General features: G+C 35.2%; 4 protein-coding genes and 2 long non-coding RNA genes across 10 annotated transcripts in view; 2 read left to right on the forward strand and 4 right to left on the reverse strand.

Moving 5' to 3' along the window:
- Positions 1-3,951, reverse strand: part of LOC146920072 (transmembrane and coiled-coil domain-containing protein STS1-like) — a 7,641-nt gene extending 3,690 nt beyond the window's left edge. For both annotated transcript variants that reach the window (XR_015011655.1, XM_085713459.1), the window contains exons 1-7: positions 3,629-3,951; positions 3,454-3,535; positions 2,011-2,514; positions 1,515-1,680; positions 1,264-1,416; positions 369-466; positions 95-186 (exon numbers count right to left, since the gene is read on the reverse strand). Coding sequence is in view for 1 of the 2 variants with exons in the window: in XM_085713459.1 (XP_085569585.1) it covers positions 95-186; positions 369-466; positions 1,264-1,416; positions 1,515-1,680; positions 2,011-2,514; positions 3,454-3,535; positions 3,629-3,861 (1,328 nt within the window). In the remaining variant the exon portion in view is untranslated. The remainder of the gene's footprint in view (positions 1-94; positions 187-368; positions 467-1,263; positions 1,417-1,514; positions 1,681-2,010; positions 2,515-3,453; positions 3,536-3,628) is intronic.
- Positions 3,952-25,771: 21,820 nt separating this feature from the next.
- On the forward strand, positions 25,772-26,800 carry LOC146920073 (uncharacterized). The gene has a single exon (XM_085711101.1). It carries the CDS (start codon positions 25,772-25,774, stop codon positions 26,798-26,800), a length of 1,029 nt encoding a protein of 342 aa, XP_085567227.1.
- Positions 26,801-31,756: 4,956 nt separating this feature from the next.
- Positions 31,757-36,240, reverse strand: LOC146920074 (uncharacterized). The gene is made up of 6 exons (XM_085713460.1): positions 35,830-36,240; positions 35,632-35,711; positions 34,280-34,464; positions 32,624-34,159; positions 32,417-32,474; positions 31,757-31,989 (listed from the first exon to the last, which is right to left on the reverse strand). Exons 1-6 carry the CDS (start codon positions 36,093-36,095, stop codon positions 31,985-31,987), a joined length of 2,130 nt encoding a protein of 709 aa, XP_085569586.1. The 5' UTR covers positions 36,096-36,240; the 3' UTR covers positions 31,757-31,984.
- Positions 36,241-50,792: 14,552 nt separating this feature from the next.
- LOC146920075 (zinc finger CCCH domain-containing protein 44-like) lies at positions 50,793-57,674 on the reverse strand. Its single transcript, XM_085713474.1, has 10 exons — positions 56,991-57,674; positions 56,706-56,785; positions 55,540-55,727; positions 54,517-55,387; positions 54,295-54,422; positions 54,126-54,185; positions 53,995-54,045; positions 53,600-53,670; positions 52,913-53,067; positions 50,793-52,814 (listed from the first exon to the last, which is right to left on the reverse strand). The coding sequence occupies exons 1-10, from the start codon at positions 57,332-57,334 to the stop codon at positions 50,965-50,967; spliced, it is 3,798 nt and encodes a 1,265-aa protein (XP_085569600.1). The 5' UTR covers positions 57,335-57,674; the 3' UTR covers positions 50,793-50,964.
- A 4,063-nt stretch (positions 57,675-61,737) lies between these two features.
- On the forward strand, positions 61,738-63,956 carry LOC146920076 (uncharacterized). Of its 4 annotated transcripts, none has more exons than XR_015011659.1 (4): positions 61,738-62,516; positions 62,805-62,884; positions 63,071-63,195; positions 63,500-63,956. It is a non-coding gene; the product is annotated as an uncharacterized LOC146920076 (long non-coding RNA). The 4 variants fall into 4 exon arrangements; XR_015011657.1 differs by having other exon boundaries at positions 61,739-62,516; positions 62,805-62,906; XR_015011658.1 differs by having other exon boundaries at positions 61,741-62,487.
- LOC146920077 (uncharacterized) lies at positions 63,070-63,614 on the reverse strand. Its single transcript, XR_015011660.1, has 2 exons — positions 63,477-63,614; positions 63,070-63,377 (listed from the first exon to the last, which is right to left on the reverse strand). It is a non-coding gene; the product is annotated as an uncharacterized LOC146920077 (long non-coding RNA).
- Positions 63,957-72,089: the final 8,133 nt, after the last annotated feature.

Here is a 72,089-nt window from a genome sequence, read left to right on the forward strand (position 1 = left end):
CTGATGTGGGAGCTTAACAATATCAACTACATTTTCCTAAACAATGATTATCGAAATGACATTTATTGGAGATGGAAAGTGGCAAAATTTCTACCTCTCCAAATTGTCATTCTGTCCTTCCCATGGCCTTACAAAATCATCTTCCTCAAAGACAAATCCGGAAACCAATATCTCAACCGCCAATCTCTGCAAGCAGAAGTAATAAGAGTCTGATATGGAACAATGAACTTAGTGCAAAAGTATTGCTATACAATACAAGGTTAAAAAAGTTCATGCATACATGTCCTTGCATGCACATGGATCATAACTCGATCAAGCAAGAAATGTCACCAAAAAGTAAGAATACGACAAAATCAATAAATGCTTACGCCTTGGTTATGGTTGTCACCTATAGCTCTGAATTCAAATTCGTCAACACTCCCAACTCTTCTAGCCATTTTGGTTCCAGTAAGCCCTGCTCCAGCAGCTGGTTGAACAAAGACACACAAATTACTTTTATTATCTAGAAAAGGAACATCATTAGCACTAAAAAAAGGGTAATGAGAATTGTCCTACAGATCATAAATATGTCCTAAAAACAGATTAAAATAGAATGTACTAGTACTACAAAGAAATATTGTAAATTAGAAATGTCCCGTGCTCCCGATAATAAAATATAGGACGTACTAATGGGCCTGTGGTTTCCACCAGATTGTTAATGAGCTATAAAACAAAAAGAGTTTAATTTTATAATGTACAAATTTTTTACACATGCAACCATTGATTGATGTGTTGCCACATCAATTAATGAGGTATGACAAGTCACGTGTTTTTAACTCATTAAATGATGTGTCAATACACCATTGGATGCATGTGTAAAACTTTTTTACACCGACAGTGTATATGAATTGAACTCAAACAAAAATCCCATACAACCCTTCTAACGCGCCTTGTGAAAAGGCAATTCAAACTGTTCCCTTTACAGTTTGACTAGTAGTTATAAAACATATTTCATTGAAGAAATTACTGCACGCAGGTTGATCAACAAATTGCAGCAACAAAATGTATAAATTGACCAGTAATGTAGCACAAAAAACCATCACATTGAGGATCAACCCAAAACCCCAGATTGAAAATAGTGCTGGCCTAAATCTCTAAGAAATATAAGCATATGAATAATGATTTGGTGGTCCTGATAATATCATTAAACAACACAGAAATCACAGAGAGCTACTTGGCATGAGAAGATTCTAAAAATCCAATCAAACATGGACATATATATACCTCCAAATGAGGCAGCAACAGCAACAGAACCAGCAACAGTTCCTGCTGCACTAGCAGCTGCTGCAAATCCACCTGCTCCAATAACAGGGATCAAAGTACCTAAAGTTGGAGCCAAAGCACCAAGTCCTGCAGCAATTGCTGGGGCAGCTAATCCTGTTTTGTGCTTAAAAGTGAAAACAGTCAAATCCACAAAGAAACTTGTTCAATTCAAATCAAAACACAAAATATGTTATGGAATTATTCATTTATACCACCAGTAATAGCCATCAAAGCTCCCCCAGTTAACGCTGCAGCACCAATAATACCACCCCGCTTCCATTTAGCCCAGCCGCTTTCATTTGATTGAGCTTCTTTATTTGATTCTTGCTCTTTAACGATCGCCATTGCAGAACTAGAAACTATCATCTCAACAGCCTCCTGCAAAGTGAAATTTAATTATCAAATTTAGAAGTAGAAGATATGGGGGCTATGGGGTCTGTTAATGTGAGATTTAATAAAAGAATAGTTTAAACCAAATCTTATAACATATAATCATGTAGAAGAATCAGGCTCAACATGTAGCTTTAAAAATTAAGATGAATTTATAAGCTGTATTCACCAGAGTGAGGATGATTCTTTACATATCTTTTTAATACATTATAAACAGTAAAAACAACTCTTACAGTCATATCTCGTGATAACCTCAACATATAAAAAATTGGTTCCCGATCATATAAAAATAATAATCAAAAGATTTATTTGACAAACCATTTTTGTCCACTTGATATCGAGCCAAGTTGCAAGCAGCCGTAGAGCCACGCGATGTCGAGCATCATATCCCTTTCTTCTCCGAGTATATTTTGTGTTTTTTTCACCAATATCCGACAAACAAGCAGCGAGAAGTTGGTAGAGAACTGTCACTTTCCTCTGATAGCTGAGCATCATTAACTCTTCAACTGGACCTTCATCAGTCTTACTGTTAGAAGATCCCTCATGTGGGTCTTCTTCACATTCAAAGAAAAGAGTATCTTCCTCTTGCTGAGTCTCCAAATGCATGTCTACCTTCTCAGAATTTGGTTGAACATCGGCAGTTGAAAACTTCTCACGACATTCATGCTCGTATTCACGCAACTTCTTTCGTTTTGACCTCGAAGACTCTGAATTTTTTTCTAAGCTAAGAACCAAAGCATCAACTGCTTCCGACAAAGCAAGCTCTTGATCTAACCTTTTAGCATTATCATCATCATATTCTTCTGACAATAGTCTCAAGAACTGCAGCATTCACATGCATTATCTTTAAGTGATTTATCAATAAAAAAATTAAACATATGAACACAAAACAACTAAAAACAAAAAGTTATGCCACACAGCACCAAACTTTATACACAAAAATACACCGACACCAATGCAATAGTAAGTAAAGAAGACGGAAAAAAATAAGAACAGTGTGGAACAGTTAACATGAGTAACAGTAATAAACATAGCTTGGTGGTTGAGCAGTTAAGCTCCTCACAAACAAATTGAAAACTAATAATTTTAGTATCTTTTGGCAATTCTTTTTATCGACACATCGCAGCTGGGTTTATAAACACGATTCAAATATGCATGAGATATCATTTGACACCACCATCTTGCTCAGCAAAAGAGTTCAAAGGTCCTAATACGTGCTAAGAGGCAAATAAATTACATTTGTATACATAGAAGAACAAGAATAAAAAAGGTATGATGCTATGAAGCAACGAAACTAACACTTCGACATGGATTTTAATTTTGAAAAATGAATTAATTGAATGTAATTACATGTGTACGTGTCGTGTTGGTGTTGTGTTGGTGACAGATACTAACACGTGTCAGACATCGGACACACCTTCGATCAAAAGTGCTACATAGGTATGATATTATAATCCCCTCACTTTACGAACAAAGGATGGAGTATGCAATAAATGAAATTTCAACACATTTACCATGATTTAAAAAGCATACTTAAAGCAACAAAACCGAGTAAATTATTTAATTCATATACATCGTCAGCATAAAGATTTTTTAGACTGCCTATCAATCATCCTTATCACATCACTAAAAGCATTTGACTTTAATCAAAACTACTTATAAAGCTACACATATGTCCGACTGTGATTTCCTTTCCTAACTGTTTAAAACTTTTTACACTCACAATGTATCAAAATCCACATGATACGTAGAATGACATACCGGTCCCACATGACGCGTAGCCACAGAAGAGCCAGAAGTTTCCTCAAGTCCAGACCATGCTGCAGAATCAATATCAAGAAATCTGCACAGAAACAGAACTTTGATTAACTTGAAAGCATTAATCACGAAAATGGCAATGAATTGAATAAAAGAAAAATGATTGATAGAAACGTACATAAAAACGGGGCGAAGCAAACCGGAGGTGTGGTGAACCCAAAGGTCAGGATCTTCGGAAACCGCACGGGTGGAGGTGGAACTGCTCGGAGAAGGAAAATCGTCGGTTGAAAGGCCTAGTGGATGGGTTTGATGAAGTTGTGCTTGGTGTAGAGCAAGGCCGAATAAGGCTCCGGCGGCGTATCTTTGCGTCGGCGTCAGATACGACGGTGATGGCGACGGAGTTGATGACATCAGCACTTTACGCGTGCAGAGTGATCGGAGTAACACGGTGGGTTTGAGAATTCAACTAACTCTTTCTGACGTCAAAGTTTGTATAAAAGCGGTTTTATTTTTCCTATAACTGATTTTTATACATTTCTATTTTTGTACCTTTTCAATTTCATCTTCAAATTTTAAATTTTGTCAAAAAAAAAATCTTCAAATTTTAATCAAACACTGAAAAATACTCATAGTATAAATTAGTGTCACATTTGCGGTTTTTTTTTCCATCTTATTTTTTTTTTAAGGTTTTTTATCTTGATTTTTCTTTCTCTCATAATAATTATCACTTTAGAATATTAATGTAACATTTATTATTATTTTTCATAACATGGCCTTAGTTAATAATTACAATTCTCCGTAAAAAAAAAACTTAATTATAGTAAATAATACTACTAATTTTACCATTAAAGTTAATATAATTAATCATTTCTTTAAAAATTGTGATTCTTTTCTAACAAAAAAAACAAGCACCACTCAAATATGATGTTGATTTTAAAACATATGAAGTATTAATTTTTATACAGATTTAACATTAAACTATTTTGTACGAGTATTTGATGTTGCATTGTTGATCATTTAATGCATGCAAGGAGGATTTTGTCTCTCATAGAGGTCTTAAATAAATCGAATTATTAATCTCTTTAATTACACATAGATAACATATTATGATTCACACACAAAACAAATGTATGCTATGTAAAATAATTTTAGGTTGTTAGTTCATACAAATCAAATCCAACAAATAAAAACAATAAAAAAATAATTAACAGACCATTAAATTTAGGCTCCGTCTAGGGTGCATGACCCTAATGGGTCTCTCACCCGTAGGAGACCATCTTTTCTTTTTCTTTTTTTTGTGTTTGCAAAATGAATAGGAGCCATTGGATTAAATCCAATGGTTGAGTAAAAAAAGGACAAAAGTGTAAATTTAGACGCAGAAGTGTGGACAAATACTTGACATTGACACAGGGGTTGTTTTGTTATATCAAGTCAATGGCAAGGGCGAATGCGTCATTTCTCTAATCTGCAAACATGCAACATTCTTTAAACCATTAACCAGCAAAATCATCGAAATCTTCTATCATATTTATACAAAAAAAAAAAAATTGGAACTGCAATTTGCAATTTTTAGTTAATGTAAGTCGAAACACCAATCAATAATTCACCCAAAGTATGCTTTAAAATCACAGCAAATTTGAAGGGTTGTTGTAGAGAAGGAGGGGGGAAGAGGAGAGATAGTTCTGCTTCTTTAAATAAAATCGTTTTTTCTTCTTTTTCATGATTGAGAAAATTCACGGATGACAATGACATTCACATTGATGTTCATGCGTATTTTGATTGCATGAAGAACAAAGGAACAAATAATACTTTGTTAGATCCATATCTGAAAGTTTCATTTTTTGAAATGAGATTTGAGACTTTTATTAGCACCACATCGGTGGGGAGAAGAAATGCTTGAAGAGCGAATGACTGGGTGATGGACGAAGGTGGACGTATGATAGAGAGAGTGGTTGTAGGTGGAAGAAGAGAGAAGGAAAAAAAATGAAATTTGGGTATGGAACAGTGATATGGTATTGTGTCCTGTATTTGTGGTAGAAGTTGTGTTCCAACTTTCCAAAAAAAAAAAACAGAGAGAGGTCTCCTATGGGTGAGAGACCCATTAGGGTCATGCACCCTAGACGGAGCCTTAAATTTATCCCTAATTTAGTTTCTAAAGTACTACTCCCTCTATTTATTTTCTTTTGTTGTTTTAGCTGATTGCAGAAGTATTAAGGAATCATTAAAATATAGGAATAATTGTGGCGTGATTTTGGTTCTGTTTTTTTTTATATATATTTGGTTCGTATGTTATTGAGATACAACAAGATTAATGGTGTTCTATAAAAGTGCATAAACTGATAATCTTGATGTATCTAAATAACATACGAAACGATTTTAGATTTTCGTAAAAATTACGTAAATGATCTATGTGATATAAACTTACAACCTAACTATCAAATTTAAAAAATATGCATCGAGTAAAACGGTATTGAGCAATGGAACATTGGTATAACATTAAATCGATGTTTATTATTTATCCTCCTTGAAGCAAATTCATAAAAGGCATCACAAGCTTTACCTACACGTTGCAATTCAATTTTTCCAGCCAAATTATCAAAACCACATTTAATAAGTGTATACCTCCGCTTTATATCCTTCCTCCACCGTGCCAAAATATAATTAGATGGCACGAAATTTGTTTTCCCAATGAGCTTAAGCACACAAAGGATGTGCCTACATAAAATGCCTTTAAATTCAAACAAGCAACATGTGCATTTTAACATGAAGTCTTTTTCATTGAAGAACACCATGAACACAATATCTTTCATCTTGTCGTATACTTTCTTACTTTATGTAATAGAAAATATAGAATCCAAACCCTCCAATCTGTTGAAACATGCATGACAGTACATCATAGAAGCTATTTCCAATTGGAATTCCTTAATCTTTGCATTGGTAAATGCTTTTTGGAATTGGAACTCAAAGCCAAAGTGACTAATACAAGAAATAACTGTATTAAAAGAATGAAAGTCAGCAATGTTTTCCTTTTCAATTTTATCTTTCAATGCATTATCGTATTGCTCAACAAATTGCTTCAATGTTGTCTTTGAACTTACATATCCATCAAAAAAACTAGTTCATACTTTCACTTCGTTGTATAGTTGACATTCCAGCCCAAAATGTGTCCCTTACATATGCAGGGACCCAACGATGTCGCTCAACAAATAACCCTTTCAGCCATTCATTATCATGTAGTTTGTAACACTCAATCATATTTTCCCACCTCGTCATAAAATCACTTTTGCTAAAAGAATCATATACAATATCATGCAAAAGTGTTTTGATAGACTCGTAGTCAGAGTGTCTACCAAACTTTTCTGGAATCTTTTTCATTAAATGCCATAAGCATCACCGATGACAAGCTTTAGGAAAGACAATCTCAATTGCATTCTTCGTTGCCCTGTCTTGATCAGTGATTATGGCATTTGGAGAACGTCCATGCATACATTATAACCATGTCTTAAACAACCAAGTAAAAGTTTCAGTATCCTCATTTGACAATAGAGCACAACCCAACAACATAGACTGGCCGTGATGATTTACGCCAAGAAAGGAGCAAAAGGCATGTCATATTTATTTGTTAAGTAAGTGGTGTCGAAAGTTATAACTTCGCCAAAATATTCATATGCAACCCTACATCTTACATCTGCCCAAAACACATTTCGTAATCAACTTTCATCATCCACATACATGACATAATAAAATTGATTGTTTTGCCTTTGCATCCTAACAAAATATTTTTGTATTGCTTTAGCATCTCTTGTCCCAAGTCGTAGTCGTCTTACTTTGTCTATATAGTTCATGCAGTCTTTTTCTCCAAATGTGAGATTTTCATACCCATTTTCTTCAACGACTAGAGATCAAAAATTTCTGCTAACATTAATCACAGCTTCGTCATTGAGTTCTAACCTCCTCTTCATTTGAGCCCCCATATTCTTGTTTGATCTAAAATATAGTGTTTCCCCCGGACTTAGATCATCATTATGCTCAAAAAATACACTTTTAATTTTAGTTGTTCCGTCTAAATAGATACACGCATTCAATCTAGCCTTACACTGCGTTTTAGTTACAGGATTTGGCTCCAACAGATTCTTTGAGCGACTCACATACTTTCTATCTCGACTACATGCTAAAGTAAAATACATTTTCCCCTCATCTCCTTTTTTTGAACTTATTTGTTTAATTCCAAAACCCACCCGTTCAGCATAATTCTTGTAATACTCGATAATTTCCTTTTCAGATTTGAATGACATCCCATCACAAGGTGTTTCTTCTTCACAAGTACCATTTGCTTCTAAACAATCATTAGTTTCCAATTCATCACAAGACTCAAATCCTTCTTGCACTAATACAATAAATTAAAAAAAAAACTATATTAATTGACTAACACAGTTATGTAAATGAAAAATCAATCAATCGGCATAAAATTCCTGCTAATGATCTATAAAAACAACAAATACACAAAATACTTGTAAGTAAATTAAAACTGAAATACTCTGCTTTAATGCTATGAATCAATGGAAGCTATGATGGTAAGCAAAAACAGAGTTACATGAGAATGAATATGAGACCTGATTCACAAAGGCAAGAGTGTGAAAAAGAGAACGACGACGACGCTATATCACAACAATTGAGATTGAATTTCAATCAGATTCTTTGATTAGCGGGAAAGATGAGATAATTGCGGTGGGAGCGGTGAACGTGGGTTCCTTTCTCAGTTTTTGTTTTGGTGAACGGTGGGTTTCATAGTTTCATTTCTATTATGGGTTTTTATTCAAACTCAAGATTCTTTATTTATTTACTTTAAAGATGAAATTCTTACTACAAGAATATTTGAAGGAAAAAAAAGACTAAAACGCACTTATATGGGGCTGTTATTTTACACCCACTTAAAAATACTAAGGTGTAAATTAACAAGCTACACCCATTTTATTTCTATTTTAATTAAATTTAAATAGAAGGGCAGTTTTGTAACTATCTTAAGGAAAATCCTTAAAAAAAACAAAAAAGACAATGACATGTTTAAGGTACAAAACATGTAGCAGAGACAAACTTTTAAGGAAACAATTTTTATAATGATGAAAGTGAGTGTAAATTAGTGAGGTGATTGTAAACAATTTGATAAAATTTATAAAAATGAGTATATATTCAGGTGGGTGTAGGTTGTTAACTTACACCTTAGTGTTTTTAGGTGGGTGTAGCTTGCTAATTTACATCTTAATGTTTTTAGATGTGTATAAATTAGCAGCCCATATATATATATATATATATATATATATATATATATATATATATATATATAGACACACACATATTGCTCTATTGAATTTCAAATTGAAACTACATATAAATCTTAATCTTTAATGTTACCAATTAAAGAAGACCATGATTAATAATCTATTATTCAAGAAAAATGCTATATATCGCGAGATATAGCTTCGCGAAAAGATAGCGAAACGTTTAGCATTGGCTCCTTTGACACCACCCCTCCATGATTGCCGCTAACAAACAACTTAAAAGTTTGACCATGTTGTAAAAACAAAGCACGTATGTGTAGCACTACTGTTAAGAATAACCGACTTGCATTTATGCCTTAACAAACAAAATAACTAAATTCCAACATTCACGCTTTCGCTATTTTCTCGGGAGCAAATTTTCGCATTATATAGCATAGCTCATTGTTCAAACTCAAGAGTAGAACGAAAATATGTTAATTGTTAATTTATAGAGGATAGTTTAACTTCAAATATGATATGGAGCGACGTTGTTACGATTTGCGATTCTTTTCTCTGAGTGCCGACTGTTATACCCTAATTTTGGACCTAAAAATACTAACTCAATTCTTCTTATCTTGCATTTCAAGTCATTTGATTTGTCTCTGATCAATTACATCTTTCTCTGCATTTTACTTCAATATTATTTGCAAAATTCACATAAAAGGGTATTTTAGTCATTTTCTGCATTCAACTCATTTTAATCCTTGAAAATTGTTTGAGTCTTTTAAATTGGTTTGTATAAGTCCTTGTTTCAATCTCATGTCAAAATTCATTTCAAAAAATATCAGTTGAGTCATTTTTTTTAGTCAGTTTAGCCCCTAGGGGCATTTTAGTCATTTCCTATGTTAAAATTTCTTTCAATCTTTAAAAATTTGTTTGAGTCCTTTCAAATAGTGTGAATAAGTCTTCATTTCAATTCTATGTCAAAATCCATTTTAAAAATTGCATTTGGAGTCATTTTGAGTCAGTTTTGCCCCTAGGGGCATTTTAGTCTTTTCATGTGTTAAAGCCCTGTTTAAATTCTAAAAATTGTCTCTGAGTCTTGTATAAGTTCTTGCTTTAATTTCCTGTTAAAAATCCATTTTAAAATTTCATCTGAGTCATTTTTAGTCGTTTTAAGCCTCCAGGGGCATTTTGGTCATTTCACATAAAATTGCTGATTCATTTTAATCTGCTTTGTTGTTTTAATCGTCTCGCTTTACGTTAATTTTCAATTTACTTTTTCAATCCAATTTTAGTTTTAATTTTTCATTTTGGTCCTTGTACTTTTGTTATTTGCATTTTAATCCCTTTTTAAGTTTGTTAGAGTCCAAGTGCCATGTGTCCAAATGCTATTGGTCCATAAGAGTTTGTTACAAGTCCAGTGCCACATGTCCCATTCCAATTGGTCCAAGGCTTACCACATCACCTATATAAGTCAAAGGCATGGTCAATTTTCAAGACAACCAATCATTATTTCACAAAAATCCAAAAAATCACAAAAACCTTTTTTCTCTTCTTCCTCCTTTCTCTTCTCACGTGGCAATTCACCACCACAACAAACTTTCACCACCCTAACAACCTTCTCTCTCCACCACAACAACCTCCCAAAACCACCATAACAAACCACTCAACCACCACAATCCACTTCAATTCACCACCAAAACCACCACAATCCTCCATAACCAAACCTTCATCCTCATCATTGAAACTCATAAACAAATTTCCAAAATCACAATTATCATCCTTTTTCTTCCTTCAATCAATCAACGTAACACCATCACCAACCGTTTTCGTGTACAACCAGAATTGGAGCAAGAACGGGAATGAATTGAAGCTGATTCAGTTCGAAGAAGGAAAAAGAAACCGTTCGCGAATTCGACGACGTAGCTAACAAACACAACCGCAAATCATCATCAAGATCAGCATCAACCCTGAGCAGAAGTGAACCAGAACAAACGCTGAAGCAAGGTATAGCCATCCGAAATCCATTCCAAACGTGAAGTGAAAAACGGAAAAGAAAACGGAGAAGAAACGGCGAAGCTGCGTGGAACGGATTTGAGGCGGAAGAAGAAGATCCAAAACGAAACCGCAACCAGAGTAGGAGAAGCCTTCGATTGTCTGATTCGGCTCAGGTATCTTCTTTTCTTTCAACTGATTCGCATGAAATCAACGTGTTGATGTTCTGTCTTTGCATTCGAATTCGGCCTTCTCTGATTTGCGTTGAAATTGAGATGTTGATTGAAGCTTTGTACTGTGTTTTGGTGAATCTCTCTGTAGTCTATTTTCTTCACGTTTAGCATGCTAGGATCCTTTACACACGTCGCTGCCGTATGAATCTATGCGTGTTTGTCCCCTTCATATCTTGTCCGATTGGTTTTGGCTTTAAACCGTTATGTGTGGATGTGTTGGAATCTGGTTGTGACTGTATTTTTATGTGTGTAAAACGATTTTGGAAAGAAGATTGTGAGAAGAAGTTTATTTTGGTTGAGGGAAGAAGATGATTATGTGACTGTGTGTGTTGGGAATGGGAAAGAAATGAAAGAAGAAAAGAAAAGAATGAGCGATGGAGAGGAAGAAGAAGCTTGTCACGTTTTTGACTTGTGGTTGACCCATAGTTCTTGACCCATAACCCATGTGAAACCCGATCCAACCCATTTTCCGTCTTGGATTGGGCTTGGACTGTGGGTTGCTTACAGTTTTTGTTTTGAGGGAACTTTCTTGATATTTCTACACCGCCGAAATGCTTCTACACCCCTCTTTGCACCAAAATTGTTTAATAAAATTACTGAGTTTTGTAGTTGTTATTCTTGATATTTTTGTTAATTTTTGGTGTATTTTACATGGTAAAATTGCTTAGAAAATATAGGTGAAAATATTGTTTGTTTGGTTAGTCTAGTGTTTTTAACCTTGGTAAGAAAATCGTGAAAAAACTTTCAAAATTGCATGAACATTCTTGGGGCTGGTATTGATACGAGAGACTTGATTCTTGGCTTCTTTCTTGCATGTTAAAAATTTGATAAAGGCTCATGTAAATTCCCTTGTGATTTTGTGTCAATTGTTGTGGAGTTTTTGCATGCTTTTGATTCCGATATTTTGCCACATTATGTTGATACTTAATATGCAAATGTGTGATGTGTTTACTTCTGAAAATTGTGTTTGTTTGGCTGTTTTGAAAGTACAAATTGTGAATTTCTTGTATTGTAAGTAATGTGTGTTGTTACAATGGGAAATAATGTGTAAAGTGGATTTGAAAATGCACTATAGGTCTTGGCTCATATTTGACTTTATAATTCTCATAATGTGGCTGGAATAAGCCATTTGAAAATTACCATTGATATGAGAATTTTAAGTCTTAAATTTGCTTTGATGTTATGGTAATCTTTCAAGTCCATTTTCCCATTTTTTGCTAAAGTTTTTGTTACTTTTCGGTTGAGTTTTGCTCATTTTGTTATGCAATTTCTACTTGCTTTATTTTCCATATTATATCTTGTGCTACTAATCTCTTTGTTCCATGTTTCATACATCATAAACATTCCATATCTCATTCCATCTCCTTCTTATTTCTTGCACTTTAAGTTTCACCAAAGATTAGAATGTAATAATTAGGACTTTTTGTACTTTACTTTCATGCAATTTTAATTTCTTGCAAGACCATAGCATGTAAACTAGGGCATGATGTAATAAGGACAATGGACTCTAATGATGTACACCGACACAAGCACCGACACATGCACACACATCACTTTAGGTATATAGCTAGAATATGCATGTTTAGATGTATGTTTAGGATTGTATGTTTAGATGAATGCTTAGGCTTTACACTTAGAAAAATCATTTTCCAAAAAACTTGAACAAACTTCACTCAAACCATTTTCAAAATAAACCTTGGGATCAAAATCCCATTGTATTTTCCCTTTTCATTTTCTTAATCAAATTTCAATGAATTGTAATCATACTCGACTTTTTTCCAAAATAACTAATCAAACCTCACCTTTTCTTAAATTCTCATGCCTTTAAGGCCTCTTTCTATTCTTCAAAATTCCAATTTTCAAACTTAAAATCAACCAACAAAAAACAAAAACATTTTTGGAAGAGAACTACGGTGGATTTGATCCCTTAAATGGGTACGTACGCACGGAACAAAATTCCTTCAATTCAAATAAAATAAAAATTCAAACACATTCTTCTCCCTCCAATTCTTCACTTAGAAAACTCTTAGGCCCAATATCACTTTTCAAAATAGCATTTAAAAATAAAGCGCGCGTGTAGAAATTAAAGACGGTTCCTATAGGTTACTATAGTCGTTATGGGGGCCTAACACCTTCCCGTAGCGAAAACAACTCCCGGACCTTGATTCTCAAAGGGTTTTGCTTACTTTTTCCCTTCCCAAGAAAAAATGAGATATCACCGGTTAAAAAGGTTCAAACGTAATCAATGTTTGACACCCGAAAACCAAGATAAAACAGCTGGCGACTTCACTGGGGAGATTCGAGAGTCACGCCTAGTCTTTATTTCCACGCTTGCGCTCTTTTTACTTGTTTCTTTTACTTGCTTTCCTATGTGAATAAATGTTTAATTTCTTGCAAACGTGTGGGGTGAGAATATCAAAAGTCCTACACCCGGGCTGAGTGAACTTAGGATTTAGGAGGGATATAATCGACAATTCATTCCGGGGGTTGCCTCGTGTTTTGGATTATGCGATCAATCCCACATAGCTGAGTCATTTTGGGGGTGATGTTGTCGGCGCGTGTTGTCGCGTTTAGGCACTTTACTTCTAATTGTTCTATGACGCTATGAACCGTAGATAACCAAACCCATCCATGGCCATTTTCTAGGATGTAGTGCGGAGACTAAACCGAGTGTTGTCTCGAATTTTAGTCGTCACGCGATACTACACTCAAGTTAGACCTTCCACGGATAATCATGGAGCGAGTGTTGTCTCGTGACACCGTGATATACGTCGGAGAGGTTGCAACTTGGGAACCTTTTTAGAACCCGGTTACTATTTCCTAAAGCCCTAGTTTCACCGGACACCGTGTCCACCCGTGACTCCTTGACTTTGAACTTCAACCCACCATGTTTTCTCCGAACTTGAACATAATCATGCATTCATGCATACATGCATACATGCATAAACTTTTTTTTCATGCATTTATCGGAGGACTTAGACAAGTCATCTTTTGAACATCACGGATGTGAACACCAAGTGATACCATCTCAACTAAACTTCTAGTTTTGCTCAAGATCTTGAAATAAAACCGTGTTTCTCCGTGATGTTCACAACCACTTTGACAAGTCTTCTGACAAAAAAAGAGTCTTTTTGCATTTGCATATCATGCATCATATGCATCATTCATCGGTCACAAATGGCTTCCCGTGCTCATTGTCTCCTGGTTTTTCGCCCCAGTCTGAAAGGAGAAAGGTGGCTCGTGCTCGTAAGGTTTACCAACCGGCTAGAATTCATCAAACAAGATTGTACAGGAGAAGGAACATGGCTAACCTTGAGGAAGAGAATGCCAGCCCCTCGGGCCAGCCCATTGAAGAGTCTAATCTGGACGAGATTTTGAGGCTTATCAAAAAGAGCGATTATAAGATTGTAAACCAGCTGCTGCAAACTCCATCAAAGATATCCATCTTGTCTCTGCTCTTGAGCTCAGAAGCTCACAGGAAAGTGTTGATGAAAGTACTAGAGCAAGCATATGTGGATCATGAAGTCTCTGTGGATCAGTTCGATGGAATAGTGGGTAACATTACTGCTTGCAATAACTTGGGGTTTGGTGACGATGAGCTCCCTGAAGCAGGGAAACACCGCAATTTAGCTTTGCATATCTCAGTACACTGCAAGTCTGATATGATATCCAATGTTTTGGTGGACACTGGATCATCCTTAAATGTAATGCCTGAATCTACACTGAGACAGTTGAGTCATCATGGAATCTCCTTAAGGGGAAGCAGCTATTTGGTTAAGGCTTTCGACGGATCTCGCAAAGATGTTCTTGGGGAAGTAGATCTACCGATTACCATTGGTCCCGAGACATTTCAAATTACTTTTCAGGTCATGGACATCAATGCTTCTTACAGTTGTCTCCTCGGAAGACCGTGGATTCACGACGTTGGGGCAGTAACTTCTACTTTACATCAGAAACTCAAGTTTGTGAGGAACGGTAAGATTGTCACTGTACATGGTGAAGAAGCATATCTGGTTAGCCAAGTGTCATCTTTCTCTTGTGTTGAAGCAGGGTCCGCCGAAGGGACGTCATTTCAAGGCTTGACTGTTGAAGGGGCAGAGCCCCGGAGTGCCAGTGCTAGCATGGCTTCATTGAAAGATGCCCAGAAGGCTGTTCAAGAAGGGCAAGCTGCGGGTTGGGGCAAAGTGATTCAGATCTTGGAAAACAAGCGTAAAGAGGGCCTTGGATTCTCCCCGACCTCAGGCGTTTCAACAGGAACTTTCTACAGTGCTGGGTTATCAATGCTATTGCTGAAGATGCTGCTGAGAGTAGTTATGTGCCTACATTTGTTGTACCAGGAGGCACTGTGAGAAATTGGGAGGCCATCGATGTTCCTTTAGTCATGCATGCTTCCATGTAATGTGTATTGTTGCTCATGTTTTCTTTGTTTTCAAAATAACAATCCTTTCGCTCTGCCCAAGGCGAAAGTGATATCATTGTAAGGGCATGTTTGTTTCGGCATTGCCGTTATCAATAAAATTTGTCGTCTTTCTCACGACTCTTTGTTTTCTACTTTTTAGTGCCTTTTTCTTTGAAATAATGGTAATGCCAGAAAAAACCAAAACATCTGTATTTTCTTATTAATTTTAAAAATCTGCATAAAAAAAACATTTTTCTAAAATCATCCCAATCATATTATGCAGATTGAACCATAATAAACCCGTTGAACACAGTGACCCTATGGTTCCTCCAAATTTTGAATTCCCTGTATATGAAGCTGAAGATGAGGAAGATAATGAAGAGATACTGTATGAGATCACTCGACTGCTTGAGCAAGAAAGAAGAGCCATTCAGCCTTACCAGGAAGAAATTGAGCTTATCAACCTGGGTACTGAAGAGAACAAGCGAGAGATCAAGATTGGTGCAGCACTTGAGCCAGAAGTGAAAAAGAAGATCACTTAGCTTCTCCATGATTATCCAGATGTCTTTGCATGGTCCTATGAAGATATACCGGGTCTAGATCCCAAGATTGTGGAACATCAAATACCGACAAGACCTGAATGTCCTCCTGTCAAACAGAAATTGAGAAGGTCTCGTCCAGACATGGCTCTTAAGATCAAGGCTGAAGTACAAAAGCAAATTGATGCAGGTTTCCTCATGACGGCTGAATATCCTGAGTGGATTGCCAACATTGTACCAGTACCAAAGAAAGATGGGAAAGTTTGAATGTGTGTTGATTACAGAGATCTGAACAAGGCCAGTCCAAAAGATAACTTCCCATTGCCTCATATTGACGTTCTTGTTGACAGTTCTGCTCAGTCTAAAGTGTTCTCTTTTATGGATGGTTTCTCTAGCTATAACCAGATACGAATGTCTCCTGAAGATAGAGAAAAGACGTCCTTCATCACTCCGTGGGGAATGTTCTGTTATAAGGTGATGCCGTTTGGCTTAATAAACGCTGGTGCTACCTATCAAAGGGGTATGACTACTCTGTTTCATGATATGATTCACAAGGAGATTGAAGTATATGTTGATGACATGATTGTGAAATCAAGTAATGAAGAGCAGCATGTTGTGTATTTGAAAAAGATGTTTGAAAGATTAAGAAAGTACAAGCCGCGGTTGAATCCTAATAAGTGCACATTTGGTGTAAGATCTGGAAAGTTGCTAGGCTTCGTTGTCAGCCAAAGAGGCATTGAAGTTGATCCTGACAAAGTCCGAGCCATCAGAGAGATGCCGGCCCCTCAAACTGAAAAGCAAGTCAGAGGTTTCCTCGGACGCTTGAATTATATCTCAAGATTCATATCTCACATGACTACTACCTGTGGTCCAATTTTCAAATTGCTCAGGAAGAATCAGCCTGTTGTATGGAATGATGAATGTCAGGAAGCTTTTGATAGCATTAAAGAATACCTGTTAGAGCCACCTATCCTTGTCCCGCCAGTGGAAGGAAGGCTTTTGATTATGTATCTGTCAGTATTAGATGATTCAGTGGGTTGTGTTCTCGGTCAACAAGACGAGACTGGAAAGAAAGAACATGATATCTACTATCTGAGCAAGAAGTTCACCGACTGTGAGACTCGGTATACAATGCTTGAAAAGACTTGTTGTGCTTTAGCCTGGGCTGCCAAACGTCTGCGTCATTATATGGTGAATCATACAACTTGGTTGATATCCCGAATGGATCCAATCAAGTACATCTTTGAAAGGCCTGCTGTTACTGGAAAGATCGCACGTTGGCAAATGTTGTTGTCTGAATATGATATTGTGTACAAAGCTCAGAAAGCAATTAAAGGAAGTATTCTTGCTGAGCATCTTGCTTGTCAACCTCTTGATGATTACCAGCCGATTAAGTTTGATTTCCCTGATGAAGAGATTATGTATTTGAAAGCGAAAGACTGTGAGGAACCACTGATCAATGAAGGGCCGGACCCCAATAGCAAGTGGGGGTTGGTATTTGATGGTGCTGTTAATGCTTATGGTAAAGGAATTGGGGCCATCATTGTAACTCCACAGGGGCACCACATTCCTTTCACCGCTCGAATAACTTTTGAATGCACGAACAATATAGCTGAATATGAAGCATGCATCTTGGGCATTGAAGAAGCCCTTGATCTGAGAATTAAGCACCTTGACATCTATAGAGATTCCGCACTTGTTATTAATCAGATAAAGGGTGAATGGGAGACTCATCATGAGAAGCTGATCCCTTATCGTGACTATGCCAGACGTCTGTTGACATACTTTACCAAGGTTGAGTTGCACCATATCCCTCGGGATGAGAATCAGATGGCTGACGCTCTTGCTACTTTGTCTTCCATGTTTCGTGTCAATCACTGGAATGATGTGCCCGTAATCAAAGTGCAGCGTCTCGATAGACCCGCACATGTGTTTACTATTGAAAATATGCCGGATCAGGCTGATGAAGATGTGAAGGATAAAAAGCCTTGGTATTACAACATCAAACAATTCTTGCGGAATCATGAATATCCAACTGGTGCTTCCAACAGGGATAAAAAGACTTTGAGAAGATGGGCTAGCAGATTCCTTCTGGACAGAGAAATCCTATACAAGAGGAACTATGACATGGTCTTGCTGAGATGTGTTGACAAGCAAGAAGCTGAGAAACTGATGCATGATGTACATGACGGTACTTTTGGGACCCATGCTTCGGGCCACACCATGTCAAGGAAACTGTTAAGAGCCGGCTATTACTGGATAACTATGGAACGTGACTGCCACAAACATGCTAAAAGATGCCACAAATGTCAAATTTATGCTGACAAGATTCATGTGCCTCCACACGCTCTCAATGTTATCTCCTCCCCATGGCCTTTCTCTATGTGGGGCATCGACATGATCGGAAGAATCGAACCAAAGGCTTCCAATGGACATCGTTTCATTCTGGTGGCAATTGACTACTTCACCAAGTGGTTTGAGGCAACTTCTTATGCCAATGTGACCAAGCAAGTGGTAGTGAAGTTTGTCAAGAATAACATCATCTGTCGATATGGTGTTCCCAACAAAATTATCACCGACAATGGTTCCAATCTAAACAATAACATGATGCAAGCTTTATGTGAAGAGTTCAAGATTGAACATCACAACTCTTCTCCTTATAGACCTCAGATGAATGGTGCAGTTGAGGCCGCTAACAAGAACATCAAGAAGACTGTTCAGAAGATGGTCACTACTTACAAAGACTGGCATGAAATGTTACCTTTTGCCTTGCATGGTTACCGTACTACAGTGCGCAGTTCAACCGAGGCAACTCCCTTCTCTCTTGTGTATGGCATGGAAGCAGTTCTCCCTCTGGAAGTGGAGATTCCATCTCTTTGAGTGATTATGGAAGCAAAATTAACTGAGGCTGAATGGTGTCAAAGTCGGTACGATCAATTGAATCTGATTGAAGAGAAACGTATGGATGCTATGGCTCATGGACAGTTGTATCAAGCGCAAATGAAGAATGCGTTTGACAAGAAAGTCCGACCTCGAGAATTCAAGGAAGGCGAACTTGTATTGAAAAGAAGGATAAGTCAGCAACCCGACCCAAGGGGCAAGTGGACACCTAACTACGAAGGTCCTTATGTTGTCAAAAAGGCCTTCTCTGGTGGTGCTTTGATTCTTACACACATGGATGGTGTTGAGCTTCCAAATCCTGTTAATGCTGATATAGTCAAGAAATACTTTGTCTAAAAAGAAAAGAACAGCGTGGTAGGTCGAAAACCCGAAAGGGCGGCCTAGGCAAAAATGCGCTTCCCGGTGGGTTGAAAACCCGAAAGGGCGATCCAGGCAAAAGTTAGGGACAAAAAATAAATATGAAGAAGCTCGCTGAGATTGTACGCAACTCAGGCAAGAATGAGCGCCTCGATGAGCCGAAAACCCGAAAGGGCGGTTCATGCAAAAATGAGGTTGACAATAAAAGACAAGTAACTATATCTGGCAAATCACCATCACCCCTTGGGACATCTGCAACTGTCAATGATCGTCTTCATCAGAAGCTTCTGTACTTGTGAATTCAAAATTTCTATGAAATGTAGCGGTCATCGTGTTCAATGTATCACCAACCAATAAAATTACCATTTTCCAAGCTTTGTAAATCCGTGAAGTCATGCCTTTGGCTGACTCTCACTCTTCTACATCAATTTGAGCATGTGCTATTGATTGAAACTCTATTTTTCTTTCTACATTCAATGCTATATACAAAATATTTTCTTTCCATTTTGATAATGTCAATATCTGAAACAAACATTTTTGAAAATTGAAACATTTTTTCCTGTCTATTTTGAAAACAAACCTGAGCAATAGGGTACATTTCAATGAAACATGCATGAATGAATGAGTGTCAATGTCTATTTCAATACATGTTACAAGCAGGTTACTCCCCAAGATGATCTGTGGTCAATGGCAAGAATGAAAAAACAGAATGAAAATGAAAAAAGTTGAAAAATGCAAATGAAAAGCTCGCTAAGTCGAAAACCCGAAAGGGCGGCTTAGGCAAAAATGAGCACCCCGCTGATTGACAACCTATGAAGGCAATTCAGGCAAAAATGGGGCAACGAAAAGAATTTTATTCCCCGGTGAATCGAAAACCCGAAAGGGCGGTTCAGGCAAAAATGGGATTGAAAAATGAAAGAATGAAAGAATGAAATAATGAAAAGCATTGACCACAGATGCGAATATCCAATGTTTACCCAGCACTGACACGCCTAGCAACGCCTACAAGTTTCGATACGTCTCTCAACGACGGTCTCTCCAAAGAGGTTTTTTTCCCCTGTGAATATATTGCAGCACGAGCCACTACGTGCCCAACCTTCCAATGCTTTGTCTGCCTCTGTGAAACTTCTCTGTCAAACTACGAACCAATCATGCATTTCAAGCATTCATACATGCATAATCATGCATTTTATGTGCTCATACATTCAATAATCTTGTTATGCCATACATACATGCTGCATTTCCAATTTCAATTTCCAATCTAAATCAGTTTCCACTTCCAATTCCAACTTCAAATCAATTCCAATCTCAATTCCAATCCAAATTGCAACTGTCAAATTCAATCTCAATTTCAATTTCAGTTCCAACTGTCAAATTCAAATCCAACTGTCAAATTCGATGCAATCTCCAATCCCAATTTCAAATCATTTCAACTGTCAAATTCGATGCAATCTCAACTCTCAAATTCCAATTTCAATTCAATCCAATCCTAATTCGAAGCAATCTCAATTTCAAGTGTCAAATTCGAAGCAATCTCAATTTCAAGTGTCAAATTCGAAGCAATCTCAATTTCAATTTCAATCTCAATCTCCAATTTTCAATCCAATCTCAATTTCAATTCAATATCAATATCAATTTCAATTTTCAACTCAATTCCAATTCAATCTCAATGTCAATTTCAAATCTCCAATCCAATGTCTATGTCTATGTTTCTAATCAATCTCAATGTCTCTTTCAATGTCAACTTCCAATTCAATTCCAATCAATGTCAACTTACTCTCAATTTGAACCTTTCTCAATCCAACTTTCAATTTGTATCTTGTTATCGGTCAAGTGGCAAGTTCGATCCAAAGAACAGCTTGTACCTGCTTATATGTCTATGTTTCCGGTCAAACGGCAAGTTCGATCCAAAGAACAGTTTGCACCCTTTGCTTATGTTTTGTTATCGGTCAAACGGCAAGTTCGATCCAAAGAACAGTTTGCACCTACTTACATGTTGTGGTATTGATCAAGTGGCAGGTTCGATCCAAAGAACGGCTTGTATCTACCCTTTGTCTATATCTTCGATCAAGTGGCAAGTTCGATCCAAAGAACAACTTGTATCTACCCTTTGTCTATATCTTCGATCAAGTGGCAAGTTCGATCCAAAGAACAGCTTGTATCTGCCTATATGGCTGTATTTTCAATCAAGTGGCAAGTTCGATCCAAAGAACAGCTTGTATCCATCTCTTGTTTGTATTTCTTGGTCAAGTGGCAGGTTCGATCCAAAGAACAGCTTGTACCTATCTTTTGTTTGTATTTCCTTGGTCAAGTGGCAGGTTCGATCCAAAGAACAGCTTGTACCCATCTCTTGTTTGTATCTCTCGGTCAAGTGGCAGGTTCGATCCAAAGAACAGCTTGTACCTATCTTTTGTCCCCTGGTTTGTCTACCATGTCAATGTCCACCTGAATCCCCAGTGACATGACATGTTCCATAGACTCCAGTTGTTTGTCTTGCATTCATAATCAAAGTATTGCATGGCATTCATATTTTTGAAAATCTGAAAACGTATTTTTATGTCCAAAAGCAGTGCAAATGTTAATATTTAAGTATCTTTGTCCCGTCAACTCAAAGACTTCGTCTCTTGACTCTCCGGACAAAGAAACTTAAATAGGGGCAGCTGTTATACCCTAATTTTGGACCTAAAAATACTAACTCAATTCTTCTTATCTTGCATTTCAAGTCATTTGATTTGTCTCTGATCAATTACATCTTTCTCTGCATTTTACTTCAATATTATTTGCAAAATTCACATAAAAGGGTATTTTAGTCATTTCCTGCATTCAACTCATTTTAATCCTTGAAAATTGTTTGAGTCTTTTAAATTGGTTTGTATAAGTCCTTGTTTCAATCTCATGTCAAAATTCATTTCAAAAAATATCAGTTGAGTCATTTTTTTTAGTCAGTTTAGCCCCTAGGGGCATTTTAGTCATTTCCTATGTTAAAATTTCTTTCAATCTTTAAAAATTTGTTTGAGTCCTTTCAAATAGTGTGAATAAGTCTTCATTTCAATTCTATGTCAAAATCCATTTTAAAAATTGCATTTGGAGTCATTTTGAGTCAGTTTTGCCCCTAGGGGCATTTTAGTCTTTTCATGTGTTAAAGCCCTGTTTAAATTCTAAAAATTGTCTCTGAGTCTTGTATAAGTTCTTGCTTTAATTTCCTGTTAAAAATCCATTTTAAAATTTCATCTGAGTCATTTTTAGTCGTTTTAAGCCTCCAGGGGCATTTTGGTCATTTCACATAAAATTGCTGATTCATTTTAATCTGCTTTGTTGTTTTAATCGTCTCGCTTTACGTTAATTTTCAATTTACTTTTTCAATCCAATTTTAGTTTTAATTTTTCATTTTGGTCCTTGTACTTTTGTTATTTGCATTTTAATCCCTTTTTAAGTTTGTTAGAGTCCAAGTGCCATGTGTCCAAATGCTATTGGTCCATAAGAGTTTGTTACAAGTCCAGTGCCACATGTCCCATTCCAATTGGTCCAAGGCTTACCACATCACCTATATAAGTCAAAGGCATGGTCAATTTTCAAGACAACCAATCATTATTTCACAAAAATCCAAAAAATCACAAAAACCTTTTTTCTCTTCTTCCTCCTTTCTCTTCTCACGTGGCAATTCACCACCACAACAAACTTTCACCACCCTAACAACCTTCTCTCTCCACCACAACAACCTCCCAAAACCACCATAACAAACCACTCAACCACCACAATCCACTTCAATTCACCACCAAAACCACCACAATCCTCCATAACCAAACCTTCATCCTCATCATTGAAACTCATAAACAAATTTCCAAAATCACAATTATCATCCTTTTTCTTCCTTCAATCAATCAACGTAACACCATCACCAACCGTTTTCGTGTACAACCAGAATTGGAGCAAGAACGGGAATGAATTGAAGCTGATTCAGTTCGAAGAAGGAAAAAGAAACCGTTCGCGAATTCGACGACGTAGCTAACAAACACAACCGCAAATCATCATCAAGATCAGCATCAACCCTGAGCAGAAGTGAACCAGAACAAACGCTGAAGCAAGGTATAGCCATCCGAAATCCATTCCAAACGTGAAGTGAAAAACGGAAAAGAAAACGGAGAAGAAACGGCGAAGCTGCGTGGAACGGATTTGAGGCGGAAGAAGAAGATCCAAAACGAAACCGCAACCAGAGTAGGAGAAGCCTTCGATTGTCTGATTCGGCTCAGGTATCTTCTTTTCTTTCAACTGATTCGCATGAAATCAACGTGTTGATGTTCTGTCTTTGCATTCGAATTCGGCCTTCTCTGATTTGCGTTGAAATTGAGATGTTGATTGAAGCTTTGTATTGTGTTTTGGTGAATCTCTCTGTAGTCTATTTTCTTCACGTTTAGCATGCTAGGATCCTTTACACACGTCGCTGCCGTATGAATCTATGCGTGTTTGTCCCCTTCATATCTTGTCCGATTGGTTTTGGCTTTAAACCGTTATGTGTGGATGTGTTGGAATCTGGTTGTGACTGTATTTTTATGTGTGTAAAACGATTTTGGAAAGAAGATTGTGAGAAGAAGTTTATTTTGGTTGAGGGAAGAAGATGATTATGTGACTGTGTGTGTTGGGAATGGGAAAGAAATGAAAGAAGAAAAGAAAAGAATGAGCGATGGAGAGGAAGAAGAAGCTTGTCACGTTTTTGACTTGTGGTTGACCCATAGTTCTTGACCCATAACCCATGTGAAACCCGATCCAACCCATTTTCCGTCTTGGATTGGGCTTGGACTGTGGGTTGCTTACAGTTTTTGTTTTGAGGGAACTTTCTTGATATTTCTACACCGCCGAAATGCTTCTACACCCCTCTTTGCACCAAAATTGTTTAATAAAATTACTGAGTTTTGTAGTTGTTATTCTTGATATTTTTGTTAATTTTTGGTGTATTTTACATGGTAAAATTGCTTAGAAAATATAGGTGAAAATATTGTTTGTTTGGTTAGTCTAGTGTTTTTAACCTTGGTAAGAAAATCGTGAAAAAACTTTCAAAATTGCATGAACATTCTTGGGGCTGGTATTGATACGAGAGACTTGATTCTTGGCTTCTTTCTTGCATGTTAAAAATTTGATAAAGGCTCATGTAAATTCCCTTGTGATTTTGTGTCAATTGTTGTGGAGTTTTTGCATGCTTTTGATTCCGATATTTTGCCACATTATGTTGATACTTAATATGCAAATGTGTGATGTGTTTACTTCTGAAAATTGTGTTTGTTTGGCTGTTTTGAAAGTACAAATTGTGAATTTCTTGTATTGTAAGTAATGTGTGTTGTTACAATGGGAAATAATGTGTAAAGTGGATTTGAAAATGCACTATAGGTCTTGGCTCATATTTGACTTTATAATTCTCATAATGTGGCTGGAATAAGCCATTTGAAAATTACCATTGATATGAGAATTTTAAGTCTTAAATTTGCTTTGATGTTATGGTAATCTTTCAAATCCATTTTCCCATTTTTTGCTAAAGTTTTTGTTACTTTTCGGTTGAGTTTTGCTCATTTTGTTATGCAATTTCTACTTGCTTTATTTTCCATATTATATCTTGTGCTACTAATCTCTTTGTTCCATGTTTCATACATCATAAACATTCCATATCTCATTCCATCTCCTTCTTATTTCTTGCACTTTAAGTTTCACCAAAGATTAGAATATAATAATTAGGACTTTTTGTACTTTACTTTCATGCAATTTTAATTTCTTGCAAGACCATAGCATGTAAACTAGGGCATGATGTAATAAGGACAATGGACTCTAATGATGTACACCGACACAAGCACCGACACATGCACACACATCACTTTAGGTATATAGCTAGAATATGCATGTTTAGATGTATATTTAGGATTGTATGTTTAGATGAATGCTTAGGCTTTACACTTAGAAAAATCATTTTCCAAAAAACTTGAACAAACTTCACTCAAACCATTTTCAAAATAAACCTTGGGATCAAAATCCCATTGTATTTTCCCTTTTCATTTTCTTAATCAAATTTCAATGAATTGTAATCATACTCGACTTTTTTCCAAAATAACTAATCAAACCTCACCTTTTCTTAAATTCTCATGCCTTTAAGGCCTCTTTCTATTCTTCAAAATTCCAATTTTCAAACTTAAAATCAACCAACAAAAAACAAAAACATTTTTGGAAGAGAACTACGGTGGATTTGATCCCTTAAATGGGTACGTACGCACGGAACAAAATTCCTTCAATTCAAATAAAATAAAAATTCAAACACATTCTTCTCCCTCCAATTCTTCACTTAGAAAACTCTTAGGCCCAATATCACTTTTCAAAATAGCATTTAAAAATAAAGCGCGCGCGTAGAAATTAAAGACGGTTCCTATAGGTTACTATAGTCGTTATGGGTGCCTAACACCTTCCCGTAGCGAAAACAACTCCCGGACCTTGATTCTCAAAGGGTTTTGCTTACTTTTTCCCTTCCCAAGAAAAAATGAGATATCACCGGTTAAAAAGGATGCAATTGTCGTCAAGCTGCTAGGGAAAAACCTCGGCTACCATACTATGAGGGAGCGATTACAAAAAACTTGGAGAACCCAAGGAGGATTCGAAATCATGGACAACGATAACGGATTCTATATGGTGAAATTCGATGAAGTTGCAGACAAAGAAAAGGTCATCACCGGAGGCCCTTGGCTAATCTTCGACCACTGTCTCGCAGTCACACACTGGACGCCAGAGTTTGCATCTCCAAATGCTAAGGTGGACAAAACAATTGTTTGGGTGAGATTTCCAGGGTTGAGTCTAGTTTACTATGACGAGAGCTTTCTCTTAGCTATGGCTTCTGCTCTTGACCGCCCCATTAAGGTTGATACAAACACACTGAAAATTGAACGAGGCAAATTCGCAAGAGTTTGTGTTGAGATTGATCGGACTTTGCCAGTCGTAGGAAAGATTTGGGTAAACGGGCATTGGTACAAAGTCCAGTATGAGGGTCTCCACCTCATTTGCACCAGTTGCGGTTGTTACGGACACCTTGGACGGAACTGCACCACCACACCTCCGACTCAGCCAGACGCCGTCAACCACCAGGGAGAGCATATCCAAACGCAACAACCAAGTCCTACCATCACGCATTCAATTCCGGTGTCCCAAAACGGTAAGGCAGTTACTACTTTTCCTCAAGAATCATCAGCAAATAATGACACAATAATTAACATTGATGGTGAAAACAATGAACTGCATGGTGATTGGCTGCTTGTCACTAGAAAAAAGAAAATTCCAAATAGCCCCACACCACTCAACACAAAAACCGTTAAGCCAAAAGCCACTAATCGCTTTACTGCCCTAAATAACCTGACTTTAAAAAACAAAGTTGGTCCACCCATCCAAGTTACACGTTCACGCCCCAATCCTACTGACCAATCTCGTGCTCCTCAATTTCCCAAAGAAACAAAACGGCGTAGGCATGATGAGGATATTATGAGTGAACCTGTTTTAGAATATTCCATGGGCCATACCCCTTCGTCATCTATCCCCACTCAAAAAAACCCTCCCAAGACTGCCTACGTGGCCAAAAGTATCCCAAAGACTCCAAACAACAAAGAAACCATACACGACCAACAGAAACATGGCCCTCCTTAAAGAAATATTCCCAACCAAGACCAACAATACCAACACAGTATTATGAACAATAGCCCTCATAAACAAGCCAAACTGGAAACTAACAACATTAACAAAGTTCCAATTTACGACACTTATGAAGACGTCCATGATGATAGCTTTGTTAGAGAAGAAAATCATGACTCCCATGAAGCTAATGAGGAGGACATGGTTACGTAACTTGTTACCTCCTTTTAATACCATCTGTCTCCGGTGTTATGGAAGCTCTCAAAGATATTACAATCCTCTCTTGGAATATTAGAGGGGCTCAAAATAACAATGCCAGAAGACATATGAAAGAATTGATGAGAAAACATAATCCTACTCTCATGGCTATCTATGAAACTCATGTTTCTTTCAGCAGACTCTCTCCCTTTTGGGCCAACAATGGTTACACCCCCATTCACATCATTGAAGCAAATGGCCACTCTGGAGGTATTTGGCTTCTGAAACACTCAGCTACTCATATTACTACTAATGTCATTGACCACAATCCTCACTCTTTAACCTTCTCAATCAGCCGCGGAAGTGCAAACACCATTTGCACTTGTATATATGCTAGCCCTAACCCTTCCCTGCGCCCCAGCCTCTTGACTCATCTTGTGAACATTAACCATTCCATAGCCGACCCTTGGATGCTTATAGGTGACTTCAATGAAACCCTTCTTCCCAGCGACCAAAGAGGTGGCGTTTTTCACCATAATAGAGCTGTCTCTTTCTCTAACTTTATGACCTCTTGCAACCTCCTCGACCTTACAACTACAGGTGGTCGGTTCACATGGCATAAAAACAATAATGGCATCCGCATACTCTCTAAAAAGCTTGATAGAGGTCTTGCAAATGTTGACTGGCGCATGTCTTTCCCTGAAGCCTTTGTTGAGGTGTTGTGTAGGCTTCACTCTGATCATAATCCTCTTCTTGTCCGTTTTGGTGGACTTCCTCTAGCTAGAGGTCCAAGACCTTTCCGCTTTGAAGCAGCTTGGATCGACCACAGTGATTATGCGGAGTTGGTTAAAAATTCTTGGCACTCCCCCAACCACAACATCACTGCGTCCATAAACAAAGTTAAGGATAAATCTATTATTTTCAACCATGATGTCTTCAGAAACATTTTCCAAAGAAAGAAGCATATTGAAAATCGTCTCAAAGGCATCCAAAATTATCTCGAAAGAGTTGATTCCATCAGGCATACCCTCCTTGAAAAAGAGTTACAACAAGAATATAACCACATCCTCTTCCAAGAAGAAATGCTTTGGTACCAAAAATCTAGAGAGAAGTGGGTCAAGTTTGGGGATAAAAACACTGCATTCTTCCATGCCCAAACTATCATTAGAAGAAAGAGAAACAGAATCCATAGGCTTCAACTCCCTTGTGGTACTTGGTCCTCTGACAGCGACATTCTCCAAGAAGAGGCGTAAACCTATTTCAAAAAAAATTTCAGTGGCAACCAACCTAACCATGACCGCTCTTTCAATGAAGGCACCCACCTTTCCATTGATGCCGAGGGAAAGATTTCTTTAACCGCCCCTATCACAAAAAATGAAGTCTTTGATGCCCTTAACTCTATGAAACCATACAAAGCCCCAGGTCCAGATGGTTTCCATTGCATCTTCTTCAAACAATACTGGCACATTGTTGGTGATGACATTTTTAAAATGGTCCAATCAGCTTTCCAAACAGGTTACTTTGATCCGGAGATCTCAAACACTCTCATCGCTCTCATTCCCAAAATTGACCCCCCGACTACTTACAAAGATTTCAGGCCCATCAGCCTTTGTAATATCGTTTATAAAATCATTACTAAGGTTCTAGTTCACGGGTTACGGCCTATTCTTACTAACATTATTGGTCCCTACCAAAGCAGTTTTCTTCCTGGAAGGGGCACTTCAGATAACTCTATTGTTTTGCAGGAAATAATCCACTACATGAAGAGATCTAAAAGGAAGAAGGGTTTTGTAGCCTTCAAGCTAGACTTGGAAAAAGCTTTCGACAACGTCAACTGGGATTTCCTCAGCATTTGCCTCCATGATTTCGGCTTCCCCGACATCACCATTAAGCTTATCATGCACTGTGTTTCTTCATCCAACTACTCTATCTTATGGAATGGAAACAAGTTGTCATATTTCAAGTCAACTCACGGTCTCATACAGGGTGACCCTTTGTCCCCCTATCTCTTTATTCTTTGCATGGAGAAGCTTTCCGTTGCTATCAACTCCGCCGTCAACCAAGGAAGCTGGGAACCAATTCAAATCACCAATAGTGGGCCCCAGATATCTCACCTCTTCTTTGCAGATGATGTCATCCTCTTCACCAAAGTGAAGAGTTCTCAGTTTCATTTCATCCACAACCTCTTTGAAAGATTCAGCCGAGCTTCTGGGTTAAAAATCAACATTTCTAAGTTAGAGCTTATTATTCTTCAGGTACTCCTCATGGTAAAATCACAACCCTCACCTCCATTTCAGGGATTCAAAGCACCAATTCTCTTGGAAAGTATTTGGGTTTTCCTATGCTTCATGGTAGACCAAAGAGAAGCGACTTCAATTTCATCATCGAAAAAATGCAAGCTCGCTTGGCTTCTTGGAAGAATAGACTGCTAAACAGAACAGGTAGATTAACTCTTGCAGCTTCAGTTTTATCCTCCATTCCTACTTACTACATGCAGATAAACTGGCTTCCTCAAAATATTTGCGATAGTATTGATCAAACAACTCGGAACTTCATTTGGAAAGGCACTGATAACAAAGGAATCCATTTGGTTAACTGGAAAAAGTAACTCAACCGAAGCATCTTGGAGGATTGGGTATTTGAACGGCAAGAGATGCAAACACATGTCTGCTTGGGAAACTGGTTTGGGATATGGTTCAATCAACAAACAAACTGTGGGTAAACATCCTCTCCAACAAGTACACTTCAGGTCCGAATACTCTCTATGCCACCTCCAATAGCAACAGCTCCCCCTCTTGGTCCTCTATTATCAAAGCCAAAGATATTCTTCGTAACGGTTATGTTTGGCGTGCTGGTTCGGGCTCATCGCCTTTTTGGTTTTACAACTGGAGCTCTCATGGCCTTCTTGGTTCTCTGGTTCCCATGCCAATTGCAGATTCCATCAACAACAACCGCATCAGATTTAATGAGAGATTCGACGACACTTTCATTTGGAATCATAACATCAATGGTACCTATACAGCAAAAAGCGGATACTCTTGGCTCCTCAGTCATTCGGATTCCAATTTTAATCCTTCAGCTTTGGTGTCTTGGTCTTGGATATGGAGATTAAAAATCCCTGAAAAATTCAAGGTGCTTGTCTGGCTTGTTTGTCATAACGTTGTCCCTACTCTTTCTCTACTTCACCACCGCCACATGGCTACCTCCGCTACCTGTTCCAGATGTGGCGAGGAAGATGAGTCTCTGCTGCATTGCCTCCGCGATTGTAGCTTCTCCAAAAATATTTGGCTCAAATTAAGCTTCACGAATCATGATTTCTTTGGTGAAGAATCTGCACTTAATTGGATAAAGATTGACGCTACTGGTTCGCGCTCTACCACCTTTCTTGCCGGTCTCTGGTGGACGTGAAGACATCGTAATCAAATGTGTTTGAGTCATGAAACCTGGTCCCTCACTCGGATCAACCTTCAAATTCAAAACACGGCTGATTTAATCAAGGCAACTTACCATACCGCGCCTGTCCCCCACATTGACCGTATGGTTCGTTGGAACAACAATAATTTCAATTGTGTTGTACTCAATGTGGATGGCAGCTGTTTGGGATCGCCAACTCGAGCTGGCTATGGTGGTATTATTCGGAATTCTGCCGGTTTCTATATCTCAGGTTTCTCCGGCTTTCTTTCAACAACGACAGACATCTTGATGGCGGAGCTGACTGCAATTCATCGAGGTCTGTTGCTAGCAGCCGAAACAGACATTGAGGAAATGGTGTGTTATTAGACTCTATGCTCTCCATCAAGCTCCTCACTGAGCATGCTTTCACTTATCATGCATACGCTGTTTTAGTTCAAGACATTAAAGACCTGCTTCACACCAGAAATTTCTCCATTCATCACTGCCTCAGAGAAGGGAATCAATGTGCAGATTTCTTGGCTAAGCTTGGAGCCACCTCTAATGAAGAATTTGTCATTCATGTTACTCCCCCAAGTGACCTCTTGCCCTTGATTAGGACCGACGCAATGGAAACTTATTTCCCTAGAGCTTGGCTTCTCTCTTTTCTGTTTTTGTTTCTTTTTCTTTCCTTTAGCTTTGTAACCAAAAAAAAAAAATATGACATGGAGCTACAATCACTTTGATGTTGAAAATTTTAAAAATTGTATTGATTTTTTTATCCAAACCCAAGAATTTATTTATTAACTTCCGTTGTCTTTGCTCAAAACAAAAAAAAAAAAACTTCCGTTATTCACTCCTGTAATGTAACTTTGAATTTGAAATCTACAGTCTGAGTGAAAATCCCTCTAAATTCAAATTATAGTTAAAATCCCTCTAAATTCATATTATAAAATTCAGATTGTAAAAAGTCTATTTTTCATAAGCTTCTACGTTTATGAAAATAAACTGAAATTTTTTTAAGAAAAACGTCATAAGTTGTTTTTAAAAGTTCTCTAAAAACTTATGTTAATAGATAAGTTCAAATAAATCAATCCGAAAAGGTCCAAAGTCTTCAAATTTATGGCCTTATAATTATATATTTTTGCCAAAATAGTCTTCTAAAATTCCTATCCAATACCCCTTTGAGGGACCAAAATCCCAGATTCTAAATTTTCTTCTCCCAACTCGTACGAGAGCATATTTTGGCACATTCAAATGCACAGCTTGGGTTTAATAACATAGTAAGCTGTTCATTATAACGGCAGGCTGAATAAAATATATCCAATATATATAGCAAAGAAAGAAATATATACCGCTGATTATAAATTTCTGCAAAAAAAGTAACGAGAATCCGTTTCTCTCATTTAAATAAAATTATATAGCAAAATAGAGTAGGCTACGAAGAACGACACTCTTCCATTACTTCCTCGACAATGAAGGAAGGTGAGAGGTCACTGTTTGCAAAAGAATGTTGTTATAAACAGGATATTAAGTATCCGATTCAAGTTGGTCTAAAATCTGTTTAGCCTAAAGACTAAAGATAAATAGCTTCCAATGTAATCTGCCAAGTTAACCTGAAAACAAAAAACTTATTAGCAAAAATATCCAAATTCAATGAATTGTAAATTGAAGAAGCCTAGCTACGATTATACTCCCTTTGTTTCAAAAAAATGAGTGTCGCTTTAGCCAATTGCACACAGATTAAGGAATTGAATGAAGTAGTCAAATGTCATAGCAATTTTACCAAATTATCCTAATCAACTATTGGTTTGTTTTTCATTAAAGAAAAAATAATACTTTGGAAGTAGTGTAACATAGTATTAATTGAAGGGTACAATTAAAAAGAAAAAGTTATTATTGCATTGGAAACTGAAAGCGACATTCATTTTGAAACAATTTTTTTTTGCTAAAACGACACTCATTTTAAAACGGAGGGAGTACAAGATATGATAGCAACTTGCAAAAATAGTCATTAGTGAAGAAGGTAGAGAAACAACTTACGAGGTGGACCCCATGGAAATTGATGAGTTTGGTTCCAGCAAATACCTGGGAAAGGAGCCTGCACATAATTGATTGATTAGTTTCTACTTTAAGCCTAGCAAATCTAAATTTAAACTAAATTTTTAAGATATATTTTACACAAGACCAACGGGTGGGATGGTTTTCAGACTCCCATTGATTACATACAATTATATTCATTTTACGCACCTCAACTTCAGGAGTTTTTGAAGATTGTTCCCCAGATATAGTTTGCTGATTATGCACATCTGCTTGCTGAAACGGTTGCTCATTTGCTACAGTGGATTGAGAGGGTAAATGTAAATCACCTGAGGAGCTCAGAGCATCACCTTTACCTGCATCAAAATCTGGTAGTATTATACCTTGTAAACAATCAGTTATAGCACCATCAGTGAACACATCAATATCCCACTCTTCGGCGGAAGGTTCCGTGACACTGTGTTTCTCCTCCGCCGCTACTGCATCCAAAAGATTTGAAACTGAATCATCAACTAGGAAATCATCGCCAAAGAGTGCTGCCATCATCCAGTTCTGACCAGAAGATTGCCCCGGATTCTCTTCAATGTCGGATTGTTTCTGATCACTTTGCCCACTATTACTCGGACCCTCAGAAGACCCATTGGAACCCAAATTTCCATTCACTTCCAATTTTTTATCATTCCCATGACCTTCCACCACTTCATCAGAAGGTTTGTCATTCAAATTCTCATCAAAGGCAGTTGAAGGTAGTGCAAGGTGTACGTCGGGACCACCATGACAAGAAATTTCACATTTAGGTGACTCTTCCCTTCGTTCAAAATAACCACTTTGCCCATCACTGATATTCCCATCTGCTTGTGTAGTCACACTAGGAGACGGAGTGTACCCTCCGTTGCTCTTAACAGATTCATCTGTACCATTAGGGGGGGTACAAGTATCACCCACCTTTTCTTCCTCGCTCTGCTTGACAATCTGGTTGTTAGCACAAATTTCACTCCTTGTTGCATTGCTAAGACCATCCTGACTATTTTCTTTATTTTCCAATGTAACATTGGCTCCCAAAGACTGTTGTTCACAGTTGAGCGGCAATGATACATTTTGGGAACACTTCAGACTCAGTGCATCAGATAACAATATAGAGTTCTCTTGTTTCTCATCTACCCTCCATATTCTGAGATCTGGAGAGAAATATTCAGTTCCTTTCAACTTGCACAGCAACGACATACTAAAAGGACCATGAACCTTCCCAGTTGGATCCTGATAATGCCAAACTGGCTGTTCCATCCCTGTAGAGTGAAGCAACGATGAAATGTCTTCTGCAACACCAGACTCTCCTAGTCTTGAAACCCCTGCATCAGTGCCATCATTGATTGCCGATTCATTAGTATTCATTTCGTTCTTTATTGTACATGTATTCACATTTAGCTCACAGGTAGTGGAAAGTTCTTGTGCATTGCCTCCAACACCGTCCAAGACACTGTCCCAAACATTTCCCTTAGCCTTCTTGTTTATAGGACTATTTGAATCTACTATACAGGAATTCTCGGAACCACAACCAGTGTCAACTTTAAGATGATGACGCTTCCGGGGAGTTTGAACCTTGCAACTCGCACGAACAGCACCTTTCCAAGGATTTTTAGCTCGAAGGATCTCATCAAAATTTAGAGATAGTTTTCCTTTCAAGTACAACCAGTACACCTTGAAAAGATACTCCCAGCTGCTTCTATCATCAAAATCCACTTCGCACTAAAAAAATAGCACAAGGAAATAAAACAATAAAAATTAGACCATTAAGCTTTTCATGTATAAAGGGAGGGAGGGGAAAATACAAATGTGCACTCATAAGAAAGTTTAACAGACCATTACCTTAATTCCTTGGGCACTGTTCTCGATCAGCATTATAGTCCTCAAGCATGCTCCGCACAAACCTTTGTTTGCTCTGACACTAACAAAATCAGACTCTTGTTTTGTACATCCCTTGCACAAGGAATATGGACAGGTATAGCACATGTAGTGGCACGATTTGCCACAATCGCTACATAGATGCCAACCTAGGCAATGCAAAAAAAAAAAAAAAAAAAACTTAGTTATGCCATTAGACACTCAAATAAAAATCTACAACAAAAAGAAGTGATCAGCTTGTCAAAAATAGGGAAGGTGCACTAATTAGAAAACGTAATAATTGCGATAGACTACGACAAGAGATAATAAATGAATAGCATTGATAAATATTGAATTGATCCTGCATAATCCAAGACATTTATCCACATGTTTCAAGCAAAAACACAAATAAGCCATGCATGAGAAATCTATTGTATAAAACATGATCTATGCAAGGGATCTAATGTCACTTGCACATTCATCTTTTTCCTTCCAAATTAGTACATCTTTGACACAATTGTATAATCAATTCATCAACCCTAATTTTTCATTCACGTTTTTGTGATTCTGGACGTGTAATGAACCCTACATTTTCATTCCTGTTTTTGTACCCCCAAGGATCCCAAATTCCCAATACTTGGCCGGACCCTCACCAAACATGAAGTAACATACCAATATCATATAGATCAAGGAAAGAGAGAGAATTAGGGATACAGCCCCCACTCCCCCAGTTACAAGCGCCACTCCTTGATCTTCAACAATTTCCATAAACAAAGACACTAAATTCATGCCTAATGAAGGGAAACCAAGCCCCCCAGACATCAAATACACAAGCAAAATGAAAATCACAGAAATGACCATCTTCTCAACCAGCAACAATTTCGCCGGTTCAGTTCAGCCCCCAGAACAAAGACACGAACCATTTTACTTTCAAATATAGAGAATTCAAATTCATTTGTAAGTAATCAGATTTTTCAAACTGTTAAAAAAAAGATCAGATTTCATACCCATAAAAGAAAAACAATCACATTTCATGCTCTTAAAAAAAATGATCACATTTCATACAAAAAAAAAAAGATCAAATTTCATTCAAATGATAAAACATATCTCATCCACTTTGCACAAAATAAAACTTATTTTAAATGACGTTTCGGAAAAACCCAAATTCTAATCATCAGTAGAAGAATTCTTTATCAGATTTTAGCAAACAAAAACAAACATGAAAACACTATCCAACTCATAATTAAGTTCAATTAAAACATCTTAATCACTGCATTAAACAACAATTTAATTTCTGCATGTCAACAATTACCACAATAAACACAAAAATAACATACCACATTTCCATTTCTCAGCTAAACGGAAAAACTCTTCATCTCGTTTAACACACGCCGGATGATACGCCTTAGGACAACCCCTAAAATAGAAAGAATAACATTAATAATTAAATAAACGATTTTATCGGCGTACAAAAAAAAAATCAATTACATCTTAATTCACATAAAAAAAAAACTAGATTTTTTTTTTGAACTAACCGATGATCACATAGAACAAGTGAACCACCATCAAAGCAAATGAAGCATACATCTTCTTCATCCTTCGGCTTCTTCACAACCGGAGCATGAACATGAACAGTACCTTTCGGCGGACGACCGCGTTTCTTACTCACCGCCACGTCAGCGTCGGTAGCGTTGACTCCGATCATCGGAGTATGTTCAGAAACCGTAAATTCACCTCCGGTGACCGGAATTGGAGGTGGAATTACCGGTTTCTGAATCGGTGGGTGGTGATTTTGTTCCATGAAAGGTGAATTTGAAGGATTGAAGAAAATGAGTTGAATTTAGAAAGAGAAAGAGAGAGAAACCCTAGAAATTGGGGACGCGGTGGGTTTTGATCTGAGTGGACACGGAAACGAAATGAAGTTGAAAAATGAGAATGGACTGAGTGCAGATGATGTAACAACACCTTCTTCTTTTATTTTTGTTTCTTTCCTTTTATTCAACACTCTTTCTTTTATTTTTTTTATATATATTTTTTTGGTCAAGTTTTTTTACCTTTTTTAATTTAACGAATGTGTTTTTTTAATTTATTTAATCACTTTTTTATTTTTTAGTATTTATTAGTCAAAAAGAAACTTTGGAAAATCTCAAAATTAGTTTGTCATTTTAAGTTTTATCTATAATTGTAAAAAAGAAGAATCTTGATAAAAAAAAATGTTTGAAAATTACAAATAAAGAAATTGTTTATTGAAAAAAGGTAAGTATTTTAATTTTTCAATGTATCACAAAGTTATTAAAAAATTTAAATTGGAGAAGGAAACTTTTTTATTAATAACAATGATATTATAGATGGAATTTGAATTATGTCTCTTAAGATTAGTAGTTCAAGTATAATCGTCTGAGTTAAAAAAACTTATAATTTTTGTAAATAATGTACATAATGTTGTAAGCAAGTGATTTGACTCAGATGGATGGGTTTCATCAAAAGATCAATGGTTCAAAAAATCGAATTCAGTTTATATAGATGAAACAATTTTTTGTTTGATTATATACTTACATAACGGTTGAACTCTAGATTGATATAGTCCATTCCCCTAATAATCGAAGAGTTAACACTAAAAAAAATTAACATGCATATTATTAATAATTAAGATGTAATTGAAAATAATAGTTACCTTTTTTAGGTAATAATAATCAGTTACATATTGAAAAGTTAAAGTAATACTTCGTATGTGTTTGGTTTAACTTTTGGTGCCGCTGTCTCATGTTTAGATGCCTTTTTGACATGATTTATGGTGTCGTTGTCTCACATTTAGATGTCTTTTTGACATGATTTATGGTACCCTTGTCTCACTTTTAAGATGTCTTTTTAACATGATTTAGAGAAACTACTATTTGTAGCTTCACTAGAAACGTGAATTTGTGTCATGGTTTTGACCAGATGTGAAAAAGGTGCCGATGAGCTAAACATAAACTTCATTTGATCCTTATTATACGAATCTTTAACAAAAATCATGAATATTATTAAAAAGTAATTAGAGTGGTAAATTTGTTTGAAATGTGTGATTATTTGAATATAATACAGGTTAATTTTTATATTTTAAAACAAATTAGTGGTAAATACATTCCCTCAAAAAAAATTAGTAGTAAATACATCTAAAAAAATTGTTAAAAAAAAAGCTTTCAATTAAGAACGAATAATTGCTTTAAAGAGTTTATTAATTACTGATGGAGGGAGTACTCATTTTCAAATAAATTTCCTTAATTAAAGTGATATATTTATTGTGAAATAGAGAGTGTAATAATTTAATTATTAATTGGTATTTATTGGTAATTGGTTAATTATGAGTTATGAGTGTTGATACAAGTAAGGTCCTCATGATGGTTAGTTATAAATAAACAAAGAAAACTGTTGAATGAGTGGACAAAAGCGAGGATTGAGCGTGTCCGAATCTGCTTCTCTTGAAATGCACGTGGTTAGTTGTCATCTGAGGAAAGATCACACCCCTCAATGTATGTGGGACCCACTTTACTATTTTGATCCACGACATAAACATGATCCAAATCACCCCTCTCCTTTCTTAATTCAACCATTTTTTTGGTCTTTCTATTCCCACTTCACTTAGTACTATAATTTTAATTGTTTTCATATTTTGGTCAAGATCAAGTTTTTCAATTTAATACTAAGAGTAGTAGTTAGGTTTGTACAAAAAAATAAAAAAAAGGGTTATACTACTAAGTTAGATACTACCTCCGTCCCGGTATAATTGACCTACTTTGGTTTTTCACACAGATTAAGAAAAGTGTATAAATAAAGGGGAAAGTGGAATATATTGTATTGGGAATAATGAAAGTTGTATTGAAAATTGAAATGTGTCAGTTATTTTGGGACACTTTTTTTTAGAAAATGGGTCAGTTATTACGGGACGGAGGGAGTATCTTTTAAAATTTCTAAACTTTTTTATCATGATTAAATGGATATTAAAATTTACTTGGGTGCTTTACCGACCATTGATGCGTTATAGTACTTAAGATTGACCATCTTAAAATGCATTTTCATCACTTATAAAAAAAAAAAAAAAAGAGTACATCTACATCAAATTGTATTATTGTATAATCACCAATTCATTTTGTCTGCTCCATGAGTTACCCAACGTAAATTACTCAACTTTAAACAACGATGAAACTTGGTATGGTAATCCATAAAAATAAATTATTTGATCTCTAATTTAATGTTTTTTTATATATTTAGGAAAGTGGAAAGTTGGGGGTTGGATTTATTTAAATATCGTAATGAGAATGTATGGTGAAAAGGGGTAATTCTTCTCTTGATAAACTTTCTCTTTTACTTGATTATTTTAGTTTTACAATTTTCCTAAAACAGACAGGGCTATTTTTTTGACGATAATGACATAAAGCATATATTAAAAAAAAAAAAATGTCCTCATGCAAACTTTGTTAATCTGATGATCCCTTTGTTTTAAAATGAATAACACATTTTTTTAATAAAAAAGAATATCACTTTAACAAATACTTGTATAAAAAATTCATAATCTAATTTAAAACTTTACTCTTATGTTTATAATAATAATCTTCGTTCATCATTATTTTTTTTAATAAGAATCTTCTTTCATTATTATTGAATTTAATTTCAGTTTTGGTCCCATGTTTCTAATCATTAAAAAAAAAATCGATCCTCCTATTTCAAAATCATTCACTTTTGGCTACTCCATGAGATATTTATACTTAAAAATTGTAATTTGACATAAATGACATGGCAAATTTGAAACGATCAATATTCATAAATTATAACCAAAGCTTAGTAAAATTTACTTTTATATTTTTAATTTAAAAAATAGTTATTTGACGTATTTTTAATGATGTGGCATACAATATAATGACGTGAAATGATCAAGACACATGAGATTATAAGAAAAACTCATCAAAAACTTTATTTTTGAAACTTTGATTTTAAAAATGGTGATTTGACATATTTTAAATGATGTGATATACAATATAATGACGTGAATGGTCATCACTCGTGAAATTATAAGAAAAGAAAAACTAATTGAAATGGATGTTTCATAGGCGTATTTTGAATCAATAAATCCTCCTTATTTCTTGGCTTGATCCATTGACAAAATTCATTAAGCACAATTACACTATATCACCTCAAAAAAAAATCTATACTATTTTTATGTTGGCTTTTACTTTTTCCATCTAATGGCATTCTCGTGCGCCCTATTTTTTTCTTCTAAAATTACCATTGGTTCGGATTTTAGAATCTGAACTCAGTTTTGATTCTAAATCCGAAATGTGACAAAGAAAACTTAGCAAAATTGAAGCCCAACATGACTTAATGACATCCTTAACATAACTAGGGTGAAACAACCCTTGGTCTATACAATCTGATTTTTTTTTTTTTAAGGAAGAAACAATATGAATTTTATTTATACATTTTGGAATGTATAATCCGAAATATCCACTTTTCAAAAAGCGGGAAAAGTAACAAAATATTTCGGATTCTTTAATCCTAAATATTTGAATACATAAGGCGTGCCCATGACCTAGCTGAAGTTCACCACTTTTATCACCAAACACTCCCTACACCTCCAAAAACACACTATTTTGAGCGAAAGCGTGATTTTGAGTAGTAATATGGTCATCAAGGGGCGTTTACTACATCATTTACGTCTGAGAGCAAAAGTAATGTTTATATAAAACCTCCCTTATTCGATTTCTAGGCGTTTTCATTTTGATCACGTCAATGAATCTGTACTGGCACTATTCAGATTCTAAAATCTGAAACTCAACAAGGTGATTCAGATTCTATAATCCGAAAACCACCAATACAAAAACTGGTTGCATTTTCTGACCATGCTTTCACATTGTTTCAATAATGAATGTTCCCGTTGATGCCTCAAATGAATTGCCACCTCAGATTGAACCACCTAATGTGTTGTCGGTTGTTGCACTTAAAGTTATAGATGATTCCAAAAATGCCAAACCTGAGGATCCTTCACCAAAAGTTGGCATTCATTCCGGTGATGTGAAGGTAGAGGATGCTCCTCTAGTTATTATACCTCAAGTTATTGTTGTTTTTATTGATCATTGAGTACAGTTTACCACCAAACAAAAGTTTGATACACAAAACGATTTATTGGAGTGGGTTCGAGAGGAAGCAAGGAAGCTAGGATTTTCAATCGTTATCGGTAAATCAGATAAAGGTTGCAATCGGAGAAATGCATTTGTTATTGTGATATGTGAAAAAGAAGGTTCATGTACCGGTTAAATGTGAGTGTCTGTTTCGGCTGAGAGGTTATTTGTTTATTGCTTGTGATTGGAGTCTCAAAGTTGGTGATGGTAGACACAACCATGAGATGACAGATGTGTTGAAAGGTCATAAAACCACTGGACGTCTCAACTCAAATGAAAGCCTATACCTTCGTGAGTTGACAAAATCAAATGTTTCTCCAAGGCAAATTCTTACAAATTTAAGGAAAAGGAATAGTAAAACTTTAACTACTATCAAGAATATTGATAATGCTTGTCACAGGTATAGGCAGTCTATTAGGGGTACGAGAACAAACATTCAACATCTCTTGTAATCAGTGGTTGAGAATAAGTATGTGTATCATTGTAGGAAGTATCATGAATCGATGATGTCAGTGATATTTTTTGGGTGCATCCAAACGGTATTAAGTAGTTTAACACGTTCTCTACAGTGCTTGTGTTAGATTTCACTTATAAGACCAACAATTACGTCTTCTGTTGCTTGAGTTTGTTGGTGTCACTTCTACTGAGTACACGTTCTTTATTGCTTATATGATGTATGAGAGGAAGATAACATTACTTGGGCTCTTGAGAAGTGTCGTGATCTGTACAGAATGTTGTTGGTGAGAAGAAGGTTGAAGATGATGTGAAGATTGAAAAGGATGAAAACTTTAATCTTGATGATTGTAGCATAAATCTAGGGGCAGATTAAATTAAATGTATATCATTAGTTTAAATATATATCATTAGGTGAAATGTGTAGTGATATTAATTCAACTTTTTTGGTATAAATATAACTTTATTGTCCTTTACATTATTTTATATATTGCAAATAATTGTTGATGCCACAAATCCACAAAGACATTCAATGATGTTGCAATTATGTGCAAACTCAATGTTTTCGGATTTTAAAATTCAAAGTAGGTTTCAGATTCTAAAATTCGAGGGTATTTTAGCGGAAAATAGGGCGCGTGTGAAACACATAAGGTCCCTTTCATGTTTTGAAATCTATTTTGGATTGGGCAAAAGCCCAATTTGTCATCAATTATGGCCCACTCATACATAGACCCAAGTGAGCAGAATCTTCTCCTCACCTCATATCCTCCCAGTCTCAATAAAGCCACATTTTGGTTCAACGGCTTATAATAGCCATATGTTACAACACTTATGGCAGCTCTCTGTAATGAATCTACTATCACTACACAAACGCCTCATTGACGCCTATATAAAGATTGAAGAGCCTTTCATATGCTCATAAGGTAAACATTAGTTCATCCTTAATCTCTCTTCTTGCCGATATACTGACTTGAGTGTTGGATTGCCTACATGTACACACCCCTCCTTCGCTTCCATCTCCTCCTTGAATTACGACCACCACCACCATCCATGGAGCACCTCTTTCCATGATCTACCGTTGTTGTGAGTATCTTTATCCTCATTTTTGTTTGTTCTGAAAAATGACGCCGTTTGTGGGGGCTACTTTTCCCGTATTTTTTTCTTTCTCAAAAGACAAAAACTATCAAATAACCAATTTCTCACACGGTGGACCACAAAAGAAAAATAAATAGTTTAGAATCTAATTCCAAATCCCAAACAAGTTTACACTTTCGTTATTATTTTATTTAATTCCATATTATCTCCTTCAATTTGTGATACGACTCTTCTGATACAAGCAAATGTATCTAATGTGACTTACAAATGTTGTGCCGCCCCTAGAAAGATCGTTGTAAAAAAGTTTCAGGTTCTTGGCAATTTTATAAAGGAAAATGCTAATGAGTGCCCCATGACACTTTTTAAGAACCCTAAATGGTAAGTTTTTATGAAATATTTGCCTTTCTTAAAAAACAATTACTTAACTTAGAATGAGTAAAGAGTGTATTGGAGGCACTCGTCTTTTAATTCCATTTTTAGGATTTTAACATGCGCCCTTAGGGTTAGCACAACCCATAAACTTATTATACGACGTTGTTAGCCATGAAAGAGTTCACGACATGTTGGATTTCTTCAATAGACATGCAACTTCTGATATGTCCAATATAACATCATGCCAAAATACGCTTCATAGGAGGATTAAAGAGATCAACGTTGTCGCGAATATCCTCATAAGTCTTGCTCGACGTCCCCAACATTATCGTCGGTCCAGGTTCTTAATAGTTTTCATCATCTTATTTGATATAAACATGACAATTTTGATATCTTGTTAAGCATACAACAAGTTGTTGGTGAATGAAAATCTCCACCTCAACATGCAAATAAAAAGAAATTGCGTCGATAACTATGACATCCTAAAACATATACCTTGCGACAAAATTATACGGAATACTAATTAATTTGGTGAGAAATGCTGATAATCCACAATTACATAATAACAATCATATACCCCCTACAATATTGAATCAATATCATAATGTTTGTTATATACCAGTTACACACAAAAAATTAACAAGTCAAAATGAAATATATTAACCTAGGAAAAACATTATACTAGCACAAGGCATGTCAGGATAGAACATCAAAATCTTCCAAAGCAACAACTGAACAAGATCAGGAATTAAAATTAACAAATGTCCAAACAAACAAAAGGGCTAAGCCACACCAACTATGGTAATTAAAAGTAATATGAGTAAATTTTGTCTTCAATCACTTGTAAGAAAGTAGTTTAATTTTGCGCAAAAGATGATTATTGGAGTTTTCTTTATTATTTAAAATCTGGTTGTTCTTTTTTTTCTTTCTGAATAACTCATGCACAGGAGAACCCAAAGTAAGTGCATAGTTGACCGCCGAGATTTTGAAACACCTTCCAAACTGAACAAAATGATCCGCAATTCCGAAAGGATCAACTGATGAAATACCAAGCCAATTGCGAACAAGATGCCAAAGAGAACTAAAAATATTACAAGTAAAAAATATATGATTTGCTTATTCAAAGGTCCTGCAACCACGCACACAAAGCTGAGAATCTAAAGGGTTTATGCCACGTCTACATAGATTATCCTTAGTGGGTAACCTATTTCAGAAAACTCGTCAAGCAAACAAGGACACCTTCAAGGGAGCATCTTTATGCCAGGTAAATTCTGACACAACTGTAAAATGATGAGGTTCCTAACTAGTTAGGAGATGATACGCCTCCACACACTGAGTACCCAAACGTCGGGTCCAAATTCCAACTCCAATGAATATCCACTAGCAAAAATATATTTTGAAGTAAAATCATACACTCTTATACCAGATCCTCATCCCATGCCTCCCCACCCTCACCTCATCCCAAAGAGAACATATATGTCATTGTCAACAACTTATTCTCATTCAAATCAAACAACCTCCAAAACCTATCTCTTAATGACACAACCCCTAACCATTGATCCGTAATTTTTTTTTTATCATTAGCAACCTCCCCCTGCACATTCTCCTCAAACCAGCCTCCAACCTCTAAATCAACTCCATCACAGATACACATTAAATTCTTCCACCAAACAGACTCATCCCTACCACCCTCCTTCACACGACTCCCCTCTACACCATATCGAGCCGACATCACTCTAAACCACCTCTATCAGCCACCATCCTCCAGCACCACTTTCCCATAGCGCAAAATCACTCCCTCATCCACCTTACCCCAACGCTCTATACTAATTTTCCAAACAAATAGAATCTGAGTCAACCCAAGAAACTTTCCTATGTTATAAACCTTACACCACAATTTTTATTGTCGTCTTTCAATTGTTATCATACATTTGTTATAAACTCACTTAAATGCTACTTTTATGATTCCTCGTGAGCATAACTCAGTAGCTAAGGACACCATGTTATATTTGTAAGGTTGCATTTATGACATTTGAAGCATATTTAATGATCTGGTTCGACATGTCTACATTACGTGATTTATTTGAAAGTATATATAAAAATAAATTACAATGTCGATGAATTAAATTCATTATTATTTAAAGTGCTTCTGCATCGAGAAATTATACATTAAAACAAAAGTGTCAATCCCGCTAGTTTATTTGTTTTTGCAAGTTAAAATCTTGTAATAATTAACTAGAACTTTTTGGCATATGTTCTATTAAATATTTACTATCTTGGGTCCTTTTTATAAAAGACAAATTGGTAGATAAAACTTGATGTATTTAATCTACATTATAAACCAAATACATCAATTTTGGTTGACTTATTTGTCTTAAAAAAAACAAACCAGGGGAATATAATTCGTCATATTACCTTTGTCTAACATGCATAGTTAAAATAGTCTTACATCATCACAATTGAATTTTTTCACCACGCCCTATCTCATTTAAAGTAAAATTTATCTCACTTGTACAACGTAGAACTGTTCTATCATTTTCCTGTTTTGATCTTAAGTGGCTCTCCCTCCCAAGTCAAGATTCATGCCTGTCAAATGTAGAAAAAGATGATCGGAAGATTGCACTTTACCTCATTCTTGTGATCCCCTCGCTACACCCAGTGCATTTGTACAATTGACTGTTGAATTTTTTCCCACTTGTTTATTTTTTTTAATAAGTGGTAATTATCATTAAGGGCCCATTATGGTAATTATCCATTAAGCAGAAAGTGGTCTTTTATTCTTTCCCTCAATTATAGTAATTGCCCACTATCCCATTTGGAATGAGGAGCAGTTGTTGCACGTAACATAACTTCTTGATGGCAGAAGTTATATAAAGGCTTGCAATTCATCAGTTTTGGTTCCCTAAGCCTAGCATCTCTATTCAGAAGACTTACACCATCAAAGTGAGATTGTGGAAGGTTTAGAAGAGCCTCAACTTCTTCAAACAGGAGCAATGGCTGGAGGTATGCCTTGATCCTTTAATTTAAGTTTCCGCTGTTTAAGTAATTATTTCTTCTATGGTTTTAAAGAAATAACTCACATTTGGTATCAGAGCCAATTTAAACCTCTGCCTTGCGATTTCGTTTTCTGTGTTTAAGCAATTTTGTTAAACATTTCAATTTCAAATTTGGGTATTTTAAATGCAGAAAAGTGTTTGAAACCATAACAAGATGTTATTTGGTTCGTGATTATGTGTTTAAATTCCTGATTTTTGACATTAAATTGGTCTTAAAAAAAACTGGGGCTGGAGACATTTTCAACTGGGTCGATACACCCGTCGAGAGGTTGAAGATGCAACCCGTTTCAATTTTATTTTAAAACAAGAAAAATATATTGCCCGGGTCTTGTCACGAGGTATATTTCAATAAGGTCTTAAGAGAGTTTTCAGATGAAAGATTGTTCACCAAGTGTAGCACCTATTGCAAAGGGTAATAGGTTCCATATGGAATAATGCATGAAGAAAGATTTTGAGAGGGAACAAATGCTTAATATTCCATATGCTCCCGTTGTTTGGAAGCCTAATGTATGCTTAGGTTGCACATGACCTGATATTGCATTTGTAATTGGGATATTAAGTAGATTTCATAGTAATCAAATTATGAAATATTGGAAAGCTGCAAAGACTACATGCTTATGTATAGGCAAACTGAACATTTATTGGTCAAAGGTTACTTTGATTCAGACTTTGCGGATTGTGTCTAATTCAAGAAAATCAACATCCGGTTACATTTTCATGTTAGCCGGCGGGGTTGTTTCTTGGAAAAGCACAAAGCAAACCTTGACTGCCACTTCCATAATGGAAGCTAAGTTGTATCTGTTTTGAGGCTATATCACATGGTGTATGGATAAATAGTTTCATTTTGGGTTGGAAATTGTGGATTCAATTTCTAGACCATTAAGTATATCTTGTGACAATTCAGTTGCGGCTCTATGGCTAAGAATAATAAAGTAAAAGTCGAATCAAGTATATCGACATTAAGTACTTAGCCATAAGGGAGCACGTTAAAGATCAAACAATTACTATTGAACATATTGACACTGAATTGATGACTGATGATCCGTTGACTAAAGGCATGCAACCGTCAAATTTAAGGATCATGTAGAGAGGATGGGATTTGGTTCCTATGCCTGATTTTTGTTGTAAGAACGATTTTAGTTTTATGAAACTATATGTATGGTATTTTTCTCATATTTTGATCTCTAAAGTGTACACATTTGATTTTGAGAAATATCGTTTAAGTTTGGAACCAGAATAAACATAAATGATAAGAGTTTATTCATTAAGTTATATGATTTGGTTAGAGACATAGTAATACATTGTGATACATAGTAGATAATTCTCGATTATATAGAGGACCTATCGCTATGATCTATATGTTTTGTTTCTTATCATTGTGAGTGAAAGAATATGTCGACCAAGTGGGAGAATGTTGAATTTTTTCCCATTATTATTAATTTATTTATTTAAATAAGTGGTAATTATCATTAAGGGCCCATTATGGTAATTACCCATTAAGCAGAAAGTGGTCTTTTATTCTTTCCCTCAATTATAGTAAATGCCCACTATCCCATTTGGAATGAGGAGCAGTTGTTGCACGTAACATAACTTCTTTGATGGCAGAAGTTATATAAAGGCTTGCAATTCATCAGTTTTGGTTCCTTAAGCCTAGCATCTCTATTCAGAAGACTTACACCATCAAAGTGAGATTGTGGAAGGTTTAGATGAGCCTCAACTTCTTCAAGCAGGAGCAATGGCTGGAGGTATGCCTTGATCCTTTAATTTAAGTTTCCGCTGTTTAAGTAATTATTTCTTCTATGGTTTTAAAGAAATAACTCACATTGACATGACATTTTTTTTACTGCTGTATATTAACGGACTCCGTAAAATAAAGTTGGTTTTTTTTTTGAGAGGTAAAATAAAGTTGGTTGAATCCATACCAACTGCCCTCTCCGATCATGACTGTTCAACTCGTACATAAAGTGCAATTTTGTTATAATATTCGGCTTAGATTAAAAATAATCTTTTATTTTCATAGCATAATTTAGATTTGTCTTGATTTGCAGTGAAAAAGAAATAAAACCATTTCCCCCATTTCAAGCAATTTGGAGATCTTATGAGAAGGTAAATATATAATGGCACATAAAGGGGGTTGATTAAAATTTACTTACGCCCAGCACAATGTGCATGATTTCCATTTAATTATGTATGTTTCATCATGAGAAAAAATAAATAAAAATTCACTTATCTAGAGCTTTGATAGATTCTGAATGGAAAATTTTGGGTTGTGGTTAAGAAGCCACACAAACACAACATCTCTCTAGTTTTCTATCGTATCGCTTTTGAGTATATCTCTCTAGTTTAGTTTTGGGTTGCAGTCATAAGAAAGTTCATATCAATGAAATTATTCAAACAGCAATTAGCAACGCAATTATTTCACAGCTATTGTTTCAATCTGAAAATTGTGAGCTACCATAATGGTGGTGAAAGAAATTAAAGATATTGGAGTACACCGTAATTGGAAGTTTGCGGGATTATGAAGCTCTTCACATATGGAAACAAACAAGTAGTAATTTAATAGCAACTATTGACATTGACAGTAAAAAAAAAAAAAAACGATTAAAAGACTCTGGTCCCAACTTGAAAAGGTAATCCGATCTCTTTTCCTCCCACAATCCAGAAGTTCTATATAAGGTTGAGATAGAACTGAGCACGTAGATAGCAATTACATTGGTGCATTCTATGAAATCAGTTGTTGTCGGAAGTAAAGCGGCAGGCCAAGCCAATATGGTTAAAAAAGCACTTGTGACAGACATTGCTGCCTGCCCCTTTCTTCATCAGCTCAATGACAATTCAGAATGCAAATCAAAGCAATATTGATATAATATATGAACACTACTTAAATACACTACAAAACTGTACCGTCAGCCAGAAACCAAAACCAATTATTGCAAACTTATCTTTCTGCAAGTGCATATGAAATGTTCATTTGTTTTACTTGGATCATCGATCATTAGAATTTAACTTTGGAGTTTCTAAAATCAAGTAAAACTGAAGGAAACTACAAGGTGAATACAAATATAACACACACATCAATCATATTTAGTGCTAATGATACCTTTGTTGGCCAAAGAGAATTAATTGTATTCATGGAAAAAGTACATAATTACACCAACTCGTAATACCCAAATAAAGATTAACCAAACATGTGCACTGTCTTCCATATTAGGAGATGGAAAATGGCAAGGATGTGTACCTATCATTCTGTCCTTTACAATGTTTTTAAAAAGTCCTTCACATTGATGAATCCAGAGACCAAGATATCAACCTGCAGCCTCTGCAAGCAGAAATTCAAAACAAATCTAATTTGAAACAATAAACTAAGTAAAAAAAGTAATGTTCAATAAAATGAGAAAGTTTAGACAATGTTCAGGAAAGAGTTTGCTCGAGCACATAGATCATAACTTAAGTAAGAAGGTAGCATTGTGAAAATTGAAATGAATAAACTTATGCCATGGTTATGGTTTTTTCTAATGGCTTTGACTTCACTCCCAACTCTCCATGGTCTTAAAGCCATTTTGCTTCAACCAATTCCAGATCCAGTTATTGGAAAGAAAAAAAAAATTATACAAAAAAAAACTATCACCACTAGGTCACTGACTGTACCATCTTCAGGATAACGGGAAATAAGTATTGATGGGAAGGAATCATTCATCCATGCTTTTCTTAGATTGAAGACAAATTCCTCCTACAACCATTTTAAAACTGTTATGAAAAGGAAAATTAGAAAGTTATCTAACTTATTCAAGAACTGCTGTGAGCATGCAAATCAATGAAACTGCAGCAACAAAGCTGAACAAGTACCCCCAGTAATGTAGCACAAAAACTATCATACTGAGTACCAATCAAAACCTCAAATTGAATACAAAACTCTCAAACGCATATAATATGAATAACAACTTGGTAGTTCTGACAAAATCCTTAAACAACACAGAAAAACCATATTTAATTGCCATGTAGAGTGAAGATATAATTTTAGGGTGAGAATATGATAAAAAATCCAATCACTAGCTGAACTAGCAATAGTTCCAGCAGCACTTGCAGCTGCATATACACTTGCTCCAATAAAAGGATCAGAGTGTCCAAAATTGGAGGCAAAGCACCACACCCTACATCAATTGCTAGGTAGGCTACTACTATTAAAGCTTAAAATCAGAAAGCATCAAATACATGACAAAATTGACTCAGTTTGAAATTATGCATTCCTAAACACACTTACGGCGCTTGTTAAGGTGTTCATACCACCAGTCACAGCCATCAAGGTTCACACGCCTAATAAGGTGGCATTAATAACAACATAAACACCTCACTTAGACTTGGCCTACCTGCTTATCTTGATTGAGTTCCTTCTTGATTTGATTATTTATTTTTAATGAAAACCATTGCAGAATTAGCAATTATGGTCTAATTGCCTCCTAAAAGAGTACTTTCATCTTCATAACTACAAATGTAAATGCAACAAATGTGATATTTGAATTTTTTTTATCAATTACACTTCAAAGAAGATAAAAACTTGGTGCAGATGTAGACTTCGGCTAAACACGCTGCAACCAATGTTCAGCAAACCAAATACTATGCATATTGGGAAAAATCAAATCATAAAAAATAAAATAAAATATATATGAAACAAAACAACAAATAAAAGCCTTTTCTTAATCATGTCTAATGACAGCATTTATATCTAAATCCTTAATGACTTGACATGATTTTTTCTACTCTCCTCTATTACGTAACTACTCACCATCTAGTCTACTCTCCTTACAAGAGCTTTTATGGGTATTTTTAACACAAGCCCAAACCATATAATGCTGGACTCCTCTACATCTTTTTCACAGTAAGTGCTACTCCAACTTTCACTCTAATACAGTCATTTCTAATCCTGTCTTGTAATCTACCCACTTTTCCATCATAACAATCTCGTCACTATAACAAAAGAGATGTGCAATATATCATCAAAATTTAGATACAAAAAAAAAACGCTGAATCCAATGTGGTAGTTACAATAAATGGGGAAAAGAAGCAAGAACAGTAAAGCAATTCATGTCATCTCAAATATAGCCAGAACAATTTCCTTATCACTTTTTTGCTGTTTCCTATTGTCACCAACTCACCTGACTCCTGCAGAGGCCGCCATGGAAATCCACTAATTTCAGAATTGTGTATTAGTGCTATTGATATTTGACAACTCGAACTATTTGTTGAGGAAATTTTTGACAGCTGAAATCCAAGAACATACCAGTACTAATTGGTAACACAAGAATAAAATGAAAATTTGGGGTCAGAAAGGAAGAAAAAGAATGAACAGAAACAGAATGAGCAAACAAATTGATAATGAGCAATCACATAAAACAGGTAAACTATGCTAGAGTAGTTCATATAAAAAAATTGACACTTGACTAGTACTGCCAGGTTAAATTACAATAATTGGAAAGAGCCAACTACAGATATGTTACGGATTACAAAAATCAAATGCGGCCAATGCTAATGGGATCCAAAATCATGGGTGGAAGTATTCACAGGATGCCCCTTTCCTACAGTACCCACTTTCATAAAATTTACAAACTCGCTGCCCTTTGGGCAGAGGTCTATACGAGCCTCCATTACCAACACCAAATGGCGGTTGCCTGTTCCACGCAGCTCTGCCTCTAACTAAACCTGGTTCCCTACCATGACCAGGAAAACCCCGATCTCTGGGCACAGAAAATCGATCACTTCCGTATCTTGTTTGGCTATCCCCAAAGCTTGGAGTTACTACAGAAGTGCATGAATTTGAGCTTCTGTTCTCATTCACTGCCGCATGTCCTACTCCCCAACTCGTGTTTGCATTTCGTTGATCCATTCCTCCCCATTCCAGGTGTGTACTTTCCAATCCAAGTCTCCAAGTGGTGTCTACAGTCATGCCCAATGTTGCAGTGGCTGGAAAAATAGAAGAATTTTCCGAGCCTGACTCCCACTGGTTACTTGAAACACATATGTTCTTTGAACCCACGTCAACTTTAGAATTTCTCGAGGAAAGCTCCTCTGATATTCTTTGATGATGATGATTGACATCTGCTTGTTGTAACGGTTCCTCTGCTGCTGTAGATTGAGATAGTAACTGTAAATCACATGTGGAGCTCAATGCATCGCTTTTACCTGCATCAAGCATTGGACTAAGCTCTGCAAAACTGAGACAAAGATTTTTAGAACCATCAGTCAATTCCTCACTACGTTTCATGATTGAAGTGGGAGATTCCAAGCCACCAAGCGATTCCATTGCCTCCACTTCTGCCAAAAGATCTGAAACTGATTCATCAAAATCATCTGGTTCACCTATAATAGCCTGCCACGTAGTTGCATTGCATGCTGGAGGGGAAGGGGGTTGGTGCAAATCAAATCCCAGCTTAAGTGGTGATGTTCTTGTCTCAGAAACATGAGCCGATGTGGTATCCAAGCAATTGGAAGAAGTATTTACATTATGGTTTCTCCAGCTTTGTGCCGAAGATTGCCCTGAGTTGTCTTCACTATCTGATTGCTTCTGATGATTCTGACCACTATTACTCTGACCACCAGAAGTCCTGTTTGAGTCATGATTTCCATTATCTTCAGAGTTTTTTTCAATCCCATGATCCTCCCTTAATTTGTTGGTGTGATTCTCATTCAAATTCTCAGAAAAGGAAGTTGGTTGTATAGAAGTGTGTACATGTGACTGGTCATGCCATCCATTGCTCCTAACGGATTCATCTTTACCATTAGACTGGGTTGAAGTATCATCCACTTTTTGTTCTCTGATCTGTTCTATGATTCGGCTATCTGCAGAAATTTCATTCGTTGTTGAATTCCTCCCACCATCCTGACTGCTTTCTTTGTCATCCAATGCAACATTGGCTCCTAAAGAGAGCAATAGGCTGTTGTTCCGCAATGGCACATTTTTGGAGCACTTCCCATTAAGTGCATCAGTTAACAATATAGAGTTTACTTGTTTCTCATCTATCCTCCATACTTTGAGATCTGGAGGGAAATGTCCACTTGCATTCCACTTATACAGCTGCAACATAGAAAAAGGTCCTTGAACCTTCCCAGATGGATCCTGATAATGCCATGATCTATCATTCATAAAATCATCAAATGGCTGCGCAATCCCTGTAGAGATAAGTGGAGATGAAATGTCCACTGCAACACTAGACACTTCTGATTTCGTAACAACATCAGCACTATCATCAATAGGAGTTTCGTTTGGGTTGATATGCTTCTTTAGTAAGCATGTATTCTCAATTGGGTCACTGGCAGTGGTCAAGTCCCGTGTTCTTCCCCCAACACCATTCAAGACACCATCCCAAATTCTGGAGAAAATAGGTATATTGCCATCTGCATATACATAATCATAGTTACGGTGATATAAGCACTGTCAGGATAACTGCTAAAAGAAACTTGAAAACAAACTCAGTGGAGGAAATGAATTCTACCTTGTTTATTGCCATCTGACTCTCCAGCATCTTCATCAGACTCATACAATGAATCCAAATTGGGGTCAGAGTGTACATCTGGAACTTCATGCAGTCTGCGCTGACGTTCCTCTGAAGAATTTAGTAACTGCAACTTCTCCACGCATTCTTTAAGCGTGCAATTTGGTCAAGGAATGAATGAATAAGCAGAAAAGGCAATCACTAAGAAACCAACTAACATGCACATACCCACTTATTGCTGAACATATCCATGTTAAAATTTATTTCTTGCATGAGCGCCTAATTCTTTGTTAAAAAATTGTGAAACATATCACATTATTGCAAATTCAGTTAAAGTATTAAGCAGAAATAAATTAGAGGACAGCACGGTAAATAAAAAAGTAGCTAGTTACAGCAAGAATTTATAGATATACTAGAAAAAATAAGAAAGAATAACCAACAAAAAGGGGGTAAAAATACAGTAATTTTAACATATTGCTGTATATGCCTACACAGTTTTCCTATGATAGTAACACCCACGCATCTAGGCACTGCTAATGGTTTAATTTGTATAAACTTTATGTTTCATTTATTGGCAAACATTTCACAAATAAATTATCGCTAGTTGTAGAATTGAAGTATCCAATATGCATTATTCAGTACCCACAGTTTAGCATATTTAGGAAAGAAGTAAATGGTAAAGGATATTCTTTTCTGTGTCCCTTCTCACTTGCTCTATCCCGAAGATTATTAAGCCGCAATTTCTCAGCTTCCAATAACTACATCAATAAAAGAGGCATTCATGATTTCCACCAAAAAAAAAAAAGAGGCATTCATGATGATAAAGAAGAGTAAAAATATTGTGCTTTCTAAATTCAAGAGCTGCTATTTTAACTAAAGCATCTCACAAATTCAATTCAGATGGCATTTGGCAATAGTTAAGTAACATTTCAAAAGCATGGCATTAAATTATTTAGGCATGGTACTTTATTAAATTTCAGTATGAAATTTCTACACATTGATGATTTCTTACAATTAAATGAGCATTAATCTGAACCGTAAATCAGATTACTAAACGAGATAAAAAAAGAAAATTTACTTACATCATTGACTCTAATTTCTTGAAATGTGAGCGCTTTGTTCAGAATCTCTCCCTACAAACAAAGACAGCCATTATAAACCTCATACAAAATATAGCATACTTCATGGAAGCTGACATAATATACACACTAACCACAGTCAATCTCTTTGAAAGCCCATACTTTATACTTTGACGCAATCGCTTGCATTCATCCTGGACATAGGATAAATATATTGATCATCTGCAAACTCCCATGGAAGAAACTTGACTCCTCTACAAAATATGAAGACTTGTAAGATGCTTAAAGTAATTTCCTATTTACCTCGGAGAACTCCTGATTCGAAATCTCGTCTATCGATATGACCTCCTTCCGGTTTAAATTTAAAATTTCAAGCTTAATGTCAGTCGTTCTTGTGCCAATTTTGTAAGGTTCAGCAACCTTGCTTGTACCTGCACAATTAGTTACCAAAACTAATTTCAAGACGTGAAATTTACAATGTGTAAAAATTCACTGAGGTATTAGATGTGGTAAAAGGTCACATACCTACAACTTGGACAAGTCTATACATATCTTGTTTCTGATCACCACTAGAGATTCTTATCCGCACAAAAGAACCAACAACCTTCTCGTGAATCCTTTCATTATCATCAGTCAGACTCTCCATCAGACTTCGCCGCAAGTAGATCAAGTTAATGTTGTGAGCATTTATTGACGCGTATGCATCTTGATTATTTTGTGGCACAGGCATGTCAGCCTTTTTACTTGTGCATCTCTTATCATTGACTAATACTGACTGTTTATTGTTACTGTCAATAGCCTCCTTTCCATTTGCAACAGCATCACTAATTCCTGCTCCAAAATTATTTTCTGCAGGGGTATTTTCTTTTATAAGAAAGTGGGGTTCAAGGAGCATTAGCATTTCAATGTATCCAAGACGAGCTTTTCCAAACAAATTTACTAGTCTAGAGTCGCAAACAATTAGAGATTTCTGTTGAGGGTCACGCAGATTGTTTTTCTTTACATACTCCAGCAAGAGATTCTGGACATCAAATTGAGAAAGTATAGACGTATCACCATTTTTCATATGTGAGACAAACTCTAGAAGCTCCTTTGATGCCCATCTCTTGCACTCAGGCAAAGACACACCCGTGTCACCGCCTGAAGGTCCCTTAGGCTTCTTGTTTTTCAAATTATTTGATTCTATATCTACACAGGAGTTCTCAAAACCAGAACCTTTTTCATCTTTAAGATGGTAAAGTTTGTGGGAAGTTTGACCCATAGGAGCAGCAGCACTCAATGGGTTTTTAGCTCGAAGGAGCTCATCAAACGTTAAAGATAGATTCTCTTTCAATAATGTCCAATACACCTTGAAAAGATACTCCCAGCTGCTCTTGTCATCGAAATCCACGTCACACTGTAAAAGTAGCATAAGTCAATACAATTAGACCATCATGTATCATTTCATTTGCTCAACATCAAGTTCCCCTTCAGTCTTGGTACACATGGAGAGAGAGAGAGAGAGAGAGAGAGAGAGATTAACAGTGTAGATAAGAAAGATAAGCATACCATTTCCTTATTTCCCTGGGCACTGTTCTCAATCAGCATTATAGTTTTCTTGCAAATTCCACACAAACCTTTATTTCCTCTAACAGAAACAAAATCCGCATTTTTTATACACCCCTTGCACAAAGAATACGTACATGTATAGCACATATAATGGGATGCTTTCTGACAAGAGCTACATATATGCCAACCTGAGCAGCGCAAAAAGAAAGTCTATTAAAGGAAAGCTGCACAATTTGGTTAATCCAAAATAAACTATTAAAATTTAAAACAAATATAGGTGATAGATTTCTCAAAATAAGGAATGAGTGAGTGCTAATCGGCAAATTAACAAATGGACACTATTAAACATGATAATAGATTCATAAAAACATACAATTGTGTTATTTTGACACACAAATTTGACATCAAATTTCAACAACAAAATAGATAGTTAACACAATTCAAATATGTGGTTAATTATGTCCAATAGATGATTAATGAATAACAAGATGTTGCAACTCACTAACCATTTACCAAGCACAATTAACCACAACTTTAAACATCATTAGCCACAATTTTTTCAAAAATAGACATATATGTCATCCAAATTATGTTTGAATATACATGATTTTTAGGTGTTCAAATATAAATATATATGATATTCATTAACTACGATTTGTATTCAAACATACACTTGAAAATCATGGTTAATGGCGTTCAAAATCGTTGTTAATTGTGTTTGGTGGATAATTAATTAGTTGGCGCACCTTTTTAGATTTAAGTGACCATCCACAAAACTAATTTAACCATATGCTCCCTCCGGTCATTATTATACACAAAATTTCATCTTTTAAATTCATTGAATAACTAATGTATCTGATATGTATTATAGACCAGGTACATTAGTTATTAAATGAATCTGCAAAGTGGATTTTTGTTTGTAATAGTGACACAAGGGAGTATTTTGTTGTCGAATTTGAAATTAGATAAATTGTTGTGTCAAAATATCATTTATGAACAGCATAAGAGAGAATATTTAGTAGATTCTATATAATCTACAACATATGTGCAAATGTTCCAAGCAATATCACAAATAAAATCCAATTGCATGTAAATAATTACTTAATAAATGAAACTAAAATAATTAAACCTAAAGAACAAAACGGTTTAAGAAGTAAACAAAGTACCGCAATTCCATTTGGCTTTTGAACGGAAGAACGCTTCGTCTCGCTTGACACACGCCGGATGATACGCTTTAGGACAACCCCTAGAAATGAAAAGAGAGAGAAAAATTTAATAAATTACTAGAAAACATTGATGATAATGATTGAAATTGAATAACGCATTTTCGACTTTAATTGCAATCTAAAAGCCAATCTAAGATAGAATCTATAAAACGCAAAATCAATACTTAAGCAGTTAAAGTTCCAATTCAAAATTATTCCATTCTTAATCGCTAAACCCTCACTCACCGGCGATCGCAGAGAACGAGACTTCCACCGTCGAAGCAAATGAAGCAAACATCTTCATCTTCCTTCTTGATCTGCTTCGGCGGAGGAGCTACTTTCGGAGTTCCTTTCGCCGGACGACCGCGCTTCTTCTTCATAACCTCACTGTTCTCGGCGATGACAGCGAGAACTACTTTCGGCGCCGTACAACAACCGCCGTCTCTCTCCGTCATGTTCACATCGGAAACTGCCTTCGTCGGAACTTCAACAGTCTTCGTCTCCGCCGCGGTCTCCGTAACGGCAACCGGAACAGTCGCCGGAATTGTCTCCGTTACAGTTGCCGGTGTTTCCGGCTTTGATTGTTCCATAAATAAAAAAATCGAATCGAATGGAAGAGAGAGAATCAATAATAATCAATCAATAATCATGAATAATTAGGTAAGATGAGTTGAATTTGAATTGAGTTGAGTTTGCGTGAGGGAAACTGAAAAGTGAAAACCCTAACACATGGAAATGGAAATGGACTGGGTTCAGATGTAAGAAGGAGCTGTTTGTGATAATTTTGGTAATTTTGTGGGAAAAAGTGAAGAGATCTCTATCAAGCTAGGGAGAGAAAGTAGAGAGAGAATATGTGGAACTCTGACTATCACTCAGAAGAAGAAGAGAGAAGAAAGAAAGTCGACAACATGCCTACTATTGCTCACTCACGATTGGTTCAATGTGGCACCTCCCTCTAATTACTCCTTTTTTCTTTTGTTTTTTCTTATTACTTCTAGCATTACCTTTAATTCCTTCTAATATTGCCTTTATACGTAGTAGATTAATTAATTGATAAAGTTTTTTTTTTTATAAATAAAATAGAAAAGCGTACTTTTAAAATAGTTCAATTATTAAAGACATTGCAGTAACATGTGAGGGTTGAAGTTTAAATTGAGATTCACCTTTTATTCATCTCAATGAATGAAATTCTGATCATTAAATTACTTGACTAGAAAAAATTTAGAACTGAATGTATACAAATTATCTATAATGAATGTAACTCTGACGATGTGAGTTAAACTTGCATCAATGTGTCATACTCATTTCAATTTCGTTAGGAAAAAATTATTTTCTTCGTCTTAAAATAAGTGATTTTGGTTGAAATGTGTAATATTCATGTGACATGTTTTGACTATATTTTTTTAATATTATATAAACACAAATAATAACATATAAGATCTTGTTGGATTTGTCTCGATTATTTTTAAAATGTCAAAATTTATTATAAATATTAAAGGTCGAAGATATATATTAATATGTGTACAATAGTCAACAAAGATCGGGATGGATAAAGTATTTCACAACATTTGGAAAAAAAAGTAGGTAATTTCATTTTAATATTCTTGAAGTGATAAAATGAAATGTAGTTGTATTTTTTAAATTGTTATTTATGAAAATTTGGTTCTATGATTATATAATGATTTGTTGAAAGACAGCCTTCTTAAAAAAAAGTTTTATTGAAAGAAAAAAATATATATTATTTAATATAGATATATTAGTTAAACTTGAAGAATGTGTGAGTCACTCTTCTATTAATTAAACGGCTTAAATTGACAAAGTAATGTCCTCAATTCAATCTTACTAGGATTATGAGACTTTTCAAAAAAATTCAAATGAAAGTATGAATAAACTTCAAACACTTTTCAAAAAAAATTCGATCAATGTTTCTTGAGCAGCACCACGTGGTTAGTGGGTACGAAGGAAAGGCCAGCCAATGTGGGAGCCACTTTGCTCTTTTGTTCAACGCCGAAAACACAAGTTTTTTTTAAAACGGAAAGTTGGGTTTGGGGTGATTCATGTGACACAAAAGGAGTATCTTATTCCTCCTTTGCTACAGTACAAACTTTCCTGTCTATCTTACGTTCCTTTTAATTCAAAATAAAAAATAAAAAAAATCTAAGTTCCTTTTAGTATTTTATTCTTTTTTAGATGAGTAACTAGTAAGAATACCCGTGCTGACGCACGGGTACCTGTCGGGGTGGACGATTTTTACATTAAAAACTTGAATATATGTTATTTTTTATAATTTTTTTGGATAATGATAGTTTAGATATTGATAGTTTATAAAAATTTGTTTGATATATGTAACATATATATATGGTATTTATTTATAAAAATATTGATTGTTTAAAAACTTGAATATATGGTATTTATTTATAATTTATTTTATAATGATAGTTTAGATATTGATTGTTTATACACTTAAAACTAAAATATATGATATTTGTATATAAATATTGTATTGTATTGTATTTACTAACGACAATTTGTCCCGTCTATACAATACAATACAATTATGTCCTTATCTAAAATATATGATATTTGTATATAAATATTGTATTGTATTGTATTTACTAACGCACGGGTTCAGTAAGAGTTTAATATTTAAATTATTTCATGGAAAATTTAGATAATAATGCATTAATAGCATGTACAAAAGGCATATCAGAGGAAACTTCTCCCGTGTATAATATTTATTTTGAACAACTTCTCCCATTATGAAAGAGTAAGAAGTTGTTATATTTTTATTATGAACAACTTATCCCGTGTATAATATTTGTTTCTAATTTTTATTATCGATAATTTATCCGTGTAACATAATTATTGATGGATATTTATTAACGACAACTCTTCTCATGTATAATAGTTATTTGAAAATTTATATTAGAGACAACTTATCACATGTTTTATAATTATTTTTAAATAAAAAAATTGGATTTCTAGCAAAAAATAATATTTCGGTGTATGATAATTGTTTTAAAATTTGAATCAAAGGCAACCTACCTTATGTTTAAAAGTATATTTAAAAAAAATTATCATGAATAACTTGGCCACGTGTGTAATAGTTATTTCAAAAAAAAATTATCTTGAACAACTTATGTCATGTTTAATAATTAATAATTATGTTAAATTATCATAATAAACAACATGTCACACACATAAGATTTATTTTAATGAAGTACTATAAAAAATATGATTAAAGGGTCGGAATGAGTGATTTGTCAAAAGTGATTATAGAGGTTGTATAATTGATTTTATGATGTTGGGATGATTTAAAGTATAATTGATTTTGATTGTACAAATTATTCAACTTGAAGCTACAATTTATAGTTTTTGTTTTCTACAATTGATTTTACTCTTAAATTATTCAAAAATTTATATTAATAACCACATGGCACGTGTTGTAATGTAATAGTCTTCAAGTTTTACACATGGCCGTGCATTATAATTATTATAAACTATGTATCAACGATAACATGTCTCGTGTATTAGTATTAATTTAGTCAGTGACAACTTAACCCGTACATTAAAGTTAATTCTGAAATAGTATCACTAAAAAATTGCCTGTTTTTTTTTTGAATGGCAAAATATATTATATATAAATAGGGGAATAAATCCCAAGCATTACACCAGAAATAACATAAAAGTACACCAAAACACCCATTGAAAAATTAACAAAAATCAATTTTCCATCACCACCAAGGGAGATCAAAAAAGCAGCCGACCCGAACACCTTTTCAGCGCCTACTTGTCTTATTTAATCAAACAACTTAATGTGTACACATTATAATGGGTTGTTGTAATGTAATCAAATAATATTAGTTTAGTAAGTGACAACTTAACCCGTACAATTAAATGTAATTCTTTTTCAAACTATTTTATATAAATTGAATTGTTTTAAAATAACCTGGTCTCATGTTTTTGATATTTATCATTCACAAATTTTGGTCCCATGTTTTTTTTTAATTTATAAGTCACAGATTTTGGTCTCATGCCTTTTGTAGGTCTATTGTTCAAAAAATTTGGTTGTGGCTTTTTATATATATCATTCACAAATTTTGGTTTGTATATTTTATATTTATCATTCATAAAAATGTTGGTTGATATCTACAAATGAAATTCAATGCCCACTTATCCCGTGTATTTTAGTTTATAAGTGTTCAATATCATTGTATAATTGAAGTGAAGTGATATTTTAAATAGTATAAACCTTTATCTTAGAACATTTATTTTATATAAATAACAACTTGTTCCGTGTATCAAAGTTAAGTTAGTCGGTGACAACTTATCCCGTGCATTTGAGTTACTTCTGAAACTTTAGTAAATGCCCATTTATCCCATGCAATTTAGTTATTTAGAAAATTTTAGACAATGGCCACTTAACCGATGGATTTTAGTTGAAGAGAATTAAATATTATTGCACTTTAATTGATAAGGTTTTAATATATTTATAGAATTAAAATGATGTGATATTCTAAATAGCATAAACGTTTGTCTAAGATCATTTTTTTTTATAAATAACAGTTTGTCACATGTATCAAAGTAAATTTAGTGAATGACAACTTATCCCGTGCATTTGATTTACTTTTGAGTTTTTTTTTTGTCAATGTCCACTTCTCTTATACATTTTACAGTAAATTTTAATTCATCATGATTCAATATCCCGTAATTTTTAGTCTATCAGCATTTTAGTGATGACTTATGTCACATGTATAACTTTTTTTTTATATCAATTTATTTATTTATATGAAAAGACAAACAGATTGGAAGATGAGAATGACAAGACATGGGGAGGAGGAGTGAATAGAAACGCCAAAATAGGCGGTCAATAATTGTGGTAATTTAGAAACTTTTAGTTTATAAGACATTATTGTAATTTTGGGTGATGGACCACATGCAATGGAAGATGAATAAGCAATTGCCAACTTGGTTTATCTTTTGCATTTCATTATATGTATGTATGTCTTACACTCTTTAAAAAAAGAATGTATGTATGTCTTACACAGACACAATGGGTCCTCAATCCTCCATTATGTTTAAGTCTATAGCTTCCCTTCCCATGTGTTCACTACTCTTTCCCCCACGTGCCCTGCCACTTCCTTATATACTAATAGGATAGGATACAGCAAAGCATCAATATTTAGTTAAAGAGTCTTTGTCAAAAAAAAAAAAGTTAAAGAGTCCAAATTGATGGCCCACATGTATAGAAAATGAAAAATTAATTATGAGTTTTCAATAGGTGGGATCATTCTCATTTCAATTTTCCTTTGTTTCTCTTTTTTTTTTTTGGTACAGTTTCCTTTGTTTCTCTATCTCTCATATTAGATACTTTTTCTCCTTTCTCTTCAGTGATAACAGCCACCACCATCAGCCACCATGTCAAAATTGGACGTTCTCCACCATATTCCGGTCACCGATGGCTACCATAACAGCGTCATCTGTATCATATCTCCATCCTCTATCTATCTATCAAATTTATTTTCATATCTGAGATATTTCTAATTTTTCAATCACCAACTTCTAACGCAGATCTTGAACAACACAAATCTTTTTTCACAAAACTTTCACCATAGAAATACTCTATTATATTTCCTCTACAAAACCCATGAAGAATTTTTTTAAACAAAGCAAGTACGCCGGCAACCACCGTACCAGAAACCGCCATGGCAAAAACCGTGTTCGCCGCTGAGATGCCCTTAAGGTCAGCTTTCATATTCATATGCCCTTAAGGTCAGCTTTCAAAAACCGTATTCATATGCAAAAACCATGAAATTTGTTGTTTTCAACTGTTTTATATATATTTTTTTTGTTTAAAATCAGATCTATGATTAAATCAATAAAAATAAAATATTTACATCTACACTAAAAACAGAAATAAATAATTTCTTTTTGGATTTTATGTTTAAATGATCTCATGTTTAAATAAATTTGTCGTTTTCAACTGTTCTATATGTATTTTTTTGTTTAAATTCAGATCTATGATTAAATCAATTAAATTAACATCGGCTTATTTTACAGAACATCGGGCTCTACTGTTGACTGGAGAATGAGCAACTTGTACATCTCCTGCAACATTAAGTGGAAGAACAGAATATGAAGTTTAGTAAAATTGTTTTGTTGGTTAGGAAACAATATAATTTAAACTCTCTAGTTCATCATTTTTATTCATTTAATATGTGGGAAATGATTAAAAAAAGTTTCGTCATTTCTCTAAAAAAAAAAGGGGGTTTCGTCATCACAAATAAACTCTTTTCTTATATATTCATTTATTTTTTTCATAACAGGTATAATAACACAAAAAAAAAATATCACAATGAGTTACCTGGATGGACAACAACAACATCAATTGAGTTACCTGCAAAAAGAACATTTGTTGGAGAGATAAAAACTTCATTTGATCCGTAAAAAGGTATTGTAACAATAATTTGTCATCTTTTGTTTTATATTTACAGAAGAAAGAAGAAAGTGTGACGTGTATTTTAATTAATGTTCAGTTATTAGAATTTTGTGTTGCATCAATATTGAAAAGGAAGAAGTTGAAGAAAAATAGAAACTTATTTACCTATTTGTAGAATTTGTGTGGTTATGAACCTAAGGAAGAACAAACATGATTGTTTGTTAAAGATGATATGAATAGAATAAAAAAAGAATGAATATGTATAGATACAAAATTGGTGTTATTGTACTTACCGGTGTTTTTTTTGTTTGTGCAGAGAAGAATGTTTTTTTCAACTTTTCAGCAAAAACAGATTGGAGTTTAAGATTACAAAGACATGATGAAAATGAAGAACAAAATGATAGAAGAAGATACATGAGGAAGTAAATGAAATTTGAAATGAAAGGTTAGTAGAGAGAGAGAAATAAATTGCGAAAGAGGTATTGTTTGAGGAAAGAATGAAAGATGTTGAAAACTTATGTATGAGAATTTGAAATTTGAAATTGATATTTGAGAGCCAAAATAATTTGATATAGGCATATTAGTTTATTAGTTATACAACTTATCTCATTGGTATGGGCATGATGAACCATTGGTATGGGCATGTGATTTTTTTATTGGGAGAAAAGACAGCTGAGAAGCTCTCCCATGTAATGCGGTTGGTGCTTCACAATCACTATATTTGTAATTATTGTTTCACATTGGTATGGGCATGATGATTTTTTTATTGTTCAGCATGTGCAAGCAAGTTTAAAAACATATTATATTCAACAAAGTAACTTTAAAAACATATTAAGACTTCATTTGCCCTTTATTCCTGTACGTGGTAGTTCATAAGCATAGGACATAATGGGAAATTTCACATATTTAAGAAGAAAATACCAGTTTTACCCCAAATTTTGAGATGATTGCATTAAAAAGAGATTAGGGCATAAGTGGGTTTTCCACAACATGTTTTTTTCTTATATTAAAGGAGATATTCTAAAGAGGGTGAGGCATAATGTTTAAGACATCTGACCTAAAATATATTTTTATGGAAAGAAGATTAAATTCCGTGACAGCTAGAAGAAGTAGGGCAATTGACGTTGCTGCTGAGTACGAATGCTACTCGTCGTAATTTATTAATGCGATTTATTATTAATAATGATTAAGGTTTTTTACTCGCACAAGTTATAGGATGTGTACGTAAGTTCTTGCATTATTTATGCATTGACGGTGTCCAATTAAATGCTTGGTTTGACTCATGGATTGCGTTACTTTGAGCTAAGGGGATTACTTGACACATTGATTTTGGTTTGAAATTGTGGCTTGGCTAAACTGTAATGTATGCTCCCTATGGACGTGGTGAAAAGACATGAACTACATGTATCTATGTATCTATATCAAGTGAGATTGATATTCATTTCGTTATCTGATTTTGGTAAACTTATCTACAACGCAAGTTGAGAGTAAGTTTCTTTGATTATTGGAGTCGCACAAACAATCTTGCCGTGTAATTACATGTGATTTCTCGTGATATTAGAATTGTTTTGGAATCCTCTATACATACATTTGAGAATGAACAAAATGAAACAATCCACATGGCATATCAAGATCAAATAAAAAGGAAAAATTACATGTGGCAAATGGCAATGCAAAGTTGACTAACAATCATAATCAAATCACCATTTATGACAAACTTTTTTTTAATGACAACATTTATGATAAAAGAAAAAGTTTAACTCAATAGTTTTGATTGGTAGTCAAATTATATAAAATGACATAATTTCAAAATAAAAACTTAGAATTAGAATTTATTAAATTTGTAAAAATATAGTTTTTTTTTAATTATATAATATCTATTTATTTATAGGATATATTTTGCATTGGTCGAAGAATCATAATCTAAACTAATGACATTGCTTCCTGCATATAAACGTTTTTTTTTTGTCTCTAAGTTTTTTTTTTGTGAAAATTAAAAACTAAAATTGAAATGGTTGTATAAACAAAATATTAAAAAAGTAAAAACAATGAAATGGTTGTATTATAAAACAAAAACGACATGATATTATTTTGAGGAAAAAGTGTCACATTATTCTAAAATAAATAATAAAATTGAGTTAGGATACATTGAATCCACAATAACTAAAAAAATAAGTTAATCCGCTTAATAATCAATTATAAACAATCGAGAAACAATTGTCATCAATAAATATAAAAAATACGCATAAACCAAGGATACTTGAATAAATTCATAACAAATATTTATTAGTAAAGAGTATAAAAAACACAATACAAGTATTTGTCATTGATTTATAAAAAATATTTATCAATGATACATATATAAAAATATTTATCACGGGAAACATATTTATCAATGATACATAAAAATAAGAGACATGTATTTGTCATTGATACATAAAAAACATAAGAAATATATTTCCATTGATAAATATTAAAAAAATGAGACCACTATTAATCACTCATGCAAAAAAAATCACGGGAAAAATATTAGTCATTGATAAATATCAAGAAAACACTAGACAAATATTTATCAATAATACATTTAAGAAAAAGGAGACAAATATTTGTAATTGGTGAATAAAAAAAGTACGAGACATGTACTCAACACAATTTATTTATGTGGAGTTTTTATCATCGATAATTATATAAAAAAATGGAACAATTATTTGTCAATAATAAACACAAAAATAATGGGTTTTTTTTTACTTCATTAATCTTTTTCGATGTAAACTTATAAAATCTATAATTTCACGGAATAGAAACACGAAAATGTTTATGGTATATTTAGTTATCGATTCAAGTGTATTCTCCATGGCCATTTTGTGGATGACTTGACCGATTTTATACTATCTGAATCTTCTGAGAATGCATAGGTGATGGTTTTCCTTGGAAAGATTAAGTTATGAAAAGGTAATTAACAAATTTAACAAATTCAGTAAAAAATTAACACTCAAAGTTAATATATTTAGTTAAAACCAGACATATCTACTGTTCAGAACCACAATAATTATACCAAAATGTTATTCAATCCAAATCCAAATTTAAAGATAAAAAATTAAACACAATAACTAAAAAAAAGTCCATCATAATAGTGTGCCTTTCGGGGAATCATACATTGAATTTAATTATCACATCAAATTAGGAGAATCCACACAAGTAAGTTTGACACCACATCTTCACCATAAACCTTAAGGCATTAGGTGTATGTGTCATATCACTTACTCCCTCTGGTCACAATCATAAGCAAATTTTTGACTTTTTATATTCATTTAATAAATGATGTATGCGGTCTATATTGTAGACCACATATATCATTTATTGAATGAATCTAAAAAGTAGAAATTAACTTACAAATGAGACTGGATGGAGTATATGTTTCACAACATCCACTCTTGCATTCAATGTGGTTCTCCGCTTTGACTGGGTTTGGGTATATATTCACTGATTTCTCAACACGGGTAACATGGATATAGGTACCCACCCCGAACACATACTCAAACTCATTTCAAACGAAGAAAATTACTTTATTACATATTAAGATTTTCCATGTTATAATAATTGCTATTGAAATTTAAAGGAGCAACCAAATTTCTCGATCATGGAAATGTTAATGTTAGCATATTGTTGAATAATGCCGTATAACATTGTCCGCGGTGATCGAAAAAACTTCTTTTCGTATTAAAAAATGATTCACAACGAGGATGAGGATGGGGGGGATACCCAAACCCGCTGGAGAAGGGGTTGAGATTCAATTTCTCATCCCCATCGGATATGAGTAGGGTAACATGTAAGTATATGAGAGTCGATGATCGGAAGAAAAACGTACAACCCTTCTCAATTGCAGCTCATTGCCATGCCTTATGCAGCCTTATGCATCTAAGATCAAACCGAACTATGATACCATCATTGAACTTTATGGGAGAGTCAACACTGGTGTGGACTAGCCTATTAAACAAAAATCAAGTACACAAATGATAATGATACTGCATCTTCTTGCAATATTTTAAGTATGACGAAATTTTAACTTGTGCTTATCTAAATAACTATTTGAAACATCGTTATTTTTAAGGACACCATTTTTTTTTACTTTGTAAAAAATATAATATATTTTAGAGACTAAAAAAAATAGCCTAGCACCCGTGCATTGCACGGGTTAACACACTAGTGCTAGCCAAAGAGATGTGATATGTCCTAACAATTCATGGTACTCTCGTTAAATACATGGACCCCTGAAGTGCATCATCATTCTCCTCTAGTTAGGGTAATAAAAAAACAAGGGCTCCTCTAAAAAATACAAGGGCTTAATGTAACAAAAAGGACAAGAATCCTTTCCGGTGAGATTTTTGCTATAGAGAGATCGGTGTGCATATTTCCACCTTTGAATTTTTGTTAATCAACCTCTATTAAGTTTGAGTATTCTTAATCAGCCAACCCTATCTTTCCATGAAGATGAGTTGTCACTATTGGACACATTACAACAACGAGCTTGTATTTGAGTGATACTCGGTGCTCTCATTTAAAGAAGGAGAATGTTACAATTCATTAATATTGATTCAAGTGTTTGACGACAACTTTATTGATTTACATTGGTATATAATGATACTCTCTTGAGTGGATCTGCAGTGATGTTCTAGATCTTAAGTTCATGGACTTTTTAAAAAATGACGACAATTCAATGAACATGCATTTTTTCTTTTCTTAGCTCCTATTGATATACTTTCTGCAAAATCATCTCATAACACCATAATCTAGATGATGGTTGATTTTGGTCTTTGATTTCTTTTCTGGCACATATATGACATTCAACCATTTATGTTCAGCTCTCAACTCTAAATCATTTTTTGTCTTAATCGACCTATTCACACACAATTGATCACTCGGACCTTTTGTGATGATGTTTCTTCACATCAATTGTAATTCTTTTTGGTCGTTTGACAACTTTTTCAACTTGAATATTTGAATATTTTTAGTTTTATACTCATGAAGAAGTTGTCTGTGGCAAAGAGACCCTGGGGCTTTAAGGTGAGACAGGAGTTCATATAAAGAATTATTGTGGACTTGTACAGTTTTGAAATGATATCGTGCTCCAAGATTGTACGTGTCATTATGAAAAGACGATTGTAGATTTCAACAAATATTCATTTTAAATTGTTGCTTCAAAGCATGTCTTCAAATAATACTTGTCTTGAATCTTCAATCAAGATTATGCTCCTTGCTAATAAGCCTGGTCTAGATAATTTAATGTTTGATAACTGGGTGATTTATGTTGAGTTCATTTTGTCAAATGATTTAGTATTGGACTTGACTTCTTACTTGGTTGTTGATCTGATATAGGTGATATTTTTTTTTTTTGAAACAGCAAATTTTATTAAACAGCCTAATCCCTGCTCAAGACGATCAGAGACCGGTGAAATTGAGAATACAAACAAAAGGCGTCGTATATAGGCGGAACACCCGAAAATAAACACCCTAAAAACACCCATGAGGACCACACCACCAAACTACTCGTCACCACCTAAAACAGACTCCTTCACGAAACCACCACTGTAAAAACGATATCCAACCATCCTTCGTCACTACTCACCCCCAAAGATAAACAACCCTAAAAAATAAACCCCCCGTCCTGAACACCAAAGCTAAGCCACAATCAAAAAGCTCCTAACTGAAAGACCATTCAACTTCCACCACCTCTCGACCTCCGATCCACCGAAAGAAGCCATAAAAAGCCCAAAACCTAAAACTTGAGCCACAGAACTGACTCCCGATCTCGAATCAAAAGTGATCGGCCCGTCAGACCTTATGACCAAATCAGAAGGGCACCCCTCACTTCTGGTACACCAGAGAAACACCAAATCACGCCAAACAAAATTGCAGCTAGACACCGACTCCCGATCTCGAAGCAAAATTAACCGGCCCACCGGAAACCAGCACACAAAAAAGAATGACAAATGACATGATATGCGGTGGTGCAAACAACAAACAGATCAAAAGGAAAAGACACAACTCAACCGGACCCGCTTCCTCTAAACACCCTAAAGAATCTTAACAACCCCAAAAATCGTGAACATGAGCTAGTGACGACGAACAAGGACCCGAGTAACATAGGCAGCCTCCCAAAGGAATCACCACCCACAAAACACCCGCCTCCTCACCTAAACAAAACCAACCACCACCTTATATAGCTCCCGACCATAAACAAGCAGCCACCAAACAAGCAAAATCCGAAGCACCACGGCCACTGACACGAACAACCACGACCACCACGATCCTTACGACGACAAACGATCCGGGAGTTCGTTGAAGGAGGATTAATCGTGAATGGAAGAGATACCGCCACACCTGCAGCCGTCGAAACCGGATCACACATATCGACACCACATAAACATTCCCCACACCACCCACCACCACCACATAACACCACTATCACGTCACCACCTTACAAACAGAACAACAGTGAACCACTCCTGCCTGACCACCAGCCACCACCATCATGCCTCCACGGACCACTACTGCCTCTCCACCACCACCACCACATATCACCACCATCACGACACCACCACACAAAACAAAAACAATAGCAAAACCGGACCACCACCCACCACCACCATGTCTCTACCACCATATCTCTACCACCACCACCTCATAAGATACCTCCAAAACGGATCCCGTGAGAGATCCACCATCACAGCAGGCCTCACACCACCCGTACACCATCAAAACCACAACAACCACCCCTTATGGTGACAACACCATTAACCCCTCATAGTAAACTCAAGAAGACCCCATGAAAGACAAAAGGTTCGAATGGCAGGAACCAAGCAAATCTATGATTGAGGGAAAATACACCACTTAAGAAATACAAGGAGAACAAGCCACACTAACCCAAAGTCTACAAAGAAGTCTCCAAAACAGCAACTATGCCATGGATAGTGACTGCACCAACAACAATAAAAACAAAAGAAAAAACAAACCCCAAACTCAAAAGAATATTGAGACCGTGAAACACCAACAAATGCTCACAACAACAACTCCACAAGATTAGGGACCAAAACAAGAGCAAAGTCACCCAATATATAAGAACCACCATGTGAACACTGTCAGCAACCAGTACCAACATTCGAAGATCTGAAAAAATGACCACTGAGCAACCTCCGCCGTAGCCGCTGCCGTAGCCGCCGCCGGCAGATTTGCACAGTACGCCGGTGATGCGGAGAATCTATGGAAGAATCTCGTCACACCACCACACATCTGGATCTACATGGTGGATTGTGTTTTTTGGATTTGAGGGGAAAGGATAATACGGTTGTGTTGATCATCAATTATATGAATGAGTTAATGAATGGTTTGTTGACTATATGTAGATGATGTTAGTCTTCAAATATGTGATGAGTTAAGGGATGACTGCATTGACAAATCATTTGAGCTTGATACAGACAAAATATCATAAATTGTGTTCCATATGGTTTTCTTGAGTGTTGATTCTGACGGGTTGATCTTGAGCTTATTCCAAATGATCTTCTTAAACCTTGATGCAGACTGACTATTCTGATTGTTGACCCAAACATACTATCTTGACCGTTGATCTAGACGATATGATTTGCTTCCAGACAATGAGTTTGGCTCTTATTGTCTTTGCATCAGGAAGGCTTGTTACTCTGGTGTAGTCCAAATGATCGAATCTTGACTTAATTGGACTTTGACCAGAACATGCATAACAATGCCTTCTTCATTCTAAAGCTTCTTTAACGTCTACCAGATCTAAGTGGGCATATGAATATCATCAAGCTTAATTGTTCACGTCTCATAAGTGTTTTGTCTGATTGTTTGGATTTTTCTACACTTAATTGTGTTCTTAAGAACTTGATCAATTAATTCATATTTCCATATATATATATATATATATATATATATATATGGGTTTTGCTAGAAGACACCTTTTATGAAGGTGTCTTTTAGCAAGTTATTCTATGAGCATTTGTTAAAAGACACCAACTAATTTTTATGAAGGTGTCTTTTAGCAAAGTTATAACTAAAAAGTGGAAATCACACCTTGAGGTGTGGATTGCTAAAAGATACCTTCATGGGTGGCTTCTAGCAAAACCCTATATATATGTGTGTGTGTGTGTGTGGGATTTACTATGATACACCTATTAGTTTTTATGAAGGTTTGTTTTAGAAGCATATACCTTAAGGTGTATTTAGCCACATTTTAGTTATCAATTACTAAAACACTCCTTCTAAAAAATAAGTGAGTGTATTTTAGCAAAGGTTGGCGGGAGTTATTAACTTACGCCCACTTATACTTTTTAGAATGAGTGTTTTAGCAACATGCACCTCAAGGTGCATTTAACCACTTTTTAGTTATATCTTTGCTAAAATACTCCTTCTAAAAAAACAAGTGGGTGTAACTTGCCTTAATCGGCAACACTCGCGGGTAATGCGTAGATTTACTCGTCGATGAATCTGATCGGTGCTCCACGTTTGGCTTGATTTTCTCATATCTCGCGACATTTATGTTTCCATGATCCATGTGTGCATTGTTGTTCCATCTCGTGCCTTTAGTCATTTTAGTTTGTGAAGAGAAGTTATAAACATGGATCACATGTATATTACTAAATTGTCAAGTTTCACGTGCCTTTAACTCATTTGACACTCTCACGACCTTCACGGACTTTAGGGCTCTTGAGAAAGTTTCGTCTAGCTCATAGTCGTGTGCTTTTAGTTCGATTGACCTTCATTTGGATTCTCGAGGATTGACTAAACATAATTCAATTGCTTGTCGACTTTAACTAACAACTTATATTAATTTTAGGTGTAAACAAATGCCCCTTTGTGTTGCATTGTCTGTAAAATTAAGTTGAGAG

This window comes from Medicago sativa, chromosome 5 (assembly GCF_051527215.1).
Source record: "Medicago sativa cultivar Bolivia chromosome 5, Bolivia_mono, whole genome shotgun sequence".
NCBI lineage: Eukaryota > Viridiplantae > Streptophyta > Magnoliopsida > Fabales > Fabaceae > Medicago > Medicago sativa.

Bases quoted from the DNA above. Each gene is read 5' to 3' on its own strand.
- LOC146920073 (XM_085711101.1), top strand. From the start codon at position 25,772: ATGGACAACGATAACGGATTCTATATGGTGAAATTCGATGAAGTTGCA.
- LOC146920075 (XM_085713474.1), bottom strand. From the start codon at position 57,334: ATGGAACAATCAAAGCCGGAAACACCGGCAACTGTAACGGAGACAATT. The intron at 55,728-56,705 runs GTACTTTGTTTA...TGCGCTGCTCAG, and splicing joins AAAAGCCAAATGGAATTGCG to GTTGGCATATATGTAGCTCT. The intron at 53,068-53,599 runs ATATCCTTTACC...ACCAAATTGCAC, and splicing joins GAGAAGGGACACAGAAAAGA to GCTTAAAGAATGCGTGGAGA.
- LOC146920074 (XM_085713460.1), bottom strand. From the start codon at position 36,095: ATGGAACAAAATCACCACCCACCGATTCAGAAACCGGTAATTCCACCT. The intron at 35,712-35,829 runs GTTAGTTCAAAA...TTTCTATTTTAG, and splicing joins CTTGTTCTATGTGATCATCG to GGGTTGTCCTAAGGCGTATC. The intron at 32,475-32,623 runs GTGCGTAAAATG...AATTATGTGCAG, and splicing joins CAAAAACTCCTGAAGTTGAG to GCTCCTTTCCCAGGTATTTG.